Source organism: Elephas maximus, chromosome 2 (genome assembly GCF_024166365.1).
Source record: "Elephas maximus indicus isolate mEleMax1 chromosome 2, mEleMax1 primary haplotype, whole genome shotgun sequence".
Lineage (NCBI taxonomy): Eukaryota > Metazoa > Chordata > Mammalia > Proboscidea > Elephantidae > Elephas > Elephas maximus.
The window spans coordinates 207,209,453-207,281,541 of NC_064820.1; the positions used below are offsets into that span (position 1 = coordinate 207,209,453).

General features: G+C 38.2%; 1 pseudogene; it reads left to right on the top strand.

Moving 5' to 3' along the window:
• Positions 1 to 44,192: 44,192 nt before the first annotated feature.
• On the top strand, positions 44,193 to 45,133 carry LOC126070442 (olfactory receptor 2AJ1-like; annotated as a pseudogene).
• The last annotated feature ends 26,956 nt before the right edge of the window (positions 45,134 to 72,089 follow it).

A 72,089-nucleotide genomic window follows, 5' to 3' on the forward strand; every position in this document is an offset into this window, starting at 1 on the left:
GCATAAGTGTTTAGTTTTTAGAAGTTCCCAGTTATCTAGTTTATCTTCTCGTGTTTATCCATTGTTAGTTATGGCTTGTATTCTATTTATACCATGTGTTAGGGCCCCTAGTGTTGTACCTATTTTTTCTTTCATGATCTTTATCACTTTAGGTTTTATATTTAGATCTTTGGTCCATTTTGAATTAGTTTTGTGTATGATGTGAGGTTATGGGTCCTGTTTCATTTTTTTACAGATGGACATCCAGTTTTGCCAACACCATTTGTTAACAAGACTGTTCTTTCCCATGTAATGGACTTTGGACCTTTGTCAAAGATCAGCTGATGATAGTGTGAGTTCTTAATTCTGTTCCATTGGTCTACGAGACTGTCCTTGTACCAGTAGCAGGATGTTTTGACTACTGTGGCTGTATAGCAGGTTCTGAGATCAGGTAATGTGAGGCCTACTTTCTTCTTTTTATTCAGTAATGTTTAGCTTATCTGGGGCTCCTTTCCTGTCCATATAAAGTTGGTGATTAGTTTTCCATCTTGTTAGAGAGTGCTGTTTGTATTTGGATTGTCATTGCATTGTATCATTATATCTCTTTGGGTACCCACCATGAGCATGGTATGTTAAGGCTACCCATCCATGAGCATGGTATATTTTTCCATTTATGTAGGTCTCTTTTGGTTTCTTTCAGTAGTATTTTGTAGTTTTTTTTTTTTTTTTTTTTTTTTGTGTGTGTGTGTGTGTGTGTGTGTGTGTGTGTGTAGGTTTTTTATGTCCCTGGTTAAATTTATTCCTAAGTATTTTATCTTTTAGGGGCATTTATAAATGGTATTGTTTTCCTGATTTCTTTTTCTTAGTATTCATTTTTGGTGTACAGGATTCCAACCAATTTTTACATGTTAATCTTGCATCCTGCCACTCTACTAAATCTTTCTACTAGTTTCAGTAGTTTTCTTTGTGGAATCTTTGGGTTTCTCCATGTATAGGATCATATCATCTGTAAATAGTTATAGTTGTCCTTCCATTCCAATTTAGATGCCCTTCATTTCTTTTTCTTACCTTACTGCTCTATCTAGAACTTTCAGCACAATGTTAAATATGAGTGATGTAATGGGCATCCTTGTTTTGTTGCCATTCTCAGTGCCAAATTTCTTAGCATAGGCAAGTGAGCATTTCTACACTCCATCCAATTGTTGAAACATCTCAATTGGTATTCTGTCAATTATTGGAGCCTTGTTTTCCACCAATGCCTTCACTGCAACTTGAAACTCTTCCTTCAGTACCATTTGTACTTGATCATAAGCTACCTCTTCAAATCTTTTTGAATTAGTGGCTGTGTATATTTCTTCCATCTTCTTTTGATGCTTCCTGTATTGTTTAGTATTTTCCCCATAGAATCCTTCAGTATTCCAACTCAAGGCATGATTTTTTTCTTCAGTTCTTTCAGCTTGAGAAACATCAAGCGTGTTCTTCCTTGCAGTTTTCTATCTCCAGGTCTTTGCATATTTCATTACAATACTTTGTCTTCTTGAATAACCCTTTGAAATCTTTTGTTCAGCACATTTGCTTCATCACTTCTTCCTTTCACTTTAGCTACTCTACATTCAAGAGCAAATTTCAGAGTCTCTTTTGACGTCTATTTTGGTCTTTATTTCTTGTATTTTTATTTTATTTTTTATTTCTGAAGCTTTAAGTGAAAGTTTACAAATCAAGTCAGTCTATCATACAAAAACTTATACACACCTTGCTATGTACTCCTAGTTGCTCTCCCCCTAATGAGTCAGCACAGTCTTTCTCTCCACCTCGTATTCCCCATCTCCATTCAATCAGCTCCTGTCTCTCTCTGTCTTTTCATCTCACCTTGAGACAAGAGCTGTCCACATAGTCTCATTTGTCTACTTAAGCCAAGAAGCTCAATCCTCACCAGGATCATTTTCTGACTTATAGTCAGAAGAGTTGGCTTCAGGAATGGTTTCAGTCTGGGGCTAATAGAGGTTCTGGGGACCATGACCTTCAGGGTCCCTCTAGTCTCAGTCAGACCACTGAGTATAGTATTTTTATAAGAATTTGAAGTCTGCATCCCACTGTTCTGCTGCTCAATCAGGGATTTTCTGTGCGTTCCCTGTCAGGGCAGACATCGGTGGTAGCTGGGCACTATCTAGTTCTTCCGGTCTCAGGCTGATAGAGTCTCTGGGTTATGTGGCCCTTTCTGTCTCTTGGGCTCATCTTTACCTTATGTCTTTGGTGTTCTTAATTCTCCTTTGCTCCAGGTGGGTTGAGACCAGTTGAGGCACTTTAGATGGCCACTTCCTAGCATTTAAGGTCCCACATGCCACTCACCAAAGTGGGATGCAGAACGTTTTCTTAATACATTTTGTTATACCAATTGACCTAGACATCCTCTGAACCCATGGTCCCCAGATCCCCGTCCATGCTACTTGTGCCTTCAAAGCATTTGGTTGTATTCAAGAAACTTCTTTGCTTTTGATTTAGTCCAGTGGTGCTGATCTCCCCTGTATTGTGTGTTGTCTTTCTTTTCACCTAAAATAGTACTTTTCTACTAATTAGTTCATACTCCTCTCCCTCCCTCCCCACCCTCATAACCATTAAAGAATATTTTCTTCTGTGTTTAAACTTTTTTTTTGAGTTCTTATAATAATGGCCTCATACAATATTTGTCCTTTTGCAACTGGTTAATTTCACTAAGCATAATGCCTTCCAGATTCCTCCATGTTATGAGCTGTTTCACGTATTCAATGTTGTTCTTAATTGTTGCATGGTATTCTATTATGTGAATATATCATAATCTATCCATTCATCCTTGGTTCCTTCTATCTTTTTGCTATTGTAAACAGTGCTGCAATGAACATGGGTGTGTATATATCTTTTTGTGTAAGAGCTCTTATTTCTCTAGGGTATATTCCAAGGGGTGAGATTGTTGGGTCATAAGGTAGTTCTATTTCTAGCTTTTTAAAGAACAGCCAATTTGATTTCCAAAGAAGTTGTACCATTTTACATCCCTACCAGCAGTGTATAATTGTTCCACTCTCTCCACAACCTCTCCAACAATTATTATTTTCTGTTTTTTGGATTAATGCCAGCCTTGTGGGGGTGAGATGGTATAACATTGTACATTTGATTTGCATTTCTCTAATGGCTAATGACATAAGTATTCCCTCATGTATCTATTAGTCACTTAAATGTCTTCTTTGATGAAGCGCATGTTCATATCCTTTGCCCATTTTCTAATTGGGTTGTTTTTTTGTTATTAAGTTTTTGCAGGATTATGTAGATTTTAGAGATCAGATGCTGATCGGATTTGTTATAGCCAAAAACTTTTTCCCAGTCTATAGGTAATCTTTTTTTTTTTAATAATTTTTATTGTGCTTTAAGTGAAAGTTTACAAATCAAGTCAGTCTCTCACATATAAACTTATATACACCTTACTACATACTCCCATTTACTGTCCCCCTAATGAGTCAGCCCACTCCCTTCTTCCAGTATCTCCTTTCATGACCGTTTTGCCAGCTTCTAACCCTCTCTACCCTCCCATCTCCCCTCCAGACAGGAAATGCCAACACAGTCTCAAGTGTCCACCTGATACAAGTACTTGACTCTTCATCAGCATCTCTCTCCAACCCATCATCCAGTCTGTTCCATGTCTGATGAATAGTCTTTGGGAATGGTACCTGTCCTGGGCCAACAGAAGGTTTGGGGACCATGAGTGCCAGGATTCTTCTAGTCCCAGTCAGACCATTAAGTCCGGTCTTCTTATGAGAATTTGGGATCTGCATCCCACTGTTCTCCTGCTCCCTCAGGGGTTTTCTGTTGTGCTCCCTGTCAGGGCAGTCATCGGTTGTGGCCGGGCACCATCTAGTTCTTCTGGTCTCAGGATGATGTAAGTCTCTAGTTCATGTAGCCTTTTCTGTCTCAGACTCATAGTTATCGTGTGATCTTGATGTTCTTCATTCTCCTTTGATCCAGGTGGGTTGAGACCAATTGATGCATCTTAGATGGCCTCTTGTTAGCATTTAAGACCCCAGACGCCACAGTCCAAAGGGGATGCAGAATGTTTTCATAATAGAATTTATTTTGCCAGTTGACTTAGAAGTCCCCTTAAGCCATAGTCCCCAAACCCCCGCCCTTGCTCCGCTGACCTTCGAAGCATTCAGTTTATCCCGGAAACTTCTTTGCTTTTGGTCCAGTCCAGTTGAGCTGTCCTTCCATGTATTGAGTATTGTCCTTCCCTTCACCTAAAGTAGTTCTTATCTACTAACTAATCAGTAAATAACCCTCTCCCACCCTCCCTCACTCACCCATCTCTTAACCACAAAGGAATGTGTTCTTCTCAGTTTATACTATTTCTGAAGAACTTATAATAGGGGTCTTATACAGTATTTGTCCTTTTGCATCTGACTAATTTCACTCAGCATAATGCCTTCCAGGTCCCTCCATGTTATGAAATGTTTCACAGATTCTCACTGTTCTTTATCGATGCGTAGTATTCCATTGTGTGAATATACCACAATTTATTTAACTATTCATCCATCGATGGACACCTTGGTTGCTTCCAGCATTTTGCTATTCTAAACAGTGCTGCAATAAACATGGGTGTGCATGTATCTGTTTGTGTAAAGGCTCTTATTTCTCTAGGGTATATTCTGAGGAGTGGGATTTCTGGGTTGTATGGTAGTTCTATTTCTAACTTTTTAAGAAAATGCCAGATAGATTTCCAAAGTGGTTGTACCATTTTACATTCCCACCAGCAGTGTATAAGAGTTCCAAACTCTCCACAGCCCCTCCAACATTTATTATTTTGTGTTTTCTTTGGATTAATGCCAACCTTGTTGAAGTGAGATGGAATCTCATCGTAGTTTTAATTTGCATTTCTCCAATGGCTAATGATCAAGAGCATTTTCTCATGTATCTGTTAGCTGCCTGAATATCTTCTTTAGTGAAGTGCGTGTTCATATCCTTTGCCCACTTTTTGATTGGGTTGTTTATCTTTTTGTGGTTGAGTTTTAACAGAATCATATAGATTTTAGAGATCAGGCACAGGTCAGAGATGTCATAGCTGAAAATTTTTTCCCAATCTGTAGGTGGTCTTTTTACTCTTTTGGTGAAGTCTTTAGATGAGCATAGATGTTTGATTTTTAGGAGTTCCCAGCTATCTGGTTTCTCTTCGTCATTTTTGGTAATGTTTTGTATTCTGTTTATGCCTTGTATTAGGGCTCCTAACATTGTCCCTATTTTTTCTTCCATGATCTTTATTGTTTTAGTCTTTATGTTTAGGTCTTTGATCCACCTAGAGTTAGTTTTTGTGCATGGTGTGAGGTATGGGCCCTGTTTCATTTTTTTGCAGTTGGATATCTAGTTATGCCAGCACCATTTGTTAAAAAGACTATCTTTTCCCCAATTAACTGACACTGGGCCTTTGTCAAATATCAGCTGCTCATATGTGGATTTTTTTTTTCGTATGTGGGTGGATTTATATTTGGGTTCTCAATTCTGTTCCATTGGTCTATGTACCTGTTGTTGTACCAGTACCAGGCTCTTTTGACTACTGTGGCTGTATAATAGGTTCTAAAATCAGGTAGAGTGAGGCCTCCCACTTTCTTCTTCTTTTTCAGTAATACTTTACTTATTTGGGTTTCTTTCCCTTTCATATGAAGTTGGTGATTTGTTTCTCCATCACTTTAAAAAATGTCATTGGAATTTGGATCGGAAGTGCATTGTATGTATAGATGGCTTTTGATAGAATAGACATTTTTACTATGTTAAGTCTTCCTATCCATGAGCAAGGTATGTTTTTCCACTTATGTAGGTCCATTTTAGTTTCTTGCACTAGTACTTTGTATTTTTTTTGCATAGGTCTTTTACATCTTTCGTAAGATTTGTTTCTAAGTATTTTATCTTCTTGGGGGCTACTGTGAATGGTATTATTTTTCGTGATTTCCTCTTCGATGTTCTTTTTTTGATGTAGAGAAATCCAAGTGATTTTTTTATGTTTATCTTGTAACCTGAGACTCTGCCGAACTCTTCTATTAGTTTCAGTGGTTTTCTGGAGGATTCCTTAGGGTTTTCTGTGTATGAGATCATGTCATCTGCAAATAGAGATAATTTTACTTCCTCCTTGCCAATCCAGGTGCCTTTGTTTCTTTGTCTAGACTAATTGCTCTGGCTAGGACCACTAGCACAAGGTTGAATAAGAGCAGTGATAAAGGGCATCCTTGTCTGGTTCCCATTCTCAAGGGAAATGCTTTCAGGCTCTCTCCATTTCAAATGATGTTGGCTGTTGGCTTTCTATAAAAAAAAAAAAAAAAAAAAAAAATTTTTTTTTTTTTATTCCAGGTGTTATGTTGAGGAATTTTCCTTCTATTCCTATTTTTCTGAGAGTTTTTTTTAATCAGGAATGTGTGTTGGACTTTGTCAGATTCCTTTTCTGCCTCAATTGATAAGATCATGTGGATTTTGTCTTTTGTTTTATTTATATGGTGGATTACATTAATGGTTTTTCTAATATTAAGCCAGCCTTGCATACCTGGTATAAATCCCACTTGGTCATGGTGGATTATTTTTTTGATATGTTGTTGAATTCTATTGGCTAGAATTTTTTTGAGGATTTTTGCATCTATGTTCATGAGGGATATAGGTCTGTAATTTTCTTTTTTTTTAACCTGGTTTTGGTATTAGGGATATGGTGGCTTCATAGAATGATTTAGGTAGTATTCCATCATTTTCTATGCTTTGAAATATCTTTAGTAGTAGTGGTGTTAACTCTTCTCTGAAAGTTTGGTAGAACTCTGCAGTGAAGCCATCCAGGCCAGGGCTTTTTTTTCTTGGGAGTTTTTTGATTACCTTTTCGATCTCTTTTTTTGTTATGTTGTTCTACTTCTGATTGTGTTAGTTTAGGTAGGTACTGTTTTTCTAGGAATTCATCCATTTCTTCTAGGTTTGCAAATTTGTTAGAGTATAATATTTGTAATAATCTGATATGATTCTTTTAATTACAGTTGGGTCTGTTGTGATACAGCCCATCTCGTTTCTTTTTCAGGTTATTTGTTTCCTTTCCTGTATTTCTTTAGTCAGTCTGGCCAATGGTTTATCAATTTTGTTAATATTTTCAAAGAACCAGCTTTTGACTTTGTTAATATTTTCAATTGTTTTTCTGTTCTCTATTTCATTTAGTTCAGCTCTGATTTTTATTATTTGTTTTCTTCTGGTGCCTGATGGATTCTTTTGTTGCTCACTTTCTATTTGTTCAAGTCGTAGGGACAGTTCTCTGATTTTGGCTCTTTTTTCTTTTTGTATGTGTGCATTTATCGATATAAATTGACCTCTGTGCACTGTTTTTGCTGTGTCCCAGAGTTTTTGATAGGAAGTGTTTTCATTCTCGTTGCATTCTATGAATTTCTTTATTCCCTCCTTAATGTCTTCTATAACTCAGTCTTTTTTCAACAGGGTATTGTTCAGTTTCCAAGTATTTGATTTCTTTTCTCTGATTTTTCTGTTATTGATTTCCACCTTTATGGTCTTGTGGTCTGAGAAGATGCTTCGTAATATTTTGGATCCTGCAAAGGTTTGTTTTATGGCCTAATATGTAGTCTATTCTAGAGAATGTTCCATGTGCACTAGGAAAAAAAGTATACTTTGCAGCTGTTGGGTGCAGTGTTCTGTATAGGTCTATGAGGTCAAGTTGGTTGGTTGTAGCAATTAGGTCTTCTGTGTTTCTACTGAGCTTCTTACTGGAAGTCCTGTCCTTCTCCGAAAGTGGTGTGTTGAAGTCTCCTACTATAATTGTGGAGGTGTCTATCTCACTTTTCACTTCTGTTAAAGTTTGTTTTATGTATCTTGCAGCCGTGTCATTGAGTGCATAAGTATTTAATATGGCTATATCTTCCTGGTCAATTGTCCCTTTAATCATTATGTAGTGTCCTTCTTTATCCTTTTTGGTGGATTTAACTTTAAAGTCTATTTTGTCAGAAATTAATATTGCTACTCCTGCTCTTTTCTGATTGTTTTTTGCTTGATGTATTTTTTTCCATTCTTGAGTTTTAGTTTGTTTGTGTCTCTAAGTCTAAGGTGTGTCTCTTGTAGGCAGCATATAGACGGATCATGTTTCTTTATCCAGTCTGAGACTCCCTGTCTCTTTATTGGTGCATTTAGTCCATTTACATTCAGCATAATTATAGATCAGTATGTCTTTAGTGCTGTCATTTTGATGTCTTTTTGTGTGTGTTGTTGACAATTTCATTTTTCCACTTACTTTTTTGTTCTGAGATGTTTTTCTTTGTAAATTGTGTTTTCCTCATTTTCATAGTAGTTGAATTTATGTTTGTTGAGTCATTATGTTTTTCTTGGTTTTTATTTTTTCAGTTATGGAATTGTTAGACCTCTTTGTAGTTACCTTAATATGTGCCCCTATTTTTCTAAGTAAAAACCTAACTTGTATTGTCCTGTATCACCTTGTTTTCCTCTCCTTATGGCAGTTCTATTCCTCCTGTATTTATTCCTTCTTTTTGATTATTGTGGTCTTTTACCAAATGACTTCAATGTTTCCCTGTTTTGAGTATTTTTTTCTTTTTAAAATTAATCTTAATTTGTTTTTTGTGATTTCCTTATTTGAGTTGATATCAGGATGTTCTGTTCTGTGACCCTGTGTTGTGTTATCTGATGTTATTGATTTTCTGACCAATATCCTTTAGTATTTCTTGTAGCTTTGGTTTGGTTTTTGCAAATTCTGTAAGCTTGTGTTTATCTGTAAATGTTTTAATTTTGCCTTCATATTTTAGAGAGAGTTTTGCTGGATAAATGATCCTTGTCTGGCAGTTTTTCTCCTTCAGTGCTCTGTATATGTCATCCCATTGCCTTCTTGACTGCATGGTTTCTGCTGAGTAGTCTGAACTTATTCTTATTGATTCTCCTTTGTAGGAGACCTTTCTTTTATCCCTGGCTACTTTTAAAATTTTCTCTTTATCTTTGGTTTTGGCAAGTTTGATGATAATATGTCTTGGTGGTTTTCTTTTTGGATCTATCTTATATGGGGTTCAATGAGCATCTTGGATAGATATCCTTTCGTCTTTCATGATGTCAGGGAAGTTTTCTGCCAACAGATCTGCAACTATTCTCTCTGTATTTTCTGTTATCCCTCCTTGTTCTGGAACTCCAATGACACACAAATTATTCTTCTTGATAGAGTCCCACATGATCCTTCAGGTTTCTTCATTTCTTAAAATTCTTTTATCTGATTTTTTTCGACTATATTGATGTCAATTGCTTTATCCTCCACCTCCCCCACTCTGCATTCCAAATCCTCGATTCTGCTCCTCTGACTCCCTATTAAAAAAAAAAAAAAACTATTGAGTTGTCTAATTCTGCAATTTTACTGTTAATCTTTTGGATTTCTGAATGCTGTCTCTCTATGGATTCTTGTAGCTTATTAATTTTTACACTATGCTCTTGAATAATCTTTTTGATTTCTTCAACTGCTTTTTCAGTGTGTTCCTTGGCTTTTTCTGTAGATTGCCTTATTTCATTTTTGAGGTCATCCCTGATGTCTTGAAGCATACTGTACATTAGTTTTTTATATTCTGCATCTGGCAATTCGAGGATTGTATCTTCATTTGGGAAAGATTTTGATTCTTTAATTTGGGGATTTGTAGAAGCAATCATGGTCCACTTCTTTATGTGGTTTGATATCGACTGCTGTCTCCAAGCCATCTATAAGATATTGTAATGATTTATTTTATATTTGCTCACTGAGTCTTATCTTGTTTTGTTTTCTTTCAATATACGTAGATGGGCTACTAGATGGTGCTGTCTTCATTGTTGTAGCCTTTGAATCATTTATGTTCTATTACCAGGTAGTTTGGGCTGTTACCAGATATATAAGCTTAAAAGTCTATTCACTATTATTGAGTAGAATCTGATTTTTGGTCACCAAGTGTGTGGTGTAGACTGTCACCTATTCACTTAGAGGAGTGGTGGTGATAGTTGTGTGTGCCAGCTTCTAGTAGCAGCAGGGGGTCACATTCCAGGGGAGCAGGATGCTGACATGCTTCCTCCAGGTGCCAGTGATGTAGCTGTGTCTCTATTCCTAAAGCACTTTGGCTGGTGGGCTCTGCAGCTGTACCTTAGGCACCCAATGCATGTACCTCTACAGATTGGTAGATGTCACTATCCTCAGACCCCTATGGCAGGAGGTTAGGTGGTTTGGGTAGAGCTTCAGCCCTCAGCTCCCCATTGTGGGTCAGTGAGGGCTCTGTTTAATAGGTAGAGATATCAGACCTGGGAAGCTTGTCTTTCCGGTAATCAGCTAAAACAATTAGAGTTAGATCCCTGTGAGAATTGCCTTTGCATTATAATAGCCACCTTGTTCCCTGTAGGGATGAAAGCCCAAGACTGTGGATCTCATATGCTTGGCTGGAGCTGGTTCTGTATTTTTAGTCCAATTTCAGGAAGTCAGGGAAGGATTCTTGGTTCCCAGGTTTTTTGTAGCTGCTTATCTCAGGCCAAGAGAATGGGTTAGGAAAAGACAAAACAAAGAAAAAAAAACCATAGAGCACTTCACTCTGGAGCAGGAAATTCCATTGTTAATGAAGCCACCTGGGAAGGGGAGGGGAGGGATCAGATAGTTAGGAGAGAGTAGCACCCAGGAATATAGACATAGTTATCTTGCTTTGTGAGGACTGTTTTATCTGAAAATCCCGATGGGCGTGTAGCCTGTGTGCATTGGCTAGGTCGAGATTGCCCCCAAGGGTCAGGCCTGAGTCCTGTGCATGTGCTGTCTCAGAAGTTGTGGTCAGTTCCTCCGCTCCCAGTCCAAAGCCCAGCGCCACGGTTCCCCGGCTGGGAAGGCACACTCCAGGCTTCAAAACGAGTTGCTGCCTCCTGGTGACTTCTCCTCCTGTCAGCTGCATCGCTGCGCTGCCCGCATACACTGGCTGGGCTTCCCCCGAGGTCACTTCTGGGGGCTAGAGCTTCGTCCCGTTTGCGCCGTCTCAGGATGCCGTGCTTAGCTCCCCTGCGCCAAGTCCAAAGCCTGGTGCCAAGGTTTTCTGACTGGGATGCTGGCTCCAGGCTCCAAAAACAGTCGCTGCTTCCCCGTGGTTGCTCGTTTGTTCTCTCATTAGCCGCATCAATGTGCAGCCTGCTTGCACTGGCTGAGTCTCTACAGAGGTTACCCCAGGGGACTAGGGGTTAGGGCTGTGTCCCGTGCCTGCCCCGCCTCAACAAGCTGCTATAGCCCTGCCACTCGGCACCAGGGAACTGCAAGGGCTGAAGGCTGTGGAGTGGGTCGCAGGTTCCAGAAGCCGTCGCTGGTTCAGGTCGCAGCTTTTCGCTCACCTGTCACTCAGGTCAACTCTTTAGATCTGTGTTTGATGGTCAGAGTTCGTAGATTGTCATGTATATGATCGATTCACTTGTTTTTCCAAGTCTTTGTTGCAAGAGGGATCTGAGGTAGCATCTACCTAGTCAGCCATCTTGGCCCTGTCTTTATAGTTAATATTTTCACTCTTTTGCTGAAGTCTTTGGATGAGCATAAGTGTTTGATTTTTTTTAGAAGCTCCCAATAAACTAGCCTCTCTTCTGGTGTTTGTGAATGGTTAGTTACAGTTTGTATGCTGTTCATGCCATGTACTAGGACTCCTAGAGTTGTTCCTATTTTTTCTTCTGTGATCTTTATCATTTTAGATTTTCTATTTATGACTTTGATCCATGATCTTGAGCATGGTGTGAGGTATGGGTCTTGTCTCATTTTATTGCAGTTGGATAACCAGTTATGCCAGTACCATTTTTTAAATAGACTATCTTTTCCCTGTTTAACAGACTTTTCACCCTTTGTCAAACATTAGCTTCTCATATGTGGATAGATTAGCATGTGGATTCTTAGTTCTGTTCCATTGGTCTATGTATCTGTTGTTGTACCAGTACCAGGCTGTTTTGACAACTGTGGCAGTATAATATGTTCTAAAAACAGGTAGTGTGAGGCCTCCCACTTTGTCCTTCTTTTTCAGTAATCCTTTACTTATCTGGGACCTCTTCCCTTTCCGTACAAATATGGTGATTTGTTTCTCCATCTCATTAAAAAAAAAGCCATTGGAATTTGGATCAGAATTGCATTGTGTCTACTGATCACTTTTGGTAGAATAGGCATTTTTGCAATATTAAGTCTTTCTCTCCAAGAGCAAGGTATGTTTTTCCACTTATGTAGGCCTCTTTTGGTTTCTTGCAGTCATGTCTTGTAGTTTTCTTTGTATAGGTCTTTTACATCTCTGATTAGATTTATTCCTAATATTTTATGTTCATGCGGGCTATTGTAAATGGTATTGATTTGGTGATTTCCTTTTTAAAGATTTCTTGTGGTTTAGAGAAATCCAACTGATTTTTGAATGTTTATCTTATATCCTGATACTGTGCTGAAATTTTCTATTAGTTCCAGTAGTTTTTTTATGGATTCTTCAGGGTTTTCTGTGTATAAGATCATATCATCTGCAAATAAAGATACTTCCACTTCTGCCTTACCAGTTTGGATGTCCTTTATTTATTTATCTAGCTCAATTGCTCTGGCTAGGACCTCCAGCACAATGTTGAATAAAAGAGATGATAAAGGGCATTCTTGTCTGATTTCCATTCTCAAGGAGAGTGCTTTAAGATTCCCTCCATTTAGGATTATGTTGGCTGTTGGCTTTGTATAAATGCTCTTTATTACATTAAGTTTCCTTCTATTCCTATTTTGCTGAGAATTTTTATCATGAATGGGTGTTGGACTTTGTCAAATGCCTTTTCTTCATCAATTGATAAGATCATGTGGTTCTTGCCTTTTGTTTTATTTATATGATGCATTATATTGTTTTTCTAATGCTGAACCATCCCTGCATACCTGGTGTGAATCCCACTTGGTCAAGGTGAATTATTTTTTGATATGTTGTTGAATTCTATTGGCTAGAATTTTGATGAAGATTTTTGCATCCAAGTTCATGAGGGATATAGGTCTGTGATTTTCTTTTTTTGTTGTGTCTTTACCTGGTTTTGGTATCAGGGATATTGTCTTAGTCATCTAGTGCTATTACAACAGAAATACCACGAGAGGATGGCTTTAACAAAGAGAAATTTATTTTCTCACAGTAAAGTAGGCTAAAAGTCCAAATTCAGGATGGTGGCTCCAAGGGAACCCTTTCTCTCTCTCTTGGCCCTGGAGGAAGGTACTTGTCCTCAATCTTCCACCAGTTGAGGAGCTTCTCATGTGCAGGGACCCCAGGTCCAACAGACGTGCTCTGCTTCCAGTGCTGCTTTCCTGGTGGTATGAGATCCTCCTGTGTCTCTGCTTGCTTCTTTCTTTTATATCTCAAGGCATTACCTCAAGAGACAATCCAATTTTATACATTGAATCCTACTTTACTAACACAACTGTTGCCCATCCTCCCTCATTAACATCATAGAGGCAGGATTTACAACATACAGGAAAATCTCACAATATCAGGAATCACTTCCCAGTCAAAATGATACACACAGTTTTTGAGGACATAATTCAATACACAACAGATATGCTGGCTTCATGGAATGAATTTGGGAGTAGTCCATCATTCTCTATGCTATGAAATATGTTTAGTAGTAGTGGGTCTAACTGTTCTCTGAAAGTTTGCTAGAATTCTCCAGTGAAGCCAACAGGATAAGGGTTTTTTTTTATTGGGACATTTTAATTACCGTTTCAATCTCTTCTTTTGTTATGGGTTTATTTAATTGTTCTACCTCTGTTTGTGTTAATTTAGGTAGGTAGTGTGTTTCTAGAAATTTGTCCAAATCTTCTAGGTTTTCAAATTTTTTAGAGTGCAAGTTTTCATAGTCTTCTGTTATGATTTTTTTAATTTCAGTTGGGTCTGTTGTGCTGTTACCCATCTCATTTCTTATTCAGGTTATTTGCTTCCTCTCCTGTTTTTTTTTTTTTTGGTCAGTTTGATCAATGGTTTATTGATTTTCTAATCTTTTCAAAGAAACAGTTTTTGTCTTGTTAAGTCTTTCAATTGTTTTTCTGTTCTCTATTTCATTTAATTCTGCCCTAATTTTTATTATTTTCTTTCTTCTGGTCCCGGAGGTTTCTTTTGTTGCACTCTATTTCTTCAAGTTATAGGGATAATTCTTTGGATTTTGGCCTTTTCTTATTTTTGGATGTGTGCATTTTGTTGTTGTTGTTGTTAGGTGCTGTCAAGTAGGTTCTGACTCATAGCGACCCTATGCACAACAGAACAAAGCACTGTCCCATCCTGTGCCATCCTTACAATCGTTGTTATGCTTGAGTTCATTGTTGCAGCCACTGTGTCAATCCACCTCGTTGAGAGTCTTCCTCTTTTCTGCTGACCCTGTACACTGCCAAGCAGGATGTCCTTCTCCAGGGACTCATCCCTCCTGACAACATGTCCAAAGTATGTAAGATGCAGTCTCGCCATCCTTGCCTCTAAGGAGCATTCTGGTTGTACTTCTTCCAAGACAGATTTGTTCCTTCTTTTGGCAGTCCATGGTATATTCAATATTCTTCGCCAGCACCACAATTCAAAGGCGTCAACTCTTCTTCAGTCTTCCTTATTCAGTGTCCAGCTTTCACATGCATATGATGCAATTGAAAATACCATGGCTTGGGTCAGGCGTACCTTAGTCTTCAGGGTGACATCTTTGCTCTTCAACACTTTGAAGAGGTCCTTTGCAGCAGATTTGCCCAATGCACTGCATCTTTTGATTTCTTGACTGCTGCTTCCACGGCTGTTGATTGTGGGTTCAAATAAAATGAAATCCTTGACAACTTCAATCTTTTCTCCATTTATCATGATGTTGCTCATTGGCCCAGTAGTGAGGATTTTTTGTTTTCTTTATGTTGAGGTGTAATCCATAGTGAAGGCTGTGGTCTTTGATCTTCATTAGTAAGTGATTCAAGTCCTCTTCACTTTCAGCAAGCAAGGTTGTGTCAACTGCATAACACAGGTTGTTAATGAGTCTTCCTCCAATCCTGATGCCCTGTTTTTCTTCATATAGTCTAGCTTCTCGTATTATTTGTTCAGCATACAGATTAAATAGGTATGGTGAAAGAATACAACCCTGATGCACACCTTTCCTGACTTTAAATCAATCAGTATCCCCTTGTTCTGTCTGAACAACTGCCTCTTGATCTATGTAAAGGTTCCTCATGAGCACAATAAAGTGTTCTGGAATTCCCATTCTTCGCAGTGTTATCCATAGTTTGTTATGATCCACACAGTCGAGTGCCTTTGTATAGTCAATAAAACACAGGTAAACATCCTTCTGGTATTCTCTGCTTTCAGCCAGGATCCATCTGACATCAGCAATGATATCTATGGTTCCAAGTCTTCTTCTGAAACCAGCCTGAATTTCTGGCAGTTCCCTGTCGATATACTGTTACAGACTTCTTTGAATGATCTTTAGCAAAAGTTTGCTTGCGTGTGCTATTAATGATATCGTTCTATAATTTCCACATTCGGTTGGATCACCTTTCTTGGGAATAGGCATAAATATGGATCTCCTCCAGTCAGTTGGCCAGGAAGCTGTCTTCCATATTTCTTGGCATAGACGAGTGAGCACCTCCAGCACTGCATTTGTTTGTTGAAACATCTTAATTGATATTCCATCAATTCTTGGAGTCTTCTTTTTTGCCAATGCCTTCAGAAAGGACTTGGACTTCTTCGTTCAGTACCATTGGTTCCTGATCATATGCCACCTCTTGAAATGTTTGAACATTGAATACTTCTTTTTGGTCTAATAACTCTGTGTATTCCTTCCATCTTCTTTGGATGCTTTCTGCGTTATTTAATATTTTCCCCATGGAATCCTTCACTATTGCAACTTGAGGCTTGAATTTTTTCTTCAGTTCTTTGAGCTTGAGAAATGCTGGGCATGTTCTTCCCTTTTGGTTTTCCATCTCCATCCGTTTGCACAAGTCATTATAATACTTTATTTTGTCTTCTCGAGAGGCCCTTTGAAATATTCTGTTCAGTTCATTTACTTCATCAATTCTTCCTTTTGCTTTAGCTGCTCAATGCTCAAGAGCAAGTTTCAGAGTCTCCTCTGAAATCCATCTTGGTCTTTTCTTTCTTTCCTGTCTTTTCAGTGACCTCTTGCTTTCTTCATGGATGATGTCGTTCCACAACTCGTCTGGTCTTTGGTCGCTAGTGTTCAATGCATCAAATCTATTCTTGAGATGGTCTCTAAATTCAGGTGAGATATACTCAAGATCATATTTTGGCTCTGGTGGACTTGCTCTGATTTTCTTCAGTTTCAGCTTGAAATTGCGTATGAGCAATTGATGGTCTGTTCCACAGTCGGCCCCTGGCCTTGTTCTGACTGATAATATTGAGCTTTTCCATCGTCTCTTTCCACAGATGTATTCAATTTGATTTCTGTGTATTCCATCTGGAGAGGTCCATGTGTATAGTCGCCGTTTAAGTTGCTGAAAGAAGGTATTTGCAATGAAGAAGTCGTTGGTCTTGCAAAATTCTATCATTCGATCTCCGGCACTGTTTCTGTCACCAAGGCTGTATTTTCCAACTATTGATCCTCTTCTTCATTTACTACTTTCGAATTCCAATTGCCAGTAATTATCAATGCATCTTGACTGCGTGTTCAATCAATTTCAGACTGCAGCAGCTGATAAAAATCTTCTATTTCTTCATCTTTGGCACTAGTGGTTGGTGAATGCAACACCATTCCTCTTCGAGCTCTCATTCCCAGCATAGTAGACTATATGATTGTCTGATTCAGTATGGCCAATACCAGTCCATTTCAGCTTACTAATGCCTAGGATATCGGTGTTTATGCATTCCATTTCATTTTTGACGATTTCCAATTTTCCTAGAGTCATACTTCGTACATTCCAGGTTCTGATTATTAATGGATGTTTGCAGTTTTTTCTTCTCATTTTGAGTCGTGCCACATCAGCAAATGAAGGTCTCGAAAGCTTTATTCCATCCACATCATTAGGGTCGACTCTACTTTGAGGAGGCAGCTCTTCCCCAGTCATCTTTTGAGTGCCTTCCAACCTGGGGGGCTCATCTTCCAGCACTATATCAGACAATGTTCCACTGATATCCATAAGGTTTTCACTGGATAATGCATTTCAGATGTAGACTGTTGGGTCCTTCTTCCTAGCGTGTCTTAGCCTGGAAGCTCAGCTGAAACCTGTCCTCCATGGGTGACCCTACTGATATCTGAATACATGGGGCATAGCTTCCAGCATCACAGCAACACACAAGGCCCCACAGTACAACAAACTGACAGACACGTTGATTTATTACTATAAATTGACCCCTGAGCCCTGCTTTAGCTGTGTCCCAAAGGTTCTGGTAGGAAGAGTTTTCATTCTCATTGGATTCTATGACTTTCTTTATTCTGTACTTAATTTCTTCTATAACCCAGGAGCTTTTAAGGGAGGTGTTGTTCAGTTTCCATGTGCTTGATTTTTTTTCTCCCTTGCTTTTTCTGTTATTGACTTCTATTTTTATGACTTTATGGTCAAAGAAGATGCTTTGTAATATTTCAATGTTTGGATTCTGCTAAGGCTTCCTTTATGACATAATATGTGGACCATTCTAGAGAAGTTTCCACATGCGTTGTAAAAGAATGCACACTTGTCTACCGTTGGGTGGAGTGTTCTGTACACATCTATGAGGTCAAGTTGGTTGATTGTGGCATTTAGATCTTCTGTGTCTTTATTGAGCTTCTTTCTGGATGTCCTGTCCTTCACCGAAAGTTGTGTTGAAGTCTCGTACTATTATTGTGGAGCTGTCTATCTCTCTTTTCAATGTTGTTACAGTTTGCTTTATGTATGTTGAAGCCCTGTCATTTGGTGTTTAAATATTTATTATGGTTATGTCCTCCAGGTATACTGTTCCTTTAATCATTATATAGTGTCCTTCTTTATCCTTTGTGGTGGATATAACTTTAAAGTCTATTTTGTCAGAAATTAATATTGCCATTCCTGCTCTTTTTCGATTCTTGTGTGTTTGATATGTTTTTTTTCCATGCTTTGAGTTAGTTCGTTTGTGTCTTTAAGTCTAAGGTGTGTTTCTTAAAGGCAGCATATAGACGGATCCTATTTTTTTATCCATTCTTCCACTCTCTGTCTCTTTATTAATGTGTTTAGTCCATTTACATTCAGCATAGTTATGGATAGGTAAGAGTTTAGTGCTGTCAAATTGATGTCTTTTTTGTGTGTTGTTGAGTTTCTTTTTTCCACTTAATTTTTTGTGCTGAGTAGATTTTCTTTATATATTTCCTTTTCCTCTTTTTGATTTTGTTTCTGCTGAGTCTTTGTGTTTTTCTTTCAATGTGTAGAATTGCTAGTCTCCTTTGTGGTTACCTTAATATTTACCCTTAATTTTCTAAGTTTAAGCCAAACTTTCTCTCTTTACATTGCCTTGACTTTCTCTCCATATGAAAGATCTATGACTTCATTTTTTAATTCCTTCTTTATTGATTTAATGTTGTCATCTTTTTCATAATGAAATCACTGTTTCCCTATTTTGAGTGTTTTAGCTTTGATTCATTTTTTTGATTTCCCTATATGGTTTGATATCTGGATGCTATGTCCTGTGTTTTAGTCTTGGGTTGTTATCTGATGGTATTGATTTTCTAATCAGAGGACTCCCTTTAGTATTTCTTTTTTTTTTTTTAATAATTTTGTTGAGCTTTAAGTGAACGTTTACAAATCATATCAGTCTGCCACATATAAGCTTATATACACCTTACTCCATATTCCCACTTACTCTCCCCCTAATGAGTCCGCCCTTCCAGTCTCTCCTTTCTGAGCTGACCTTCCGTGTATTGAGTATTGTCCTTCCCTTCACCTAAAGTAGTTCTTATCTACTATCTAATCAGTAAATAACCCTCTCCCGCCCTCCCTCCCTCCCCCCCTCATAACCAGAAATGTATGTGTTCTTCTCAGTTTATACTATTTCTGAAGATCTTATAATAGTGGCCTTATACAATATTTGTCCTTTTGCATCTGACTAATTTCACTCAGCATAATGCCTTCCAGGTTCCTCCATGTTATGAAATGTTTGACAGATTCGTCCCTGTTCTTTATCGACGCGTAGTATTCCATTGTGTGAATATACCACAATTTATTTAACCATTCATCCGTCAATGGACACCTTGGTTGCTCCCAGCTTTTTGCTATTGTAAACAGAGCTGCGATAAACATGGGTGCGCATATATCTGTTCGTGTGAAGGCTCTTATTTCTCTAGGATATATTCCGAGCAGTGGGATTTCTGGGTTGTATTGTAGTTCTATTTCTAACTTTTTAAGAAAATGCCAGATAGATTTCCAAAGTGGTTGTACCATTTGACATTCCCACCAGCAGTGTATAAGAGTTCCAAACTCTCCACAGCCCCTACAACATTTATTATTTTGTGTTTTTTGGATTAATGCCAGCCTTGTTGGAGTGAGATGGAATCTCATCGTAGTTTTAATTTGCATTTCTCTAATGGCTAATGATCGAGAGCATTTTCTCATGTGTCTGCTAGCTGCCTTAATATCTTCTTTAGTGAAGTGCGTGTTCATATCCTTTGCCCACTTCTTGATTGGGTTGTTTGTCTTTTTGTGGTTGAGTTTTAACAGAATCATACAGATTTTAGAGATCAGGCGCTGGTCGGAGATGTCGTAACTGAAAATTCTTTCGCAATCTGTAGGTGGTCTTTTTACTCTTTTGGTGAAGTCTTTAGATGAGCATAGGTGTTTGATTTTTAGGAGCTCCCAGTTTTCTGGTTTCTCTTTGTCATTTTTTGGTAATATTTTGTATTCTCTTTATGCCTTGTATTAGGGCTCCTAACGTTGTCCCTACTTTTTCTTCCATGATCTTTATCATTTTAGTCTTTATGTTTAGGTCTTTGATCCACCTAGAGTTAGTTTTTGTGCATGGTGTGAGGTATGGGTCCTGTTTCATTTTTTTGCAAATGGATACCCAGTTATGCCAGCACCATTTGTTGGAAAGACTATCTTTTCCCCAATTAACTGACACTGGGCCTTTGTCAAATATCAGCTGCTCATATGTGGATTTTTTTTTCATATGTGGATGGATTTATATCTGGGTTCTCAATTCTGTTCCATTGGCCTATGTGCCTGTTGTTGTACCAGTACCAGGCTGTTTTGACTACTGTGGCTGTATAATAGGTTCTAAAATCAGGTAGAGTGAGGCCTCCCACTTTCTTCTTTTTTCAGTAATGCTTTACTTATCCGAGGCTTCTTTCCCTTTCATATGAAGTTGGTGATTTGTTTCTCCATCACATTAAAAAATGACATTGGAATTTGGATCGGAAGTGCATTGTATATATAGATGGCTTTTGGTAGAATCAATATTTTTACTATGTTAAGTCTTCCTATCCATGAGCAAGGTATGTTTTTCCACTTAAGCAGGTCCTTTTTACTTTCTTGCAGTAGTACTTTGCAGTTTTCTTGGTATAGGTCTTTTACATCTTTGGTAAGATTTATTCCTAAGTATTTTATCTTCTTGGGGGCTACTGTGAATGGTATTATTTTGGTGATTTCCTCTTCGATGTTCTTTTTGTTGATGTAGAGGAATCCCAGTGATTTTTGTATGTTTATCTTATAACCTGAGACTCTGCCAAACTCTTTTATTAGTTTTGGTAGTTTTCTGGAGGATTCCTTAGGGTTTTCTGTGTATAAGATCATGTCATCTGCAAATAGAGATAATTTTACTTCCTCCTTGCCAATCCGGATACCCTTTATTTCTTTGTCTAGCCTAATTGCTCTGGCTAGGACCTCTAGCACAATGTTGAATAAGTGCGGTGATAAAGTGCATCCTTGTCTGGTTCCTGTTCTCAAGGGAAATGTTTTCAGGCTCTCTCCATTGACAGTGATGTTGGCTGTTAGCTTTGTATAGATGCCCTTTATTATGTTGAGGAATTTTCCTTCAATTCCTATTTTGCTGAGAGTTTTTATCAGGAATGGGTGTTGGACTTTGTCAAATGCCTTTTCTGCATCTTTTGTTTATATGGTGGATTACATTAATGGTTTTCCTAATATTAAACCAACCTTGCATACCTGGTATAAATCCCACTTGGTCCTGGTGGATTATTTTTTGATATGTTGTTGAATCCTATTGGCTAGAATTTTGTTGAGGATTTTTGCTTCTATGTTCATGAGGGATATAGGTCTGTAATTTTCTTTTTTTGTCATGTCTTTACCTGGTTTTGGTATCAGGGATATGGTGGCTTCATAGAATGAGTTAGGTAGTATTCCGTCATTTTCTATGCTTTGAAATACCTTTAGTAGTAGTGGTAACTCTTCTCTGAAAGTTTGGTAGAACTTTGCGGTGAAGCCGTCCGGGCCAGGGCTTTTTTTTGTTGGGAGTTTCTTGATTACCTTTTCAATCTCTTTTTTTGTTATGGGTCTATTTAGTTGTTCTACTTCTGATTGTGTTAGTTTAGGTAGGTAGTGTTTTTCCAGGAATTCATCCATTTCTTCTAGGTTTGCAAATTTGTTAGAGTATAATTTTTTGTAATAATCTGGTATGATTTTTTTAATTTCAGTTGGGTCTGTTGTGATGTGGCCCATCTCATTTCTTATTTGGGTTATTTGTTTCCTTTCCTGTATTTCTTTAGTCAGTCTGGCCAATGGCTTATCCATTTTGTTAATTTTTTCAAAGAACCAGCTTTTGGCTTTGTTAATTCTTTCAATTGTTTTTCTGTTCTCTAATTCATTTAGTTCAGCTCTAATTTTTATTATTTGTTTTCTTCTGGTGCCTGATGGATTCTTTTGTTCCTCACTTTCTATTTGTTCAAGTTGTAGGGACAGTTCTCTGATTTTGGCTCTTTTTTCTTTTTGTATGTTTGCATTTATCGATATAAATTGACCTCTGAGCCCTGTTTTTGCTGTGTCTCAGAGGTTTTGATAGGAAGTGTTTTCATTCTCGTTGCATTCTATGAATTTCTTTATTCCCTCCTTAATATCTTCTATGACCCAGTCTTTTTTGAGCAGGGTATTGTTCAGTTTCCAAGTATTTGATTTCTTTTCCCTAATTTTTCTGTTATTGTTTTCCACTTTTATGGCCTTGTTGTCTGAGAAGATGCTTTGTAATATTTCAGTGTGTTGGATTCTGCAAAGGTTTGTTTTATGACCTAATATGTGGTCTATTCTAGAGAATGTTCCATGTGCGCTAGAAAAAAAAGTATACTTTGCAGCTGTTGGGTGGAGTGTTCTGTATAAGTCTATGAGGTCAAGTTGGGTGATTATAGCAGTTAGGTCTTCCATGTCTCTATTGAGCTTCTTACTGGAAGTCCTGTCCTTCTCCGAAAGTGGTGTGTTGAAGTCTCCTACTATAATTGTGGAGGTGTCTATCTCACTTTTCAGTTCTGTTAAAGTTTGTTTTATGTATCTTGCAGCCCTGTCAGTGGGTGCATAAATATTTAATATGGTTATATCTTCCTGGTCTATTGTCCCTTTAATCATTATGTAGTGTCCTTCTTTATCCTTTGTGGTGGATTTAACTTTAAAGTCTATTTTGTCAGAAATTAATATTGCTACTCCTGCTCTTTTCTGATTGTTGTTTGCTTGATATATTTTTTTCCATCCTTTGAGTTTTAGTTTGTTTGTGTCTCTAAGTCTAAGGTGTTTCTCTTGTAGGCAGCATATAGATGGATTGTGTTTCTTTATGCAGTCTGAGACTCTCTGTCTCTTTCTGGTGCATTTAGTCCATTTACATTCAGCGTAATTATAGATAAGTATGTGTTTAGTGCTGTCATTTTGATGCCTTTTTTGTGTGTTGTTGACAAGTTCATTTTTCCACTTACTCTTTTGTGCTGAGACATTTTTCTTTGTAAATTTTATGTTGCTCATTTTCACAGTAGTTGACTTTATGTTTGCTGAGTCATTATTTTTTTTTGTTTTGTTTTGTTTTTATTTTGAGTTATGGAGCTGTTATACCTCTTTGTGGTTACCTTAATATTTACCCGTATTTTTCTAAGTAAAAATCTAACTTGTACTGTCCTATATCGCCTTGTTTCCCTCTCCATATGGCAGTTCTATGCCTCCTGTATTTAGTCCCTCTTTTGATTATTGTGATCTTTTACATTTTGACTTCAATGATTCCCTGTTTTGAGCATTTTTTTCTTTTTAAAATTAATCTTAATTTGTTTTTGTGATTTCCCTATTTGAGTTGCTATCAGGATGTTCTGTTCTGTGACCTTGTGTTGTGCTGTTATCTGATATTATTGATTTTCTGTCCAGACGATTTCCTTTAGTATTTCTTGTAGGTGTGGTTTGGTTTTTGCAAATTCTCTAAGCTTTTGTTTATCTGTAAATGTTTTAATTTTGCCTTCATATTTGAGAGAGAGTTTTGTTGGATATGTATTTTCCTTGGCTGGCAGTTTTTCTCCTTCAGTGCTCTATATATGTCATCCCATTGCCTTCTTGACTGCATGGTTTCTGCTGAGTAGTCTGATCTTATTCTTATTGATTCTCCTTTGTAGGAGAACTTTCTTTTATTCCCGGCCGCTTTTAAAATTTTGTCTTTATCTTTGGTTTTGGCAAGTTTGATGATAATATGTCTAGGTGATTTTCTTTTTGGATCAATCTTATATGGGGTTCGATAAGCATCTTGGATAGATAACCTTTTGTCTTTCATGATGTCAGGGAAGTTTTCTGCCAACAGATCTTCAACTATTCTCTCTGTGTTTTCTGTTTTCCCTCCCTGTTCTGGTACTCCAATCACACGCAAGCTATTCTTCTTGATAGAGTCCCACATGATTCTTAGGGTTTCTTCATTTTTTGTTTAATTCTTTTATCTGATTTTTTTTCTGCTATATGGGTGTCATTTCCGTGGTCCTCCAGATTCCCCACCCTGCATTCCAATTGCTGGAGTCTGCTCCTCTGACTACCTATTGCGTTGTCTAATTTTGTAATTTTATTGTTAATCTTTTGGATTTCTGAATGCTGTGTCTCTATGGATTCTTGCAGCTTATTATTTTTTCCACTATGTTCTTGAATAATCTTTTTGAGTTCTTCCACTGCTTTATCAGTGTGTTCCTTGGCTTTTTCTGTAGATTGCCTTATTTCATTTCTGATGTCATCCCTAATATCTTGAAGCATTCCGTAAATTAGTTTTTTATATTCTGTATCTGGCCATTCCAGGATTGTATCTTCATTTGGGAAAGATTTTGATTCTTTAATTTGGGGAGTTGTAGAAGCAATCATGGTCTGCTTCTTTATGTGGTTTGATATTGACTGCTGTCTCCGAGCCATCACTAAGATATTGTGGTGATTTATTCTATATTTGCTCACTGAGTCTTATCTTGTTTTGTTTTCTTTCAATGTACGTAGATGGACTACTAGATTGCACTGTCTTGATTGTTTTAGCCCTTCACTCACTTATGTCCTTTTACCAGCTGGTTTGGGCTGTTACCAGATATATATGCCTGAGTCCATTCACTATTCTTGAGTAGAATCTGATTTTGGGTCATCCAGTGTGTGGTGCAGACTGTCACCTAGTGGTGATAGTTGTGTGCACCAGATTCTAGTAGCAGCAGGGTTTCACACTCCAGGAGGGGCAGGCTGCTGACAGGCTTCCCCCAAGTGCCAGTGAGGTAGGTGTGTCTCTATTCCTAAAGCACCTTGGTGGGTGGGCTCTGCAGCTGTACCTTAGGCCCCCAATGCAAGTACCTCTACAGATTGGTAGGTGTCACCCTCCTTAGACCCCTAAGGCAGGAGGCTAGGTGGTCTGGGGGGAGCTTCAGCCCTCAGTTCCCTATTGTGGGTCAGTGAGGGCACTGTTGAATACGTAGATATATTAGACCTGCGAAACTTGTCTTTCCAGTAATCTGCTAAAACAATTACAGTCAGATCCCTACCAGAAATGCCTTTGCATTATAATAGCCACCTTGTTCCCTGTAGGGATGAAAGCCCAAGACTGTGGATCACATATGTTTGGCTGGATCTGGTTCTGTGTTTTTAGTCAATTAGGGAAGGATTTTTGACCCCTGGGTTTTTTGTAGCTGCTTCTCTTAGGCCAGGAGAATTGATTAGGAAAAGACCAGAAAAAAAAAAAGAAAGAAAAACTGCATCGCAGTTCACTCTCTGGCTCAGGAAATTCCAATGTTAATGAAGCTGCCTGGGAAGGGGAGGGGAGGGTTCAGAGAAACAGGAGAGAGTAGCACCCCGGAATATAGACAAAGTTACTTATCTTGCTTGGGATGACTGTCTTATCTGAGATTCCCAAGGGGCGTGTTGACTGTGTGCGCTGGCTGGGTAGAGATTGACCCCGAGGGTCAGGCCCGCGTCCTGTGCTTGTGCTGTCTCAGCAGCTGTAGTCAGTTTTTCCTCTCCCAGTCCAAAGCCCAGCACCAAGGTTCCCCAGCTGGGACGCCGCACTCCAGGCTCCAAAACCAGTTGCTGCCTCCCAGTGACTTCTCCTCCTGTCAGCCAAGTCGCTGAGCTGCCTGCGTGCACTGGCTGGGCTTCCCCTGAGGTCACTTCTGGGGGCTAGGGCTGCATCCCGTGTTTGCACTGTCTCAGGATGCCGTGCTCAGCTCCCCTTTGCCAGTCCAAAGCCCGGCGCCAAGGTTTTCTGACTGGGATGCTGGCTCCAGTCTCCGAAAACAGTCACTTCTTCCCCGTGGTTGTTCGTTCTCAGTCTCTGTCACTCAGGTCAACTCTTTAGGTCTGTGTTTGATGGTCAGCGTTCATAGATTGTCATGTATATGATCGATTCACTTGTTTTTCCGAGTCTTTGTTGCAAGAGGGATCCGAGGTAGCTTCTACCTAGTCAGCCATCTTGGCCCTACCTCCTACGATCCATTTTGAGTTCGTTTTTGTGCATGATGTGAGGTATGTGTCTTATTTCATGTTTTTGCAGATGGATATCCAGTTATATCTGCACCATTTGTTAAGGAGATTGTCTTTGAGCAATTAACAGACTTTGGGCATTTGTCAAATATCAGCTGTCTGTATGTGGATGGATTTATGTCTAGATTTTCAATTCTGTTCCATTGGTCTATGTATCTCTTGTTGTACACGTACCATTTGTCACTTCTGATTTTTAGTCATGCTACATCAGCAAATAAAGGTCCAAAAGGCTTTAGTTTTTCCATGGAATTAAGGTTGACTCTACGCTGAAGAGGCCATTCTTCCCCAGTCATATTTTGAGTGCCTTCCATCCTGAGGTGCTCATCTTACGGCACTATATAGAACCTATTCTTTTTTTTATGGGGAAGGTTGTCAATCTGTTTATGATTTTTAAAAGAAGTTTAAAAATTTGATTTAAAACAAATTTTATCTTTTTGTTACTGTTTCTCTTAAAATACATTTATTGCCTATCATCTCTTTTATCACAAAATATTTATTCTATATTATCATTTCCCTGCACTGCATTTGATTGGACTGCCCATGATTTTTTTTCCTGAATGAGTCGATTTTGGTTTCTCATTTACAGCTTCTCATCTTATCCACTCCAGATCTTTAAATATAATGTCCAGAATGAAGTAACAGGTTTTGATATAATATTAGAGCCTGAACTCACCTTAGACTATATAGTCAAAGAAAATATAGTCACTCATTTACTTAGGTCAACAATTTGCTTATCAAACATTCATCATTTATTAGTCTTCGTGCAGGCCATGGTGCCACAAATAGTGATGTTTATAGTTTCCAAATACTAAAAGAAAAATGAGTAGTGACAGCTAACATTTACAAATTTATTTTATTTAATAAAAAGCAAATGTATTTTATTTCTGATTTTTGATGCTGTACCATTACCATCTGTTGCCTATAGTCATATTTCTTAGCATTAGAAATGTTGTTTTTGTGTGAGAGAAAGAAATTTACAAATAAGAACAACTTTGGCGAGGAAAGGAGTCGGGTGTAGCCTCTGAGGGAGGCTGAGGACTACATTCAGTGTTGCATAATCCACTTTATTAGGTGATCCCTTTTTGTTTTCCGTGGCAATTTTATTGTATGCCAGCAATCTGGCAGATGAAATGAACATGGAATCTCACTCACTGGCTCTTAAATTTTGCAATGGGTTACAGATGTCACTTGCAACAATGTTTCACAGACCACACCTAACTTCAAAGAAAAGGGAAGTGCAATCTGACCTTGAGCCCAGAAGGATGAAGATCAGATGATTAACTAATGTTTGTAATCAAGTAGTTCATCTTTCTGGGCCCAGTTGCTCTCCAAAGGAGACAACCGAATGCCCCATTCAGTCCCGGTATAAGCTCAAAACTCCCAATCTCTTGGAGATTAGCAGTCACCAATAAGGCCCAGATTGGCATCTTTCGTCTGATGATCTGTGAACTACAATTCATCCAAATATCCAGCATGTCTTGGTGGAACAGTGACGAGATAACAGAAATAAACACTGGTATTAGGAAAGGAAGAATGAGATAGCCACATGAATCATGGGTCCTCAGATATATTGAAATCTGATTGGGCAGATATTTAAATGCCCACTATATACTATTCTGATTCCTTGGAGTACTTTCCTCAACCATTCTTTTCCGCACTGACCCTGGATCTTCCCTTTGAGATATTCTTCCTTTTCTAAGATTCATATTTCCTTGTCTGTCTTGATAATTGTGGAATATACTCCCCCAGCTGCTAAATAGTTTTTTCAATTAAATTTCTGCCCATGGTGGTTGTAATCCATGATAAATAATCATTTAGCAAATATTTACTACCTTCTGATCTCCATGTGAGGAGCACACTTCCTCCCTCCATCACACATTGACCAGGTGATGTGAAAAACTTTGGTCAATAGCATGTGGCTGAAAGTGTGTTACACCAGTTGTAAGCCTAGAGCTTCAGTGACATCCTATATTCATATTCCTCTGTTGCTTCTTCCATTATCATGAGAAGAAAATATCTCAGGTAGCTTGTATCTTTAAAAAACTTTTTTAAGTGTCCTGAGCCTGGTTTCCTCGTCTAAAAATCAGGAGTTTTCAGTCAGTGTTCAATTATAAAGAGACCATGCTAGTTATTTCAAACAGAGAGAACAGAATTCAGATAAGTACTGTAATAGGAGATGAAGGAACCAAGAAACCAAACAAAGTAAGATGAATCAACCTAGAAATCCAACCAAACAGTAGGATGCTCCCAACATCTAGCAACTGCCAGAGAGTGGGATAAGATGGCTTCCTGGAGCCCATAGGTGGGGTCTCATGCAGAATCTAGAACTAAGGTGAGGACAAGCAGGCAGGATTTAGAACCATAAGACAGTGGCTATCTCATTGGAAGTCAAAACATGCAGAGTACAGTTACTTCTAGAAACTATACTGGAAGCAGAAAGAGACAGAGGGAGAAATTTGCTGACTTCTGTCCTACAACATTTCCAATCTGAGCCAAGTGCCTCACAATGTGATTTCCTGGCTGATGAAAGATCTTGGGAAATGTAGTTCCCCTTCCTGTAGAGTACAGTAAAGGCAGTGAAAGTATCTGAAAACAAACAAAAGAGCATTACTAAACATGCTGGTTAACAATAGTGCCTGCCTTGCATGGTGTTTGTGAATGCCATCGTATCTAGTGATGTTTTTGTCTCAAAATCTTCTTTGTTTTATATTGCTATAATTAAATCAGTTTCCTTTTAATTAATACTTGTCTCATGTACATTTTCCCTAGATCATAACAAACTATGGATAACATTGTGAAGAATAGGAACACCAGACACTTAAGTGTGCTCATGAGGAACTTAAACACAGACCAAGAGGCAGTTGTCCAAACAGAAGTGGATACTGCTTGGTTTAAAATCAGGAAAGGTGTAAATCAGGGTTGTACCTTTCCACATACTTATTCACTCTGGTTGCTGAGCAAATAGTCTGAAACCAAAAATTATATGAGGAAGAACATACCATCAGGATTAGAGGAAGATTTATGCAGTATCTCCAATGCAATGTCATTTGTCCTGTAAAGGTACCACATGCCCTACTGTTATTAGGTACTGTTGAGTCAGTTTTCACCTGGAACATGCAGATGACACAACCTTGCTTGCTGAAAGCAAAGAGGGCTTGAAGCACTTACTGATGAAGAAAAAGGCTACAGCCTTCAGTATGGATTACACGTTGACATAAAGAAAACAAAAATCCTCACAACTGGGCCAATAAACAACATCATGGTAAATGGAGAAAACATTGACGTTTTCAAGAATTTCATTTTACTTGGATCTGCAATCAACACCCATGAAAGCAGCAATCAAGAAATCAAATGACCTATTACACTGGGAAAATCTGCTGCAAAAAGACCTCTTTAAAGTGTTAAAAAGCAAAGATGTCACCTTGAGTACTAAGATACTCTTGACCCAAGACATGATATTTTCAGTCACTTGATATGCATGTGAAAGCTGGACAATGAATATCAAAGACCAAAGAATAATCGATGCCTTTGAGTTATGGTGTTGACGAAGAATATTGAATATACCATAGACTTACAGAAGAACAAACAAATCAGTCTTGGAAGAAGTATAGCCAGAATGCTCCTTAAAAGCGAGGATGATAAGACTTTATCTCACCTACTTTGGACATGTTAGCAGGAGGGACCAGTCCCTGGAAAAGGACATCATACTTGGTAAAGTAGAGGGTCAGTGAAAGAGAAGAAGACCTTCAATGTGATGGGTTGACACAGTGGCTGCAATGATGGATTCAAGCATAGCAACAATTGTGAGAATGAAACAGGACAGGGTATTGTTTTGTTCTTTTGTATCTAGGGTCCCTATGAGTCAGAACTGACTTAATGGCACTTGTCATGGATTGAATTGTGTCCCCCAAAAAATATATGTCAACTTGGTTAGGTCATGATTCCCAGTATTGTGTGGTTGCCCTCCATTTTGTGATTGTAATTTTATGTTGAGAGGATTAGGGTAGGACTGTAACACCACCCTTACTCAGGTTACCTCCCTTATCCAAGGTAAAAGGATTTTCCCTGGAGTGTGGCCTGCACCACCTTTTATCTCTCAAGAGATAAAAGGACAGGGAAGAAAGCAGAGACTTGGGGACCTCATACTGCCAAGAAAGCAGCACCGGGAGCAGAGCCCATCCTTTGGCCCTGGGGTCCCTGCTCAAAGAAGCTCCTCAACCACGGACCTTCCTCCAGGGCTGACAGAGAGAAAGCCTTCCTTTGGAGCTGATGCCTTGAATTTGGACTTTTAGCCTACTTTACTGTAAGAAAATAAATTTCTCTTTGTTAAAGCCATCCACTTGTGGTATTTCTGTTATGGCAGCAGTAGATGACTAAGAAAGCACCTAATAACAACAACCTTTTCTACCCCTTAAATTTCACACATTCTATGTCTTTATATTTAAATATGCCTTGGTGGTACAGTGGTTAAGAGCTCAGCTGCTAACCAAAAGGTCAAGAGTTCAAATCCACCACCCACAACGTGGAAACCAGATGGGGTAGTTCACTTTGTCCTACAGGGTCACTATAAGTAGGAATCAACTTGACAACAACCTGTTCTTTCTTTTTTTTTTTTCTTAATTTAAAATTTTACTCAAGTAAAATTTTTCTTAAGGTAATTCAAAAAGAGTTGCAGCAGTGCATCGACAGGGAACTACCAAAAATTCAAGATGGATTCAGAAGAGGACATGGAATGAGGGATATCATTAATATCAGATGTATCTTGGCTGAAAGCAGAAAATACCAGACAGATGTTTGCCAGTGTTTTATTGACTATGCATAGGACTTCGATTGTGTGGATAACAAATTATGGATAGCATTGTGAACAATGGGAATTCCAGAACACTTAATTGTGCTCATGAAGAACTTGTACTTAGACCAAGAGGCAGTCTTTTGAACAGAATAAGGGAATACTGTGTGGTTTAAGGAGTCCTCATGGCACAATGGTTAAGAACTTGGCTGCTAACCAAAAGGTCAGCAGTCCAAATCTACCAGTCTTTCCTTGGAAATCCCATGGGGCCATTCTACCCTGTCCTATAGGGTCGCTCTCAGTTGGCATCGACTCTACGTCAATTTTTTTTTTTTTTTGGTGTGGTTTAAAATCATGAAAGGTGTGTGCCAGGGTTGTATCCTTTCACCATGCTTATTCTATTGGCGTGCTGAGCAAACAACCTGAGAAGCTGGACTATATGCAGAAGAACATGGCATGAAGATTGGAGGAAGACTCATTAACAGCCTGCAATATGCAGATGACACCTTTCGTGCTGAAAACAAAGAGAACACGCTGATGAAGATCAAAGGCTAAAAAAAAAAAAAAGCCTCCAGATAGGTTACATATAAACATAAAGAAAACAAAAATCCTCGGAACTGGACCAATAAGAAACATCATGATAAACAGAAAATATTGAAGTTGTCAAGGATTTCATTTTACTTAGATCTACAATCAATGCCCATGGAAGCAGCAGTCAAGAAATCAAATGGTCTATTGCACTGGGCAAATCTTCTCCAAAAGACCTCTTTTAAGTGTTAAAAATTAAAGATGTCAATTTGAGGACTAAGGTGCACCTAATCCAAGCCATGGTATTTTCAGTTGTCTCATATGCATGTGAAAGCTGGACAATGAATAAGGAAGAATGTTGAAGAATTGATGCCTTTGAATTATGGTGTTGGCAAAGAATATTGAATAATCCATGGACCGCCACAAGAATGAACAATTATGTCTTGGAGGAAGTACAGCCAAAATGCTCCTTAGAAGCAAGAATGGCAAGACTTTGTCTCACATGCTTTGGACTTGTTATCAGGAGGTTACCAGTCTCTGGAGAAGGACATCATGGTTGGAAAACTAGAGGGCCTATGAAAAAGAGAAAGACCCTCATCGAAATGGATTGACACAGTGGCTGCAACAATGGGCTCAAAAATAGCAAGACTGTGAGAATGGTGTAGGACCCATTCTGTTGTATATAGAATTGCTATGAGTCGGAACTGACTGGCTGGCACCTAACAGAGGCAACAACTTTAAATATTAAAACAATAAAGTTTTTCTCTAGTCTGCATTCTTTGCTTGGAACATTAAGTCAATTTACATTTGCTGAAAGAACTTATGTGTTTAGGTTTATTGGAGTTTTTATTTTTAACTAAAAAAAACTTTATATTATTTCATTTAGTGATTTTTAGTTATCTCCCTTTTCCTTGTTCCCCTTCATCTCAATCTTGACATCTTTGGATTGATTATATTCACATTTATAATTTTTATAATTTAAGACAATATGCTTTTTATTTCTTTATGTTTTAGCGATGGTCTAAGACATTTGCACCATATATTATATTTATCAGAAACTAATTATTACACCTTCATTATCTACCCAAAGAAAAGATAATATATATTTAAATCCATATCATTCTCACAGCCATTGCTGTCTAGCAAATCAATACAAAACTTAGTAGCTTAAAACAATGATTTGTTATCTCTTTTTTTTCCAGGGATCTGGGTTGACTAGAGTCAATGTGTTGGATTCTCCTTTAGGGAGCCTCTCTTAAGTTTGCAATCAGATGCTGGTTGGAGCCATCTGATATGTCTACTGCGCTGGATGTCCAAGAAGGCTTCTTCACGCACATGTCCAGTGCCTCAATGCTGCTCCATGGGACCTCTTTCTCCAGCAGACAAGCTTGGACTTTTTACATGACCTACAAATTCTCAGTTAAGTTCACAGCCACTTTACTTGGCGCCATTCATTGAGAAGAAGAACTTTGGAGGAGAGGGGAGGGGAGGTCAATTTCTAGTTAACTCTAACAGGAGTGTTTAGTCCTTTACATTCCCTGCTTTGTGATTCTTCTGACTCCTCACCTTTAGGGGGCCTTGGAGTTTATCTCCTGTTCTCTGCACCACACAGAGCCATGAAAATTGATACAGCATTTTTTTTTTTTTTAATTTTCTTTGACTAATGTTCTGGTAGAGAGGAGATTTCCTTCTGTCTCATTACTCTAAGTTTCTTTTTTAATTTGTGTGTAGTGTGTGGTATATATATATGTAGTTCTTTAATGCACAAAAGACTTAGATCTACATATCTACATCTATTTCCAAGTCTATCTATCATCTCTCTATCAATCATCTATCTGTCATCTACCATCTATCTGTCTGTCTGTCTATCTATCTATCTATCTATCTATCTATCTATCTATCTATCTATCTATCTATCTATCTATCTATCTATCTATCATCTGTCTATCACCTATCTATCTATATCTATCTCTCTATCTACCCATCCACCCAGCTCTGTCCATTGATTATGACACCCAGTCTGACACACTTCTAGTCATTGGGGCCTATCTCATTTAATTTTCACATTATTAACTTAAATTTCATCTTGATTTTTCTTTCTTTTTTTAATTGTAGGAATGTTATTTTTATAGAGAGAGTAGCTGTGCCTCAGAGAATCTAACTTACCCAAGGCACATGTTAAGTGATTTACCTCAGATGGCAACCCCTGATCTTCCCACACTAAAATCTGTGTGGTTTTTCTTAACCACATTGTTTTGTTTTTAATTTTTGTTTCTAGGGCATCTTAATACTTTAATCAAAGCTGAAGCTGTAAGACATCTCAGTGATGTAAAATACTTCTAAATAGATAATAATATTCATTATCAAAACAATGTTTTCAGGTTATACAAAGTAGAGAAAGAGAATTATATTCCTAATTATTTCAATGTAGTTATCTTTATAATGGATTTCGTGGAACATATATATTCATTTAAGTACCCCGAAAAGATAGCAGTATGAAACACAACTATTATTTTTTAAATGAATCTGTAATTTCAGCAGATTTCATCAGGGGCAGCTCATCTCTGCTTTAGGCATCATCATGGAAGTGGCTCAACTGGGCGCTAGAAGATCCACTTTCATGATGAACCGTTCACGTGACTGGAAAATTGGGCTTGGTGGTTGGCTGGGCACACAGCTGTGGATGTGCATGTGTTAGTCACTGAGTGCTGCTATAACAGAAATACCACGAGTGGGTGGCTTTAACAAAGAGAAATTTATTTCCTCACAGTGAAGTAGGCTAAAAGTCCAAATTCAGGGCATCAGCTCCAGGGGAAGGCTTTCTCTCTTTCAGCTCTGGCTGAAGGTCCTTGTCCACAATCTTCCCATTGTCGAGGAGCTTCTCAGAGATGGGGATCCCAGATCCAAAGGACACGCTCTGCTCCTGGTGCTGCTTTCTTGGTGATATAAGGTTCCCCCGTCTCTCTGCTCGCTTCTTTTTTCTATATCTCAAGAGATTGCCTTAAGACACAATCCAGTCTTGCAGACTGAGTCTTGCCCCATCAACACAACTGCTGCCTATCCTCCCTCATTAACATCATAGAGGCAGGATTTACAATATATAGGAAAATCACACAATACCTGGAATCATGACCCAGCCAAATTGATACACACATTTATGGGGGGGACATAGTTCAATCCATGACAGTGCACAAGGAGCCTGTTTCTTCTCTCTGTGGGCTTCCTGGCTTTGTCACAGCATGGGGATTATATAATTTCTCTAATAGACTCACTCTGCAGTAAAATATTTAAGACAATTTTATTAATTGATTTTATCATTTCAGCTTTTCATTCCTTTTGCTTTTCAGGTGAACTAGCATTTCCAGAAGTTGGTTAATTTCACTTTGGTGTCTAATTTTCTTCTCATGGGCTTTGCTGACAGGTGGAAGCTAAGATTCCTGCATTCCATGTTATTTCTACTGATGCACTTCACCACCCTTTTATCTCAGATAATGCACTTAATAACTGCAAGGGATTAAACTTATATACATTATGCATATATTATATATATACACATATATACTGCCATCACAATGCAGTATATATGTGTATATATATAATATATGCATAATGTATATAAGTTTAATCCCTTGCAGTTATTAAGTGCATTATCTGAGATAATTAGAATCTATCTTGAGTAAAAGAGACCTGATAATTAGGCACTTAATCATTAAAGAAGCATATTTTTTTAACATATCTATAGGAAAAATGTCTGTATTTTGTTACACTAGGGCTACTTCTGTAACTCTTGGATAATAGGAAGTTTCCTGGTGGCTATATTTCTGCCCTGTATTCCTAGGATTTGTCCCTAGCAACTGTTCCAGGATGACACCAGGACCACATTATCACATCCCTATGCAATTCAGCAGGACATAGGAAGGAGTCCCCAACACCTTTCTGTTCCTATTGTCCAAAATTTAGCCTATTGGTCTCCAAGGAGAATGGAGTATGATTTTACATGGGTGACACCAAGCTCACACAAGTTCTGTTCAGTTGAGAGAGAAAGGGAGAATGAATACTTTAGAGCTACAAGGGCCACACATGTTTCATGGTAGATGAATAATTAATGAGAAGCATTTCCACTGATAGAATAGCCAGGGGATGGTGATTTGTGTATGGAAAAATACAGAGGTAGAAAGAAGTAAAAGATGATACTCTGGTTTCTGCAGTCAGCAACTGTACACAGGTGGTACCATTCACTGACTTTAGGTACTCACTTGGGCAGCTGAGCATCAGACACGATGAATTCCATGTCAGTATGAGATACATATCACAGGATTCCCCTAAACTGCGGTGGTGGAAAAAAGAGACAGACATGTCATCAACTTGCAATGACTCAGTGTGTTATGATGCTGTGTCATGCAAAGACAAAAGGGCAAAAAATGGTTAATTAAAACATCAAACGGTTAGTATAAAGAGAAATTGGGAGGAGTTGAGGCACCTAATTTCAGAATAAAGGGCATAAACATCACATGGTTTGCTCTTTCATCTTCATGACTGCCATGTTTTGTTCTTCGCATACACTTGTATGTGTGTGTATGTATAAAAAAGCCAACCTGAACATACTGTTTTCTCTCCCAGGCATCCTCGTGAACCAATTTCTCCAGTCAGTGAGTAAATGGTATATTTTTTATTCACCACATTGAATCAAACTTTACTTTACTCAGTTATATTCTATCATATTCTGAATCAATCTCTCTCTTTCTCTCTCTCTGCCCTTTCCTCCTCTCCCTGTCTCTGGTGTGAAATAGCTTAACTGTGTATTTAAGGAATACAAAATAATCATAATACAGTAATAATAGAAATAATAATACAGTAACAAAATAAACAATAATAATAATTATTGAGTACTTAAATAAGTGCCAGACTCTGTTCTATGTGTGTGTGTATGTGGGTGTATGAGTATGTTATCTAATCAGTCTCATTTAATCTTCAAAACAATCCTATTGGACAGGTAATATCATCATCATCATTCAATAGAAAAGAATTTCAGATATATCTATGTCAGATTGCTGCTTCATATACACAGGAGGCTAAGAGAAAATGAAATACATGCGAGAGCCTGAATTTCCATTAGATTTCCTTCCTTACCTCTTTTCAAAGCATTAAGAAGTTGATTGCTTATATTGATATTTTCTGAATATACTTACTTGAGTAATAGCACACTCATTCTCAGACTCACAGTCCCAGTGCCGTCGAGTTGATTCCTAATTAATATCTATTATACATTTATTATGCCCATATCACATATCAACCAATTAAAATAAAATGATTTCATTCTATCAATATGTGTCCAGTCAGTGTTTGACCACTGCCTCATCCATGAAATTTCATTTTAGTTGAGTGAGTTACTGTGAAAACCAGCTATTTGGAGTCAATTAGACACCAACCCAGTAAACTTGACATTTGAAAATTTTATGTTAGAGCTTATCCCTTTCATCACTATTGGTATAACTGTATACCAGTCACTTTCTATGCCTCTGGACTGTGTAGGTAGCACATTATTCTGGTTCTAATGCATTTAGAAGGAAACCCTGGTGGTGTAGTGGTTAAGTGCTACAGCTGCTAACCAAAGGGCCAGCAGTTCAAATCCGCCAGGTGCTCCTTGGAAACTCTATGGGGCAGTACTACTCTGTCCTATATGGTCGCTGTGAGTCATAATCGACTTGAGAGCACTGGGTTGGGTTTTTTTTTTTTTAAAATGCATTTAGGAAGCCCTATACGGTTGTTATGAGTCAGAATTGACTCAACTGCAAAGGGTTTGGTGGCACAGTGGTTAAGAGCTGCTACACTTGCTAACTAAAAGTTATACAGTTTGAATTCACCAGCCACTCCCTGGAAATCCTATGGAGCACTTGAACTCTGTACTTTGAGGTGGGTCCCTTTTGAAATGTGTAAGGCTCAGCAAACCTGAACTGGAGGCTCAATGTTGTGTAGGTTGAGCATTCTATGAGACGATACTTCCTGGATGTATGAGTTTTCCAAACTTTCACCTTTTTCCCTTTATTTCTGTGAGATAAGGCTTGTAAGCATGATTATAACTTTCCTATGTGATAGTTGGAGCCTTGATGGTGCAATGGTTCAGAGCTATGGCTGCTAACCAAAATGTATGCAGTTTGAATCCACCAGCTGAACTTTGGAAACTATCCAGGGCAGTCCTATTCTGTACTACAGAGTTGCTTTAAGTTAGAATCAACTCATGACAATGGGTTTTTATGCAATAGTTAGGGAGTCTCGATTGGTGTTTCTTGGTTTTTCTGTGTTATATTTGGAAACTGAGATGTTCCCCATATAACCTAAAGGAAAGTACTTGCAATAAACTTTCCATTTAATTCTTATTGGCATATTGCATACCGCTGATCAGAGGCACCACAGCACCACTCACCTTATTTCTCACTTGTACTATCAGATCACATATCTCAAAATCCATAACTCATATGAAAAATTCTGAAGAGACCTTTGAATCAGTGAAAACACAAAGAATCAAAAAGATTAAAAAAATAATAATTTAGCAATGAAAGGGTTAAATTATAGGGTTTTTTTAATATAAAAGTACCAATAAAAATTATTTACATGGAATATAATATATAAGTGAGCACATAAGATTTAATTACCCCAAGGTTTTCATATCAAATACTTAAAAAATATATTTCCAAGTCAAAACTTATTTAGAATTTATCTTATGATCAAAAAATTTAACATAAAGAAATAATGTAGGAAGAAATTAAGTTGACATACAAATGTGTAGTCATATCAATATAAGTGAACAATGTGGCTTCAATTAAATAAAGATTTGAGGAAATATTCTTGAAGTTTTATTTTTAAAATGATAGATCTAGTAAATAAATGAAACAAAATATTTTGGAATCTATTTAAGTAAAAATTAATGGAGTCTCTCAATATTTGAGAATTTTGATAAATACAAAATGAGAAGAGCTTCCTGAGTGTAGAGGAATCAGTGAGTAAAGGGTAAGAAAGGATTTTTTTTTATCCCTGGGGAGGAAAGCCTGAGTAAATTCAGTGAATTATTTGGATAGTAATCAGTTAAGAACAGTCTGATTCAGTAGTTGGCATAAACACACTGTCTTATGTAGTTCCATTGACAAAAATCAATCACTTTGTCTACTTGTACAAATTGGTTGGGTTCTTCGGCTAAGTTAATTTCGGAAGCCATACAACATGTTTGTGAATGAAGACTTTTTTAATATTGTGAGAAATGTGACACACACACATTTTAATCACATGAAGTTATTATTTGAAGTAGGTGGGATATGTCTAGAAAATATAATAGTGGTAATTCTTTCTTTGCATTAAATTTTCTTACCATTAAATGACCTACATGATCCATGCTGATGCTACTTTTTATTCCTTTCACCATAATCACATTCCATATTGCCTTATAAACGAAGCAGCTATTTTAAGCTCAATCAGAAAAGTTAGATAGAAAATAATGTACCTCGGTTAATTTTTAGACTAAGCTGACTGAATTCATTGATTGCTTCTTCAAAATGATAAATAAATTAGTTATCTGTAAAGACACATATGTCTGTCAGTTTGTTGTACTGTGGGGGCTTGCATCTTGCTGTGATGTTAGAAGCTATGCCACCAGTATTCAAATACCACCAGGATCACCCATGATGGACAGGTTTCAGCTGAGCTCACAGACTAAGACTAGGAAGGATCCTGCAGTCTAATTCTGAAAAGATTTAGCCAGTGAAAACCTTATGAATAGCAGCAGAACATTGTTTGATATAGTGCTGGAAGATGAACCCCTCAGGTTGGAACACACTAAAAAGACAACTGTAGAAGAGCTGCCTCCTCAAAGTAGAGTCGACCTTAATGATGTGGATGGAGTCAAGCTTTTGGGACCTTCATTTTGCTGATGTGGCATGACTCAAAATGAGAATAAACAGCTGCAAACATCCATTAATAATCAGAAAGTGGAGTGCATGAAGAATGAATCTAGGAAAATTGGAAGTCATCAAAAATGAAATGGAACACATAAACATTTATATCCTAGGCATTAGTGAGCTGAAATGGACTGGTATTGGCCATTTTCAATCGCACAGTCATATGGTCTGCTATGCTGGGAACAACAACATTTATTCATCTTCAAAAAGAACATCTCAAGATATATCCTGAAGTACAACACTGTCAGTGATAGGATAATATTCATACTCCTACAAGGAAGTCCAGTTAATACGACTATTATTCAAATTTACGCAACAACCACTAACGAGAAAGATGAAGAAATTGAAGATCTTTACCAATTTCTGCAGTCTGAAATTGATCAAACATGCAATCAGGATGCATTGAATAATTATTAGAAATTGGAATGTGAAAGTTGGAGACAAAGAAGAATCAGTAGCTGGAAAATATGGCCTTGGTAATAGAAACGATGCCGGAGATAACGATAGAATTTTGCAAGACTGATGACTTCGCCATTGCAAATACCTTTTTTCATCAACGTAAATGGCGACTATACATGTGGACCTTATCAGATGGAATACAAAGGAATCGAAACAACTACATCTGTGGAAAGAGACCATGGAAAAGTTCAATATCATTAGTCAGAACAATGCCAGGGGCCGAATGGGGAGCAGACCATCAATTGCTCATATAAGCAGGATCTAACGATACTGAAGAAAGGAGTCCAAGCTGCATTGAAGGCAGTGGCAAAAAACAAGGCTCCAGGAATTGACAGAATACTGATTGAGATGTTTCAACAAATGGATGCTGTGCTGGAAATGCACGCTCATCTATGCCAAGAAATCTGGAAGAGCTACTTGGCCAATCTACTGGAAGGGATCCATATTTTTGCCTATTTCCAAGAAAGGTGATCTCAGTGAATGAGGAAATTATCAAACAATATCATTAATATCAAATGCAAGTAAAATTTTGCCGAAGATCATTCAAAAGTGGCTGGAGAAGTGTATCAACAGGGAACTACCAGAAATTCAAGCCAGATTCAGAAAAGGACGTGGAAACAGGGATATCGTTACTGATTTCAGGTGGATCCTGGCTGGAAGCAGAGAATAACAGAAAGACGTTTACCTGTGTTTTACTGACTATGCAAAAGCATTCGACTGTGTTGGTCATAACAAATTATGGATAACGTTGCAAAGAGTGGGAAAACCAGAGCACTTAATTGTGCCCATGGGGAAGTTGTACATAGATTCAAGAGGCAATCATTCTAACAGAACAAGGGGATTCTGCATGGTTTAAACTCAGGAAAGGTGTGCATCTGGGTTGTATCCTTTCACCATACCTATTTGATCTGTGTGCTGAGCAAACAATCCAAGAAACTGGACTATATGAAGAAGAACGAGGTATCAGGAATGGAGGAAGACTCATTAACAATCTGCATTATGCAGATGACACAAACTGGCTTGCTGAATGTGAAGAGAACTTGAAGCACTTACTGATGAAGATTAAAGATCACAGCCTTCAGTATGGATGACACCTCAACATAAAGAAAACAAAATTCTCACAACTGGACCAATAAGCAACATCATGATAAATGGAGAAAAGATTGAGGTTGTCAAGGATTTCATTTTACTTGGATCCACAATCAACAGCCATGGAAGCAGCAGTCAAGAAATCAAAAGACACATTGAATTGGGCAAATCTGCCAAAAAGACCTGTTTAAAGTGTTTAAAAGCAAAGATGTCACCTTGAAGACTAAGGCATGCCTAACGCAAGCCATGGTGTTTTCAATCACCTCCTATGCATGTGAAAGCTGGAAGATCGAAGAATTGATGCCTTTGAATTTTGGAATTGGAGAATAATGAATATGCCACGTACTGCCAAAAGAACAAACAAATCTGTCTTGGAAGAAGTACAGCCAGAATGGTCTTTAGAAGCAAGGATAGTGAGATTACATCTTACATACTTTGGACATGTTGTCAGGAGTGTTCAGTCCCTGGGTAAGCACACCATGCTTGATAAAGTAGAGGGTCAGCAAAAAAGAGGAATACCCTCAATGAGAAATATTGACACAGTGGCTGCTACAATGAGCTAAAGCATAACGATTATGAGGATGGCACAGGACTGGCAGTGTTTCGTTCTGTTGTGCATAGTGTAGCTATGAGTCGGAACTGTCTCTATGGCACTTAACAATAGCACAGCAACAAAGACACAAACAGATGTACAATATACAGTAAGATTTTGCTAAAAACCTTGGATCCACAGAATTCTTGAAGAACTTAAAACATAATCATATATAGAGCATATTGTCTGAATATCCTCTAAACTTATAGATGATAGTTGAGTGTAAACAGCATGTCATATCTCTTCTCCAACATTTAGAATAATAAAATGAGGATTATTTGTAGCTAGATTGGAGAAAAAGAGACTTTATTTTTGGAAAAAGCCTCATACGTGTGGAGAAGGCTATGTGATAGGTAGCACGTGCTTTCTCGACTTTTTGACTTAAAATTTGTATACTCACTACTAAAACATTCCTCTTCTGGTCTAATCATAGACTTCCACCAAAATTCAAATGCTCCTAGACACCATAGAAGGTATGGTGGAATAATAGAATACTCATTATTCCAGCATCATGGGACTATGGGTTAGGCCATACTGGGTTAGACAAAGAATCATAAAAAAGGGTTGCCAAAACTTCAGGTGCCTCATGGAAGTTGGGAGAAGGTGGTGAAAGTAAGACTATGAAGGAGTTAGGGAATAAATATAAACATCACTGTGCAGACAGCACGAACTCTGTACAAGTGCAAATGCAAGTAAGAAATACAGGAAAGAAAGACTTAATTAGACATTGAAAGTAGTTTAATATCAGAGAATCTAAAAAATAAGCAAATCATTTTATAACAAGTGTCTAATGACCATCTACAATGAGTCAGGCCCACTGCTAGGCAATGAGGATTCAGTAGCAAACAGACATTGTCCCTTATCTTGACACTAACATGGAATCCTAATTTTTGAATGAGAATGGTTATAACAGAGGAAATCATTAATGGAAAAAGCAAGATCAGAAAGAGGATATGATTCTGGAGAGTGAGAAAAAAATTCAACAAGTTTGCCTCAGATATGATAAATGTCATATATTTATTGATTCTGGAAATTTAATTATGATCAATCAGCTCATGAGCTCATGGGAGGTTCCACCACCAGTACATATGTACCTATCAAATTTTATTGAGCTGTGGGAGAGATGAAACCAGTCAAATAGCCAGGACTAGTTACACATGTAGATAAATGTAAACAAATGTACAAGGAATACCTTATTTGGTAAAAATACAGTATTTCATAATGAATAATCTAAACAAAAATAAAACACAGAAAAATATGTCATCTGTATCTTATCAGTGGCATGATTTCCACGTTTGTATCTTATATTATTTTACAAAGTGAAAATCAAAATTCATTTCATTCAAATTTATGAATATCAGAGTTAATAAAATAGCAATGAAATTTGTTTTTGTTTTGGGTGATCTTATCATTAATTCAAAGCCAGAAAACTGTATTGGTGTTTTCATAAATTACAACATTTATTTATGAATATGTGAGTACATGTATGTATGTTTATATTTATCTATCTATATTGAGGAATATGTCATACATACAGAAGGTACATAAATAATTACAAAGCAGATATCTCAGTAATTACTATCCATGTTAACAAGTCCCTGGGTGATGAAAAGTTTTACACACCAGGCTGCTAATCAAAATGTTGGAGATTTGAGTCCATCCAGAGGCTTATTGGAAGAAAGCCGTGGCAATCTACTTCTGAAAAATCAGCCATTGGAAACCCAATGGGGAACAGTTTTACTCTGACACACATGAGTCAGAACTGACTTGATGGCAAGTGGTTTTATCCACGTTAAACAAATAATATTGCTAACACCTGTGATTCCTCATATACGCATACAGAATTATTAAATTATAATTCGATTTCTATAAGTTAAAACACCTGGCAAAAAATATATTGTTAAATGTAAATATTGAACTGAATAAAGGTTTCATTTTTATATTTGAAATGTGAATGAAGCTTGTTTTGCTGCATTTCGGTATATGCTATTTTTAGAATGTCTTAGAAATAATAAATTTTATTTTCTCCAAGCATTATCTAAATGAAAAGCATATCAGAGAAAAAAATTGAGTTCTATGATCTATTCATTTCATTCACTTATTCAACAAACATTATTGGGAACCAGTCTCCTCCGAGCCCTCTTTTAGGCACGTGGGTTACAGCGGTGAAAACTGAGACCTCCCATCATGAAGCAAAAATTCTGATGGAAAGGAAAGACAGCAATTGATATACCTCATAAGTTAATCATTTAATATGCTAGGAAATGAAATGTGATTTGTAAAATAAAAGTAAAACAAAGAATAGAGTAAGGAGGATCAGGGGAGTCAGGATGGGGTGGATGGGGGCATTGAGATTTTAAATGTGGTGTTCAGGGATTGAACTCTGAGAAAGTAATATTTAAGCAAAGACTGGATCTAGTAAAGAATATATAAATATGATTTTCAGATTGCATAAAACTAACATCCCACTCAATATTCTGAGTGTCTTTAGTTGATTCAAATAAACGGCCATCTTATGAAACATGTTCACTTTAAGAACTGGTTCACAGTTCACTAAATGTGTTTGTGAAATATACATAACCAACTCTCATTTTATTACGTAGGAATGAGTAAATGAGTCGAGATTTACACTAGGTCCCCCCCTCCCCACACACACACACTTCTATCCAGTTTGTAAGAGCTCTGGTAGTACAGTGGTTAAAGCACTTGGTTGCTAAGGAAAAGGGTGGTGGTTCAAACCCACCATTCACTCCATGGGAGAAAAATGTGGCTATCTGCTTCTGTAAAGATTTACAGCCTTGGAAACCTATGAGGCAGTTCTACTCTGTTCTACAGGATCACCATGAGTCGGAATCCACTTGATGGCAGTGAGTTTGGTTTCAGGGATCCAGCTGGTATTTATTTATTTTCTTTTTAGATAAAAGAAAGGAATTTATGATGGGATTTGAGAATCAAACTTCCTGCAGTTACTTTATTCTCTTGGGACTCTTCTCTTCTTCCCAAACAAATCTGGTGTTCTTCTCCTTTATACGTATCATTTTTGTTATGACTGTAACAGAAAACACAGACATGATCCTCCTTACCCACAGGGACTTACGACTCCATATTCCTATGTATTTCCTGCTCAGCCATCTCTCTTTCATGGACATCTTGCGTATTTCTAACATTGCTCCTAAAATGATTGTTGGCTTTCTGACAGGCAACAGAACAATTTCATTCACAGGTTGTGGTTTCCAGATATTTCTCTCCCTGACTCTCCTGGGTGGTGAGTGCCTCCTCCTAGCAGCAATGTCCTATGATCGCCATGTAGCCATCTGTCACCCACTGCACTACCCCATTCTCATGAAGGAGCATGTCAGCATTCTCATGGCTGATGGGTCCCGGCTTATGGGGACAATCAACTCCACAGTTCACACAGCTTACATCCTCCACTTTCCCATCTGTGGCTCAAGGGCTATTGATCACTTTTTTGTGAAATCTCAGCCATGTTGAAGTTGTCCTGTGTAGACACATCACACTATGAAAGAGGTGTTTGTGTAAGTGGTGTCATCTTCCTGGTCATCCCTTTTTCTATGATCTTTGCTTCTTATGTCCAAGTTCTCCTTGCCGTCCTCCAAATGAAATCATCAAAAGCACAGAAAAAGTCATTTTCTACCTGTTTCTTCCACATGATTGTGGTCATGATGTACCATGGGCCATTTATTTTCACATATAGGAGACCGAGTTCCTACCACACTCCAGGCCAGGATAAGTTCTTGGCAATATTCTAAACCATCCTCACACCTACACTGAACCCTATCATCTATAGCTTTACAAATAAAGATGTTCTGGCAGCAATGAAAACGATGATTGAAAGTAACTTTCTGTCTAAATGATGAACTTAAAAAATGTTTGGACTATATGTTCTCTCTATTCTCATACTCAAATCTGTAGGAGATCCATTATTGGTTTCCTGTGAGAAGAAAAACAGAATTTTACTGATAATTTTAGTGGGTGGAAAAAAAGTGTATATGTCCAAAATCCCAATTAATAAAATTATCACATTTGTTAATTTGTTAATACATACCTATAACAATGCCTTTTTCCCTCTGTGGTACTGATTATAATCAGCCAAAGTATTAATAGAAACTAAAAGGTAACCTAAGGTGACCAAATTTCACCAATTTGAAAGTATAAAAATTTGTAAGAATTATATTTTAAGTTACATGTACAAATGCACATTATTTAAGAAACATGCATTCATATGTCTGTATATTTATGAAACTAAGTAAATTACATTCCAAACCTTATACTCAACCAGTTCCAAAAATCCATAAACTCCATTTTGAATCTCCCTTAATGACCACCTAGTCTGTTTTGTCACCCTCATTTATATAATATATACATACATATTTTACTGAATATATGCATATATAAGCATATATACTGAATAAATGCACAAATATATATATATACTCTAATTGTGTTAAACTGAGTTACTCATCCTTTGTTAGTGTCAAGAAGTGTCCCTCTTGAGGGACTGAGCAGCAGGGGGAGGGAGAGACTGTTTGGAAGCAGCGAAGAATTGCCAGACCTGACCTGGTGGAAACTGGCACCCTGAAGGCCCAATGGGCTGATGAGCTGCAGTGAGGCAAGTAGAGGTGTTCAGGATGCGTATACTACATCAGGAAAGACAGAGAGCAAAGGGTCTGCTCAACCTTCCAGAACCAGCAAGAGGTGGCCCTCAATGAGTGAAAGATAAGTACATGCATCTATCGTACTGCAGGATCAAAAAACACCCCTTTGGGGAAAAACTCTTTCCAATTTAACTGACCCTGCCCCACTGTACACCACAACCTGAGCTGGCTTCAGTGATAGCCACATTCCTGGGCCAGCCATAGGACTGGTTGCATGCTGTGAGCCATTCTCCAGGCCTTGGAGAGGGAACAAATTAATAAACAGAGAAAAAATAATGTGCTGGCTCCCCTAAGCCAGGAACTCAAGGTAGGAACATCTCCTTTGCCTAGGCACAGGCATATGAGTCCACGGACTCTGAATGCCTTTTACTCCTGCAGGGCCCATTTCTACAGCATAGGCGCTCATCAGTACAGTATAACAGGGTATATACCTGAAATCTAACTTCACCTGCTTCAGATATATGGTGGAGAGGCAAGTCCATGACATTTGACACTGCTCTGCCTATTAAGCAGGGTCCTCCCCTACCCACATCAGGGGCCTGAGGACTGGTGGTTCCACCTATGACACCTAGCCACCCGCAACAGGGGTCCAAGGAAAAGTGGTACCTCCCAGTTCTTAGAGCCAACAGCACTGGGTGCCCATAGTCCAGCTGCAAAACCTAGCCACCTATGTGCTCTAGGGAAATGGACATATTTTCTTCACAGACTCTCAGGGGCGGTTGTCAGCTCTCTGCATTGCTCAGCGCATGAACCCTACTGAACCCAGATACCTGTGCCTACACCATCAATCCTGCTCTTCTGCAGGTGAGAGCCTGTACCATACACATGGTGACCATCTACCTGGATACCTGAGCTGACTCCATACAAGAAAAATAAATGGACTCCTGGACTTACATACCTTGTAACAGCTCTAACTACCTGGTTGCAGGATGGTAGAGCTTCAAAGGTGTCAATAATTAAAATAACTCACTCAAGCAACCTATTTGGGCAAATCAAAACAAAACAAAACAAGAAGCTAGGACACAGTAAGCAAACATAAAATAAATAAATATAATAACTTATTCATGGCTTGAAGAAAACAGACAATATCGAATCACATAAACAGGCAGACCATGGTGGCTTCGGGAAGCTCCCAAACCAAAGATCCAAATTCTTCCAGATGAAGATCACTGCCTTGAATTACAGGAGATAGAATACAAAAGATTAATATAGAGAGCTCTTCATGGGCTCAAGAAATCAGGCAAAACACAGAGCAAGCCAAGAACCACAGAGCCAAAGCAATAGAAGAACTTCAGATTAGAGAAAAGCGTAATTACAAATTTAATAGGCTACAAGAATCCATAGACAGACAGCAGATACCCAGAATATTAACAATAAAATTTCAGTTAGACAACTCAATAGAAAGTCATGGGAGCAGAATTGAGGAAATGGAAGTCAGAATTAGTGAGATTGAAGATAAAACACTTGACACAAACATATTTGAGGAAAAATCAGATAAAATAACGAAACAAAATGAAGAAACCCTAAGAATTATGTGGGACTCTATCAAGAGGAATAACCTATGAGTGATGAGAGTAACAGAACAGGGCGGGGGTGGAGATAACAATACAGAAAGAATTGTTGAAGCTTTGTTGCAGAAAACTAACTGATGAAGTTATCTATTTAAGATGCTTATTGAACTGCACAAAAGGTACATCCCAAAAGAAAGTCACTGAGACACGTTATAGTCAAACGTGCCAAAACCAAAGATAAAGAGATAATTTTAAGAATGGCTGGGGATAAAAGAAAGGTTACCTACAAATGAGAGTCAATAAGACTAAGCTTGGATTACTCAGCAGAAACCATGTCGGCAAGAAGGCAATGGGATGACATATATAAAGCTTTGAAGGAAAAAAATTGCCAGTCAAGAATTAGATATCCAGCAAAACTGTCCATCAAATATGATGGAAAAATTGTATTTCCAGACAAACAGAAGTTTAGGGAATTTGCAAAAACTAAACCAATATTACAAGAAATACTAAAGGGATTCCTCCAGTTAGAAAATCAATAACATGTAAAAAACCAAGATGAGAACACAGGACAGAACAACCAGAATCAACCCAGATACAGAAATCACAAAAATAAATCAAAACTAAAATGCTCAAAACAGGGAAAAAGAGAGGTTATTATGTAAAAAATGACAACATTAAAACAAAAAAGAAGGACTATAATCTTACATATGGATAAGAAGTCAAGGCAATATAAAGATATAAAAGGGTGGTTTAAACTTGGAAAATAGGGATAAATATTAAGGTAACCACAAATGAAACTAACAACCCTACACATCAAAAAGAGAAAAAAAGAAAAACATAAAGATGCAGCAAATACAAAATAAACAACAATGAAAAACAGGAAAATATATAAAGAAGACTTCACACAGAAAATTCAGTGGAATAAAAAAACTGTCAATACCACACCAAAAAAGACATCAAAATGACTGCACTAAACTCATTAAAAAAAAAAAAAAAACTCATACCTATCAATAATTGTGCTGAATGTAGATGGGCTAAGTGGCCCAATAAAGAGACAGAGAGTGGCAGAATGGATTAAAAAACACGATCCGTCTATATGCTACCTACAAGACATACAACTTAGACTTAAAGCCAGAAACAACTAAAACTGAAAGGACTGAAAAAATATATATCAAGCAAACAACAATCAAAAAAGAGCAGAAGTGGCAATATTAATTTCTGACAAAATAGACTTAAAAGTAAAATCCACCACAAAGGATAAGGAAGAACACAATATAATTATTAAAGGGCCAATACACCAGGAGGACATAACCATAATAAATATTTACACACCCAATGACAGGGCTCCAAAATACATTAGACAAACTCTAACAGCATTGAAAAGAGAGATAGAGAGCTCCACAATAATAGTAGGAGATTTCCTCACACAACTTTAAGTGAAGGACAGAGCATCCAGAAAGAAGCTTAATAAAGATATGGAAGATCTAAATGCCATAATCAACCAACTTAACCTCAGAGCCACATACAGAACACTCCACCCAACAGCAGCCAAGTATGCTTCCTTTTCCAATGCACATGGAACATTCTCCAGAATAGACCACGTATTAGGCCATAAGGCAAGCTTTAACAGAATTCAAAGCATCTAAATATTACAAAGAATCCTTTCTGACCATAAAAGTAGAAATCAATAACAGGAAAAGTAAGGAAAAAAATCAAACACTTGAAAAGTGAACAATACCTTGCTTAAAAACTACGGGGTTATAGAAGAAATTAAGGGCAGAATAAAGAAATTCATAGAATCAAATGAGAATGAAAACAAATCCTATGAGAACCTTTGGGACAAAGGAAAACCATTGCTCAGAAGTCAATTTACAGCAATAAATGCACACATCCAAAAAGAAGGGCCAAAATCAAAGAATTATCCCTACAACTCAAATGAATAGAAAGAGAGCAGCAAAAGAACCCCTCAGGCACCAGAAGAGAGGAAAAAAAAAAAAAATTAGAGCAGAATTAAATGAAATAGAGTACAGAAAAACAATCAAGAGAGTTAACAAGACCAAAAGCTGGTTGTTTTAAAAGATCAACAAAATCGATAAACCACTGGCCAAACTGACTAAAGAAAAGCAGGAGAGGAAGCAAATAACCCAAATAAGAAATGAGGTGGGAGATATCGCAGCTGACTCAAATGAAATTAAAAGAATCATAACAGAATAATATGAAAAATTGTACTCTAACAAATTTGAAAACCTAGAGGAAATGGACAAATTTTTAGAAACACATTACCTACATAAACTAACACAAACTGGTAAAACAACTAAATAAACCTATAACAAAAGAAGAGATTGAAAAGGCGATTACCGCCCCCCCCACCCCGCCAAAAAAAAAAAAAAAAAAAAAAGCCCTGACCCTGACGGCTTCACTGGAGAATTCTACCAAACTTTCGGAGAGGGGTTAACACTACTACTAAAGGTATTTCAGAGCATAGAAAAGGATGGAATACTCCCAAACTCATTCTATGATGCCAGCATAACCCTGATACCAAAACCAGGTAAGGATACCACAAAAAAAGAAAATTACAGACCAATATCCCTCATGAACTTAGACACAAAAGTTCTCAACAAAATTCTAGCCAATAAAAATTAACCTATCAAAAAGAAAAATCCACGGTGACCAACTGGGATTTATACCAGGTGTGCAGGGATGGTTTAACATTAGAAAAACAATCAATGTAATCCATCACATAAATAAAACAAAAGACAAAGGACCACATGATCTTATCAATTGATGCAGAAAAGTAATTTGACAAAGTCCAACACCCATTCATGATAAAAGCTCTCCACAAAATAGGAATAGAAGGGAAATTCCTCAACACAGAAAAGGGCATTTATACAAAGCCAACAACCAAAAATGGAGAGAGTCTAAAAGCATTCCCCTTGAGAACAGATCTAGACACGGGTGCCCTTTATTACCACTCTTATTCAACATTGTGCTGGAAGTCCTAGCCACAGCAATTAGGCTAGGAAAAGAAATAAAGGGCGTACAAATTGTTAAGGAAGAAGTAAAAGTATCTCTATTTGTAGATGATCTAATCTTATACGGAAACCCTGGTGGCGTAGTGGTTAAGTGCTACAGCTGCTAACCAAAGGGTCGGCAGTTCGAATCCATAGGGGCTCCTTGGAAACTCTTTGGGGCAGTTCTACTCTGTCCCATAGGGTCGCTATGAGTCGGAATCGACTCTACGGCACCGGGTTTGGGTTTGGGTTTGGTTTATGATCTTATACACAGAAAACCCTAAAAAATCCACAAGAAAACTACTGGAACTAATAAAAGATTTCAGCAAAGTATCAGGATACAAGATAAACACAAAAATCAGTTGGATTCCTCCACACCAACGAAGGGACAGTCGAAGAGGAAATCACCAAATCCATACCATTTACAATAACCCCCAAGAAGATAAAATACTTAGGAATAAATCTAACCAGATATGAAAAAGACCTATACAAAGAAAACTAGGAGACACTACTGCAAGAAACCAAAAGAGACCTGAAACAAAAAACCAAACCCAGTGCCCTCGAGTCGATTCCGACTCATAGCGACCGTATAGAACAGAGTAGAACTGCCCCAAAGAGTTTCCAAGGAGCCCCTGTGGATTCGAACTTCCGACCCTTTGGTTAGCAGCCATAGCACTTAATCATTACGTCACCAGGGTTTCCCAAAAGAGACCTACACAGGTGGAAAAACATACCTTGATCATGGATAAGAAGACTCAACATTGTGAAAATGTCTATTCTACCCAAAGTGATCTATACATACAATGCAATCCTGATTCAAATTCCAATGGCATTTTTATTGGGTGGGGGGGTGGGATTTAAAGGAGAGAAATTAATTTTCTCACAATTTAGGAGACTAGATGTTTCAATTCAAGGTGCTGGCTCTAGGGGAAGTCTGTGTTGGTTCTGTGTGAAATCCTTTTCTCTTTAGCTTCTGCAGTCCCTATGTTCCTGGGTTCCTTGGCAATCTGCATGTGGCATCTTTCTTCCCCCATATATGCTTGCTTGTCTCTGTCTATGCTGTTCCTAATAACTCAGAAGTGATTATGTTTAGGGCACACCCTATGCTGATATGACCTCATTAACATAACAAAGAAAACCCTATTCCCACATGGCATTACAGGTATAAAGACTAGGATTCCAGCACATATTTTGGGTGGGCCACAATTCAATTGCTATTTTTAATTTTTTCTAGATGACAATGGAGCCCTGGTGGTGCAGTTGTCAAGAGATCACCTGCAAACAAAAAAGGTCCACAGTTTGAATCCACCAGCCTCTCCTTGGAAATCCCACGGGGCAGTTCTGTTCTGTTCCACAAGGTCGCCCTGAGTTGGAATCAACTCCATGGGAATTTTTTTTTCTTTTAAGATGAGAATATTGAGCAATGTATACTTAATAAGCCAAATGTCAATGGAAAGTGTTTTATTATAGCAACTTAACTCTTTTTTTTTTTTTGGCATATTCGGATTTATATGCCAAAAATCGAAAGGATTATTATTTGGTCTTTTCAAACATTCATGTTGTCATCACCATTTTAAATTGTCCCATTGTTTGGGGACCCTAGAACAATATGAATAGGGGGGAAGGATCTCCTTTCCCCTGTCCAGTGGTGGGGTAGTAAAAGGAATTTTCACCATCACCACGGGCCTTTTCTAAGGTGGAGAGCATACTAACATTGTTATTGTGTTCTGCTGAGTTGATTTTGACTCATACTGACCCTATATGACACAGTAGAACTATTTCATAGGGTTTCCCAGGCTGTAATCCTTACAGAAGCAGATCACCAAGTTTTTTCTCCAGTTGAGCATCTGGTGGGTTCCAACCTCCCACCTTTTGGCTAGCAGCTGAGCACTTAACCATTGCATCACCAGGGCTCCTTGTTGTTGTTGCTGTTGCTAGATGCCATAAAAACAGTTCCCACTCATAATGACCGTACATACAACAGAACGAAACACTGCCTGGTCCTGTACCATCCTCACAATCATTGTTATGTTTGAACACTTTGCTGCAGCCACTATATCAGTTCATCTCCTTGAGGGTCTTCCTCTATTTTGCTGACCCTCTACTTTACTAAGCATGATGTCCTTCTCCAGGGACTGGTCCCTACTAATAACATGTTCAAATTATGTGAGACAAAGTCTTGCCATCATTGCTTCTAATGAGCATTCTGGCTGTACGTCTTCCAAGGCAGATTTGTCCCTTCTTTTGGCAGTCCATGGTATATACAACATTCTTCACCAACATCATAATTCATTATATACTTTCTTTTCCTCTATTTCATTGTCGTTGATTTTGTATTTGCTGAGTCCTTATGTTGTTTTTTTTTTTTTGATGTGTAGGATTGTTAGTTTTCTTTGTGATTACCTTAATATTTACCTCTGTTTTTCAAGTTTAAACCAATCTTTTATTTCTTTATATCACCTTGAATTCCTCTCTATATGGAAGGTCTATGACTAGATTTTTTAGTCCCTCTTTTTTGTTTTAATGCTGTCATTTTTTACATAATTACGTTTGTTTCCCTGTTTTGAGCATTTTAGCTTTGACTTATTTTGTGATTTCCCTTTCTGGGTTGATATCTGGTTGCTCTGTCCTGTGTTCTAGTTTTGGGTTGTTATCTGAAGTAACTGACTTTCTAACCACAGGACTCACTTTAGTATTTCTTGCAATTTTGGTTTAGTTTTTGCAAATTTCCTGAACTTCTGTTTGTCTGGAAAAGTCCTAATTTTTCCATCATATTTGAGAGACAGTTTTGCTGGATATAGAATTCTTGGCTTGCAATTTTTTTTTCCCTCAAGGCATTATGTATCTCATCCCATTGCTTTCTTGCCTGCATAGTTTCTCCTCAGTAATCCGAGCTTAGTCTTATTGACTCTCCTTTGTAGGTGACTTTTTGTTTATCCCTGGCTGCTCTTAAAATTCTCTATCTTTGGTTTTGGCAAGTTTGATTACAATAGGTCTTGGTGACTTTCTTTTGGATGTACCTTGTGTAGGGTTGATGGGCATGTTAGATATCTTCTCATTGTTCATGATAACAGGGAAGTTTTCTGTCAATAACTCTTCAACAATTCTCTCTGTATTTTCTGTTATTCGCCCCTGTTCTGGTATTCCAGTCAGTCATAGGTTACTCCTCTTGATGGACTCCCACATAATTCTTAGGGTTTCTTCATTTTTTTTAATTCTTTTATGTGATTTTTCCTCAAATATGTTGGTGCCAAGTGCTTTATCTTCAATCTCACTAAATCTGACTTCCGTTGCCTCAATTTTACTCTTATGACTTTCTATTGAATTGTCTAATTCTGATATTTTATTGTTAATTCTCTGAATTTCTGTTTGCTGTTTCTGTATAGATTAGTCCCGCCTATTAAATTTGCCACCATGCTCTTGTATAATCTGCTTAAGTTCCTCCAATGCTTTGACTGTATGCTGCTTGGCTTATTCTGCATTTTGCCTGATCTCCTTCCTGATTTCTTGAAGAGTTCTGTATATTATTCTTTTGTATTCTACCTCTGGTAATTCCAGGAAGTTCTCTTCATCTGGAAGGTGCCTTGATTCTTTGTTTTGAGAGCTTGCTAAAGCCATAGTGGTCTGCCTTCTTATGTGATTTGATACTGACTGTTGTCTCTGAGCCATCAATAAGTTATTGTATTTAAGTTTGCTTACAGTGTCCTAGTTTCTTGTTTTGTTTTGTTTTGGTATGCCCAACTAGGCTGATTGAGTGAACTAGTTTGGTTAATGGCTCCTTCCAAGCTCTAACTTCCTGTCACCAGATGGTTAGAGCTGTAACTAGGCTTGTGAGCACAGAAGTCTGTTCACTTTTCCTGTATGGGTTCAGCTCATGTGTCCAAATAGTCACCAAGTATGTGCTGCAGGCTCTCACCTACAGTCCTAGACAAGTAGGGGTGATTGGTGCAGGCACAGGTATCTGGCTGTAGTAGGTGGTCATGTGCTAAGTGAGACAGGGGGCTGAGAACTGGCCCCCAGTATCTGTGAGAAAAGTGTGTCCCAGTTCCCTAGAATGCATAGGTGGGTGGGTTTTGCAGCCGGACTGTGGGCACCTAGTGCTGCTGGCTGTAAGGACTGGGAGGCACCACTTATCCTTGGAACCCTGTTGTGGATGCCTAGGTGTCATGGGTGGTGGAGCCACCAGTCCTCAGGCCCCTGATGTGGATAGGTGAGGACCCTGCTTAATAGACAGAGCGGTGTGAAATGTCATGAAATCACCTCTCCACCATGTAGCTGAAACAATTGAAGATAGACTTCAGGTATATACCCTGTCGTACTGTGCTAATGAGGGGCTATGCTGTTGAAATGGGCCCACAGAGGTCTATGCAGTGGTGAAAGGCATTTAAAGTCTGAGAACCCCTTATGCCTGTGCCTAGGCAAAGGAGCTGTTTCTGCCCTGAGTTCCTGGCTTAGGGGAGCCAGCAGATTATTTTTTTCCCTGTTTGTTAATTTGTTCCCTCTCCAAAGCTGGGAGAATGGCTCAGGATGAATGTAAGGTCCTTCTTCTAGCCCAGGGGATGTAGTCAGCTCAGACCCAGTGCAGAGTGGGAAGGGAGCAAGGAAGTGGCTGAGAAGTTTTTCCTGTAGGGGTATTTTTGGATGGCAGTAGGCTAAATGCAGGTACATATTGTTTGCCAACTATAGGCTGCTTCTTGCTTATTCTGGAAGTTTGAGCAGTCCACACTGTTTGGCCTCCCCTGAGGTGGAAAACAAATCCTAAAAACCTCTGCTTGCCTCATTGCACTTGCTGCAGTAGTGTACTTGGCCTGGTGGTGGCGATTCCCCCCCGGTCAGGTCTGGCAACACCTTGCTTCTTCTGAGCAATTTCTCCCTCCCTCTGATGCTCAGTCCTATTCCTCAACTTTGTCTTTGATTTTCAGGGCCCCAAGCTTGTCGTGTATAATTGATTCACTTTTTTTTTTTTTCTTAGGTCTTTGTTGTAAGAGGGACCACAGGAAGCGTCTGACTACTTTACTATCTTGGCACTGCCTATCTCCAATGGCATTTTTTAATGAGATGGAGAAACAAATCACCAACTTCATATGGAAAGGGAAGAGGCCCCAGATAAGTAAAGCATTACTTAAAAAGAAGAACAAAGTGGGAGGCCTCACACTACCTGATTTTAGAACCTACTATACTGCCACAGTAGTCAAAACAATCTAGTACTGGTACAACAACAGACACATAGACAAATGGAACAGAATTGAGAATCCAGACATAAATCCATCCACGCATGAGCAGCTGATATTTGACAAAGGCCCAAAGTCTGTTAACTAGGGAAAAAACTGTCTCCTTAACAAACGGTGCAGTGTAACTAGATATCTATCTCCAAAAAAATGAAACAAGGCCCATACCTCATACCATGCACAAAAACTAACACAAAATGGATCAAAGAGCTAAATATAAAATCTAAAATGATAAAGATAATGGAAGAAAAAACAAGGACAACTCTAGGAGCACTAATACATGGCATAAACAGTATAAAAAGCATTATTAACGATCCACAAACACCAGAAAAGAAACTAGATAACTGGGAGCACCTAAAAATCAAACACTTAATGCTCATCGAAAGTCTTCATCAAGAGACTAAAAAGACAACATACAGACAAGGAAAAAGATTTTCACTATGACAAATCTGATCAGTGTCTAGTGTCTAAAATCCACAAGATACTGCAAAACCTCAACAAACAAAAAGACAAATAGCCCAGTTAAAAAATGGGCATAGGACATGAACAAGCACTTCACCAAAGAAGTCATTCAGGCAGCTAACAGATACATTAGGAAATGCTCATGGTCAGGCATTAAAAGAAAAAAAAATTGCCGCCAAGTCAATTCCAACTCATAGTGACCCTGTAGGACAGAATAGAACTGCCCCATAGGGTTTCCAAGGAGCACCTGGTGGATTCGAACTGCCAGCCTCTTGGTTAGCAGCCCCACTCATTACCATTCTGCCATCAGGGTTTCCCATTAGGCATTAGAGAAATGCAAATCAAAACTACAATGAGATACTATCTCACCCCAGCAAGGCCCACATTAATTCAAAAAACACAAAATAATTAATGTTGGAGAGATTGTGGAGACTGGAATACTCATCCACAGCTGGTGGGTATGTCAAATGGTGCAACACTTTGGAAATCGATTTGGAGCTTCCCTAAAAAGCTAGAAGTAGGACTACCATATGATCCAACAATCCAACTCTTTGGAATATATCCTAAAGAAATAAGAGCCATCACGTGAATAGATATATGAACACCCATGTTCACTGCAGCACTGTTTATAATAGCAGAAAGGTGGAAACACATAGGTAACAATCAACAGATGAATTGATAAACAAATTATGCTATATTCATACAATGCAATACAACACAATGATAAAGAACAAAGATGAATCCATGAAACATCTCATAACATGGAAGCATCTGGAAGGCATCATGCTGAGTGAATTAGTCGCAAAAGGACAAATATTACATGAGACCACTATTATAAGAACTCAAGAAAAGGTTTAAACACAGAAGAAAACAGTCATTGATGGTTATGAGGGTGAGGAGAGAGGAAGAAGGGTATTCACTAACTATATAGTAAAACAAGAATTATTTTTGGTGAAGGTAAGGACAACACACAATACAGTGGAAGTCAGCAGAACTGGACCAAACCAAAAGCTAAGAAGTTTCCTGAATACAACCAAACACTTCCAGGTACAGAGTAGCAGGGGCATGGGACTGGGGACCATGGTTTTAGGGGACTGACACTCTTAAACAAATGGCAGTTTCTATTTTCTTATTTACTTCCATCTCTATAATACTCTCCTAGTCTTGGTGAGCTAAGAGGTTTTATTGAATACAGAGTAAGGAGATAGTTTGTTAGCATAATATTATATCACGCTATTGTTAGGAGCAGTCAATATTCACTGAAGATGCTAATGTTAATATTAGATGTAGCACACTCTGTCATCTTAATGCCTCCTTTTACAACTCACAGGGCGTTAACCTGGTGTGAACCCAGTACCAGAGTGAAATCAGGGAGCAATAAAACCCTGAATACTAATACTTTACAACTGTCAGCAAGAGAAAGTTAATCCCCAGCTAAACATATCTGAGGACAGTATCAAAATCTCAAAGTCAGAATTCATAGACTTACGGATTTCCAGACTAAAAAAAAAAATTCTATATGGTATGGATAAGACCTGATTTTTTACAGACGAAAAAGTATAATTTGAGATTGTTACTGAACCCAGGAAGGTGGGTCTTTGTCTGGCATCCTCAGCTGGACACTGGCCTTTGAGAAAGAGAAAGTAACTTTATCCCAATGTGCAGAGCAAGGAGTGGGGAGGGAGTTCCTCAGATCCAACTCCCTGAGCTACAGGGAAGCAGGGCTTGCTTATATGTGATTTATGCAATAAGATGGCGGCCTCACAGGCATACTGTGGAGGGAAAATTCTAGGATGCCAGAAAACAGGACATGATGTGGTTCTTGTTGGACCGCTCTCTTTGAAATAGGGTGATGATTTTTCTTCTGTTTCATTCCAGCTGTTGCTGTGTCCTCCACTGAGGTCAATTAGCAGTCACAGCTGGCCCTTCTGTGCATGTGGGGCAGGCCAAATCTGGCTTGGGCTAGTTTAAGGACTAATGCAAATGTATTGGCATTCATAGGGTCAGGTTACAATCCCCCCTTGAGTTGTAGCAATTCCTTAGTATTAAGGGATAAGGGTTTGTAACTAATCTGGCTACTTCCTGCTGACATTGGGTAGAGAAAAAGCCATAAAGCTTTTTCCTGCTGCCAGGCCCTTTCATACACTCAGAGGTTTTTCCTTCAATCCAATTAACAACCTCCCTGTAAACACTGTACACCTGCTGATGGCTTCCACCTTCTGGGCACCAGTGCTGCTAGTCAGCTGCTTCCACCTTGCTCCACCCCTAAGATTTAGGAGGGCAGAGAATGGCCGAAAAAAGTTGCTTAGGTCCTGGGAGAAGCAAAGAAAATTGCCTTGTATAAGTGAACATACACCAATAACCACTGAAATGCCAAGTTGGCCTCGCTCCCGGCTCAGGAGACTGAAACAGAACCATTAGCTAAGATACCTGGAAACACTAAGTTCCTGGACTACTTAAGGATCATCTGAAGCACTACAGCCCCAGGCTGCCTTAAGGAAAGGCAGCATTTTATAGATGCTCAATTGGAGGCTGCTTCTAGGGGCCACCTGGACTCTAAACAGGGCAATGTAGCAGCTTGATCCAGGGCAGGCTGGCCTCTTAGAATACAAGCATTCACCCACATTGCCCACACTAGCTTAGGTTTTTAATTAGACCTTTTAAGCACACAGTCAATGCACTAGTTACTGTGGTCTCCAGGGAGCACGTAGCTTCCACCGAATTCCTAAAAGTCCTGCCTTTGGGTACAAAGGCTTCTCCATCATGGCTTTGAATTCAATAAGGCAGCCAAATCCAGGAATAATTTCACTGAGGTGAGATTTGCTTACCTCAGATGCCTTTTCTGTTAGGAAGGGACATCCAGTAAGGGAATCTATAAACACTAAAAGATACTTGAAACCTCCTGTAGCCTTTAGGATAATTGTTAAGAAACTGTTAAGTCCACTTGCCAATCTTCTCCAGGTTCAGTCCCATGGGCTTGTACCCCAAGCATAGGAGGGGGTGGGCCTGTTTTTGGATTGTTCTTTTCTCAGGTAACACACTGTTGAGTCTTCTGTAGATAGGCCCTTTAATCGGTTTGGCTAGTCGGTGAAACATAGCATCCGAACCATAACGTGTGCTCTCTCTCGTGACCTGCCTTTATTATCAGGTGCATCACATGTTCTGGCATTAACACCTGTCCTTGGAAATTGTACAACCATCCATCTTCTGCTCTGTTATTAAGATCAAAGCCCCATTCACAAGCTCTGTTTACATCACATTGCGTGCATGGGGGGTTTTCTGGTAGCTGAAGTTCAGGCAAGGCAAGTGGCAGGGGTTTTTTGTTCTAGGGGCTTGTTCTGCCATCTGATCCTTAAATTATGTGAGACTTCACCTTCTGGTGCCCAGGGCAGTGTATAAGTGCCACCTCTGTTGACTATAGTACATTATTCAAAAAAGACATCTCTAGTAGGCTTTCTTTCCTGCAGCTGAGATGTTCTTTGCTGTCATAGGCCTGCCAGGGTTTGGGGCAAGGTAAGGATGGTGACCATCTTGCCAGGCCCTGAAGCTGTGTGCTGGCTTTGCCTGTGTTTGGCAGCTCTTCACTTTGACAATGAAGCTGGCCTAGGGCTGGGGCTGCAGACTTTCCCCACCTGGGGTAGCTGGAGGGTCCCCTGTGTTCCTGGGACAGTAACAGAGGCCATGTTCTCCAGCCTCTGGTCTGCTGTTTCAGTAAGTTGTCCCACTGTTATTGCAACCCGGGGTTCCTCATGGGTTGTGGAGAAGCCCATGGGCCTCATTGGTCCGAATCATTGGCTGACAGCTGCAGGGTTTCCTGCTTGAACTGGGTTGACTGCAATGGGTACTCTCATTTCCAATGGCCTTCTTGTTTGCAGTAGGCACACTGTCTGGGCCTACCTTTAGGGGGCCTTGGGTTGGCCACTGGCCCTTTTGGGGCCCATGGGGACTTACCTTGCACGAGGTCTGCTTGGGTGGTAGGTTAACTTTGAGAGCTGCTGCCAGGACTGCGGCCTTTTTCCTCATACCTGGTCGTGATTATTGAAGACCTTAAAGGCAGTCTCAACAAGTTGTGAAGTATTTATTCCTAGACCTCCTTCTAACTGTTGAAGTTTCCACCTAATGTCAAGGGCGCTCTGGCAGATGAAAGTCATGTTTATTAACCTATCATTTTCTGGGTCTTCAGGGTTTATATGTCCATATGCTTCACACATCTGTTCTAGGAGGCTGGGGAGATTTTCCTTGAGGCCTTGTTGTACATCCTGAACTTTTCTAAGACTCCTCTGTTTTGGGGCCCCTTGCTATAAATCAACTATCAAACAATTTTTATAATGTTCTAGCTGTCCTGCCCTTAGCCAATATCTGTGGCAGGTACAGCCTGGGCTGCCTGGAGCCTAATACCATTTTGAGGGTTGAGGTTATGCAATCTGTCGGCCTCTTGGCGTGCATGCCTTTTCTAAGACCATCTTCCTTTCCTCTGGAGTTAGGTGAGGAATGGTGTATGAACCCAGATAAACCCCCTAGGCTGGACTTTGTGATCCAGTCCAGTAACCATTCACCTCAATGGAAATTGCCCTGAGGAGATGTGGGTAGATCTCTAGCCAAATTGCACTCCACTAAGGGCATGTGTTGGGGAGATTATTCCCTGAGCAGTTTCTGACTCATGAGGGACAGACAGCAATTTGCTGGAGGGGTGGCAGAAGGTACTGCTAAAGGGAGAGCAGCTGCCAGGTCAGGAAGGGGTATGAATAAATGCAAATCTGGATGGGGTTCAGGTTTTTGACTGAAAAAAAAAAAAAAGCCCCCACTTTATAAACAAAAAGCCTGTGTTTCTCCCGGGCAAATCCTAGTTCCCCTTTTAGCTCGTCCAATTAAGTATTGACTGAAGGTGGAGTTACATGCTCTCTGTAATCTATAATACCCAATATTCATTTCCAGCATACATTTAGGTCTGCTTTACAACAATCAGTAGGAAAAACATTCAATATCCATAGTACATTCAGATAAATGCATAATCCTAAACACATAAAAATTTTTTTTTTTTTTGTACATAATCCTTGTAAAACATTCCAGTTTAGCCTTCTGTACACCTTAAGTATCTTTGCATTCATATGCATATGACAATGGCCCTCTGGCTGAGTGGAACCAGAAGACTTTGTCTCCCTATCAGTCATTCCGTTTATCTGGCCTGGCTTTGGCCCCAGGCCTCTCCAGGTAGGGCTATTCTCCCCGTCCTTTTTCCCTGCACCATTAGCTTAAGCTGTTTTTGTAGGTTTTTATTTTGCCAGAGAGACATAAAGGTTTGCACCTAGGGTATACCAACCCATTTTCCATCTCTTTTGCAAAACACATGTAACTGTAAGATGGTAGCATAGTTAAGCGACTCCAAACAGTAATTAGAATCCATGTTAAAAAAAAAAAAAGGCACCAGTAAAGGCACACTAGGTTTGTTTCCCATACCTCACTCACAAAACACACACTCTCTCAGAACCAGAACTAAAACCCGAACATAACCAAGGTCAACAACCAGAAAGTAGACTGCCAGTTCTCTGCAGTCAGGGGGAGTTGCGGAGTAATGAGTATCTTAGCTGGACTTTTTTTTTAATGGGGATGTCTTAGTCCTACTTCAATCCTCTAGATACTGCCCCACCTTCAATCCCAAGCACTCACAATTAATATCCAACTGAAGTATGGATTTCCATACCTGAGTTAGTTTCTGATTATCAAATAAAAGTGCCTTGAGCTGGTCGCCGCCTCCGTGGTGGTTAGGAGACGCACCTGATCCCCCAGAACAAGAGGTTCGGTGCCTGTGCTCTGGAGGTTCCGCTCGCGGTCAAGTGGGTGCCAGGCTCCGGACAGAGTGTCTGTGTGATCCTCTGGTCTCATCTGTGTTACCAGGTGGAAAACCGAGGCTCTTACTTGGCATGGCTCGTATTGGCCAATAAACAAGAGACTGAGGTGAGAGAACAAAAAATACAGCTTTATTTCATTATACAAGGAAATGGAGTCAGTAGGTGCTTACTGCTGCCAAGACTGCTCAACAAAAGTGGGCAGGCAGGTTACTTTTGAAAGGGTTTACAAGTAGGGAGTTCATACAAGTTAAGCTATAAACATTTTAACCGTACTACACAAGGGCAATGGGATTTACATAGAACCTCCAAGCAAAAGCAGGATTCAAATGCAAAGCTAAGGCGGCAGGTCCAGCGGAGGAAAAGATTTCGCAATACAACACTTTAGGGGAGGAAGCCATGTGAAAAGTAACAGCACTACTTGAGTTCTGTCTCACTCCTCCCATTTCTTTTGAACATTGACCATTCAAGACCAGTGTCCATTTTGAACCATAATCCAGCTCCGAATTTTTTGGCATTATTTTTGGGAAGGGGCAAATATTGGACCTAAGCCTTTCCTTGTAGCTACTGACCTCTTGTTGGTTTAATAACTGACTATTTAGTAAATATTAAAAGAAAAAGAGTGGCTTTTAGGCCCTGTTTATGTGAATGTCTCCCTAAAAGATTCTTTTTTTTTTTTTTTTTCAGATTCTTAGCTATTTTCTTTGTACCTCAGGGCTCAGTTGATGTGTTTTCATGAGTCTTTGTGAGTGCAGCTTCAGCTGCATCACATTCTCTGTGCTGAAGGACAGGGAATAATGAATCACTCACTCTTATTGATCAGAGGTTAGAGATAACACTTCAGTGATCAATACCTGGATTTAGTCATGTTCCTAAGTGGTGGCCGTTGCAGGCCCTTTAAACTCAAGGTGCTGGTTCTCCAGCGGATATCATTTGGTTCTTCACCAGAATATTAAGTCAGAGTGATATTTGCAGTCACATTGCTGGAGTGGGCAGACACAATGCACATCAACATTTTAGCCCAAGGCCTTCTTTTGCTTTTTTAGGTATGTAAAACAATAGAAGATAAACTTTATTATGCCTGATACTATCAGAATGCAGACTAAGAATATTACTATCTCTTGCAGTCGTGGTCTAGCCCATGTGCTTATTCCTGATGGTAACCAACCAAATAAATGTGGTGTTTGTAAGGGTGTTACAGAATGTAACCAAGTAGCTTGCTGTCTAATTCCGTGCAGACCTTGTTCTACTCCTGCATTATTTATCCAAATGCAACAAGAGGTATTTGCTACAGCCCAGACTACACTTTCTTGGGCTGATAAAAAGTCTTAAAGCTATTTTGTTATCTAATGTCACCTTGGCTAATGAGGTCAGAGATTACTGTTGTGTTTTTATCTCATTAGCAACTTTGTCCGTTATTAGTTCTATAGTGATTTATAAAGTTCTGAAAGATTTTTTTTTTCAATTCAACTATACCATAACTAGGAATTAAAGCTACCAACCGTGCCCTGAGTGTTAGACCAATGCGTTTATTTTTGACTCTCATTTCATGGCGTGTAATAATTTAACACTGCCTTTTCAATATTTACTAGTATCATTACTATGAATATCTAAAGGTAATCTTAAAATTCTCAGTGTGTTGCCCATGCATTCACCAGGAATCTAAACAAGAGATAGCCCAAGTAAACCCACTATCAGTTGGAAGGGGGTCATTTAAAACCGGTATAGTTGGATCCACCATACACATAGTTTGTCTAAAGGAAACAGAAGGTATAGAAAAATTCACTTTTGACAACCAGATTTTCCTTAGAGAATACATGATTGACAATATGATATAGGATGGACCTCTCGTATTGGAGGTCTTCGGTTAATCTTTTTAAAACATACTAAGTGTTCTTCTTGAGGGCAATCTGTCCTTCCTTGGTCTACCTATTAACAGTCATGGGTCACTTTCTCAGAAGGAGTAGTGTCACAAAACTCTTTTTATGAGAGGAGAAGTTCTAATTCAAGAGTTGCAATATCTAAATCGATTAGTTAATATTTTAGAACAAAAGAAAATGGCTGCTTGTATCTAGAAGAGTAGCAGTTCCCCAAAAAGCTAAAAATATAACTACCATCTGACCCAGCGATTCTACTCCCAGGTATATAGCCAAAAGACTTGAAAGCAGGGACTCAAAAAGAGACTTGTACACCAATGTCCATTGTAGCACTATTTACAGTAGCCAAAAAGTGGAAACAACCTAAATGCCCATCAACAGAAGAATGGATAAACAAACATAGTACATATATACAATGGAATACTACCCAGCCAGTAGGAGAAATGAAGTCTTGATACATGCTACAGTATGAATGGAGCTTGAAGACGTTATGCTGTATGAAATAAGGCAATCACAAAAGGACATATATGACTTCGCTTATATAAAAAGACAAGAAAAGGCAAATGTATAGATACCAAAGTTTATTAGTGGTTACCAGGAGTGGAAGGGGAGAGGAAAAGGGGAATTAGTGTGATGGAAAAATCACATTGATTAAGGGCTGTGTTGCACAGCTGATTATTATAATTGCTGTCAATAGGTTGTATACCTGTACAAAGTTGAGTTGGCAAAAGTTGTGTGATATATTTACAACAATGACAAAAAATAAAAAAGAGTAGCTGCTTAGGCTGCTTATGTACAGCCAAACCCCTCATGGGATTTGGTTCCTTGGTTTGGAGGTGCAGGGTCATGGTTTTATGGAACATCCCCATTAGTTGGCCTATTAACATGTTTAGTGTTTCTGCTCTAACTTCTAGTTCCTTTGGGTAATGATTGGGATCTTAAAAGCTTGCAAACGGCCATCCAGGGCACAACAATTGATCTGTGTTCACCTGGAACACAGAGAAAGAAGGAGAGTGAAACAGGAGAAGGATATGGAATATGTAGCTAATTGCTTCCATCAACAATTGTCTCCTTTGTCATGAGACCAGAAGAACTGGATGGTGCCTGGCTACCATTATTGAACATTTTGATCAATGATTCCATAGAATAATCCTGATCAAAAGGGGGGAAATGAAGAACAGAATTTAAAATTCTTGTGGAATCTAGGCTTTCTGGAATTATGGAGGTTGGATGAATCCTTGAAATTATTTCCTTGAGACAATCTTTAAAACTTAAACCAAAAATATCCTGAAGTCAATTGAAACTGAACAGTAGTTTAGTTAACTAGTGAAGAATGTTAGCCTTGAGCATTAAGCCCTTTTAAGCTCGATCTGTATGGGATCAAAATGACAACAGCAACTTGAAATATTAGCTAGGAACCTTAGGGGACAGTGAGTTTATATTAATGAGGGAGGAACAACTCAAAAAAGGAGGATGAAAATGGTTGCACAACTCAAAGAATGTAATCAATGTCACTGCATTGTATACATAGAAACTGTTGAATTGGTATATGTTTTACTGTGTATATTCTCAACAACAACAAAATAAATAAAATTTAAAGAAAAAAAAGTGAAACCATTGGGCTGTAAGAAATACTTGGATGTAAGTGGAAATAGAAAGAATGCATTTTAAGCTTATCCCACAAACTCCAAAGTTTTAAATTACTGTAATTCACAATCTAAAGAGCTGCATTCACAACGGTGGGAGTTCAGGCCTACATCTACATGTGGTACATGATCATTGATCAGCCTGTTACAGCAGACTGCTGCTGCATATGCTGTTTATATTTGTATGGCAAATCATCTCGTCACAGACCAAAGCATGACATTCTCTGTTGATGACTTTCCCCTGACCTAAGTAATTTTTTTTAAGTAAACAACTGATTATGCAAAACTTTGGGTAACACTTTGTATTGATTTAGAGAGTAGTGCAAATAATCCCAGAGCCATATCATCTAGTGTAATGGAATGAATTGTGACTATTTTCCATCTATATGCCCTCATTCCTGCTTTGAATATCAGGATTTTGCATATACATGACCTGAAGAAATACATTCATGAAAATAATGTGATTCAAGCAGGAAAGCTGGCAAAATGGTGTTTTTTTTTTTTTTAATTATATTTAACTTAGGTTATACCTACCCGTTTTGCCACTAGATTGTTCATACATATGTGTACTTCTTTTTGTAAAATATTGTAGGATAAAACGAAATTCAAGAAGACGAAATTACTCATGATAAATCAAAATTATTATTTCAATGTGTTAAAAGGCTGTTAATTACCATCAGTTTGAAAATAGGTAAAATAAAGTAGTAGAAAATCAGTCATTTCTAACTATGGAAACATAGACATTAATGTAATGGAAAATTTTCCATAGTGATAATATATTTATTCTCTTCCATCGATTTAAATTATGGTTAAAAACACTTCAAATTTTAAAACTTTATTATTATTTCTCAATATTAAAAAAACATTTAAAAATACTAATGTAATTAAGAAATGAATTAAGTGGAAATAATCCCCTTCTTTTGTATAAATGAAATAATAAAGTGCTGAAAATATGAACTGAAAATTGATGCATTCTTCTTGTCTAGCTACATTTTATATTTTTCTAGGTTAGTAAATACAGGTGTTCCTCATTCTTTCAAAATAGACACCTTCTAATGCCTGATTGATGGATATTTAATGTTATTGGAATTCTTTCTTTTTTTTTTTTTGTCGCTTCATAGAATGCTGTTATAAAATGTATTGAACAAAAATATGTAAAATTGCATAGTTCTATTTTATAAATTCCTAACTTAGATTTTCCCTATCACAAAAATGAATATACAAAATTCCAAAATATATCACCACAAAGTTTCACAATCCATATTTCCACCAATGGTTCAGAACACCTGCTTTCTGTTGGACCATTGCTATGGCTAAGTATTTTTAATTTTTCTGATATTTGCTAAATCATTTGGAAAAATGACAAATTCCAACTGTCATTTTAATTTTAATGTAGTTTTAAGTGAAAGTAGATAACTTTCCTGTCTCATCTTCTACTGGAAACTCCTGACATGCATTTCGCCCATTTTTATACTTTTATGTTGATGTGGGAAACCCTGGTGGTGTAGTGGTTAAGTGCTACGGCTGCTAACCAAAGGGTCAGCAGTTTGAATCTGCCAGGCGATCCTTGGAAACTTTGTGGGGCAGTTCTACTCTGTCCTATAGGGTCGCTATGAGTTGGAATCAACTTGGCAGCACTGGGTTTGGTTTTGGGTTTATATTGATGTGAGGAGTTCTATATTTATTATGGAGTCCTGATGGCACAGTGTTCAAGAGCTCAGGCTGGTAACCAAAATGGTTGGCGGCTGGAACCCACCAGCTGTTCCTCAGAAGAAAGATGTGGCAGTCTGCTTCACTAAAGAATAAGGCCTTGGAAATGCTATGGGGCAGTTCTACTCTGTTCTATACGGTTACTTTGAGTAGGAATCGACTTGATTGTGGTGGATTTAGTTTAGTTTTTTTTTTTTTTTTAATATAATTTCGTGATATACATTTCAATATTTAACGCAGTTGGTATTATATTTGGAGTTTGATATGAGGTATAGAATATGATTTTCTTTTTCACTCCAATTGGCTAGCTAATTGTCCTGGATATGTTGTTAATAACACATTTTATCATCACTTTTTGTAAGCTTACTTTCTTTTACACTAAACTCACATACATCAATTCTAGTTCTCCGCATTCTGATCCTCTTCTCTGTTTAGTTTTTTCACACATAAGTGCCATACTCTTTCATTCATATGAGCGTCTCATAGTGCATTTTGACATCTAACAATAAGTGCATGTGGGTGTTTTTCTTCTAAAAGTGTTTGTAATAATTTACAGAAAAATAAAGGGAAGAGAGGAGGATGTTTCTTGACAGCACTGATGAAATCAATAGAACACAGAATGTGAGGTATTCTATAAGACAAATGACTCAACTTCTCCAACAAATAAATATATTTTTAAAGGAGTGCGATCATATAGATTATAAGAAACTTAAGAGACTTGTTAACCAAATCAAATAGGTGAGCCACTTTGGGATTCTGATTTTTAAACGTATGCTTATGGTAATACAAGTCCCTGGGCAGCACCAAACTGATAAGTGCTTGATCACTAACTATAAGGTTGGCTGTTCAAACACGCCTAGAGGAAGAAAGGTCTGGCAATCTGCTTCTGGAAGGTCACAGACTTGAAAACCCTAAGGAGCAGTTCTGCTGTGCACGCATAGGCTCACCATGAGTCAAAATCGACCTGGCAGCAACTAACAAGATACGAAGACTAAAATTTTAACACAAAATATTTTATGATATTAAGGAATAGTTGTTAATAGATTTAGATCTGATAATGGTATTGGAATTATGTTTACAAAGGCCTGTGTTGGTAAAGATATATACTGAAAGATTAACAGGTGAAGGGATGTGATGTATGGGATTTGCTTTAAAATACACAGTGGATGGAGAGGTGAGCGGGGTACGTGCAGCAATATCTGCCTCATAGTGATAATTATTGAAGCCATGAGGTGTATATTCATGAGGTTTCATTGTAATATACCCTCACTTTTATACAAAATACAACTGTTCATAACATTTTAAATAATTTTGAGCTATTCTAATCCTTTTATTTTTCCCAATACAACATGTCATCCTTCAATTAATACCTCCTAAATTTTTTTGTAAAGGAATCTGTAGGAAACCCTGGCGGCGTAGTGGCTAAGTGCTGTGGCTGCTAACCAAAGTGTCAGCAGTTTGATTCTGCCAGGTGCTCTTTGGAAATGCTATGGGGCAGCTCTACTCTGTCCTAAGGGTCACTATGAGTCGGAATCGATTCAATGGCACTGGGTTTGGTTTTTTTTTTTTTTTTTTCGGTTAAAGGAATCTGTGATGTTAGGTCAGAAATCCAGAAATATACAGTCTTTGGGGGAAGAATTATAATCTTTGCTGTATCCTGCCTTGTAATCTAGAAACATGATACATCTATTTACTTCCTCTTAAGTGAAGTTCAGGGAAAAAATGTTTTATATAAATATCACAGAGGTCTTAATGATTTCTGTTTAGGAAATGTGGAAATTTTGTGGCATTTGTGATTTTATTAGAAAACAGAATTTTTAACTTCAGGGCTCTTCTTTTTCCATATTAATGGGGTGTCATAACAGTTTCTGAGCATTCTTTTTAGTTCATATGTTTTTTTAGTTGAATCTAATAATGTTCCAGATTGATTACATCATATGTAAATAAAATTAATATTTGCTTGCTTTTCAAAAGTGCAATATTTTTGGTTCCAGTGTTGCCATGATATCCAGGGTTGATATTTCCAAGAAAAATGTTGGGTATTGATATTTAATGTCTGATTGTGACATTAATGCAAAATATTAGCTGTATTATTTTCCATTTAACCTCTGTACGGATTTTATCATATTACAGATTTTTTTCTGTCTCTTCTAGACTATGAGAAATTTTAGTGTGTAGTTTGTTTTTAGTGTTCTGTGGGAATTTCTGTTCTTTTACAAAAAATGTTTATCCCCTATTGGTGTGGTATCACAGCTCTTCTCTGATTTAAAATCATTATTGGCTTCTTTTTTCTCTAACATCTTACATGCAACAATTCCTGTTGGTTGTATCTTTGGAATAGATTCCTTATTGGAGCACTCGTCAGTTACTCCCTTGCCTACATCCTGGGCCCAGCTGTCATTACAACTGTCTTGGACACTGTGAAGACCTCCTAACTGCTCTCCCAGCCTTTGTTTTTGTCCTCTTGAAACTAATCATACAACAATGAAGGGAAGCTCTTAAAACATTACTCATATGACGTGTCTTTCTGATCAAATCCTTCCAAAGATTTTAAATAAATCCAAGTCTTTTAAACTGCCATGCCCAGCTTTTGGACACCTCTCACCTCACCACAGAGCTCCCCTCATTCCCTTGATTTTTGTTGTACCTCCTCCTTGTTTTGACCCATGGCCTCCAGGCCTTTGCACTGTGGTTCCCTCCCCTAGTATTTTCTTTCATATATTTTTTGGAATGTATTCATTCCCCTGTTATCTCACACACACATAGACCTATACTGTCTCCATGGGAAGAGTATATTTCCCTGACCCGTTGACACTTGTCCTAGCAACATGACTTGATTAATAGAATGTGGATATAAGTGTGAGTGTAATGGCTCTCAGCCTAATCTGTAAAAGGTTTTGCCCCTAAGATCTTCAAGTTCCACCACGAGAGATGAACATTCATCAAGTAGCTGCTGCCCATCAGCTTGTCAAAGGAGCTTAAGAGACTTATGGAATCAATCTGAACTCACAACCTGTACAGTTGTGTGAAACACTTTTTATTACAAGCTGCTAAGATTTTGGGTTGTCTTTTATGCACCATTACTGTGGTAAAATCCAGACTAATATAGGAACATAATATGAAGGCCAAATACAGACCTAATTACATGTGAAATATATGAATGATTCGCTTTACCTGGAAACAGGGAGAGGATTATTCTTGATGAACCCCAAGTAGTGGGGTATTTCTCATCTCTTTCATGTCAGGATTTACCATATGACTTGTTCTAGCAAACTGAATATGAGTGAAAGCGAAGGATTCCACATCCAAACAGAAAGTTTAAGTGTCATTACCTGGTTCCATCATGGTTCTTTGCATTCGCTATCGAAGCAGTTAATAGAGGAGCTCCTCACTAGCCATGAAATAAGAAAGAAGATAATACAGATCAGAGTTGCATTTGACTCACATCCAAGACATACTATAAATAAGAAATACCCTCACTCTTTAAGTCACTGGGACTTGTAGGTTACTAACCAACTAGTATACAGTTCAAGCCCAGTTCCAGGAGTGTAACCTAAGAGTTTCACCAATAACAGTGATACCCTTTGTCATGATTATTTGAGAAGCATGAATTCAAGATGTTGTCTAATTAGATCAATGTTTATTTGTCCTGGAGGTCTGGTGGTGCAGTGGTTAAGAGCTCGGCTGTTAACTGAAAGGTTGAAGGTTCAAATCCAAAAGCTGCTCCTTGGAAACACTGTGGTGCAGCTTTGCTCTTTCCTATAGGTTTGCTCTGAATTGGAATAGACTCAAGGGCAATGGATTTGATTTTGTTTGGGTTTTATTTTTTCTGGGAATGGGTTCTGATAAAGAATTGTCCATATTATTCTTCTAATTACCTAAGTAGCTTCTTATGAACACTGTGGCTTGCAGTGTCCACTGTGTGAAGCCTGGGATGATTGTTTTCACTTTCTTTTCCAGCCAAAGGAATCACACTTAGAATGTAACTGACACTGTCTAAAGCAAAGGAAAAATATGGGAAATTAATTAATTATATCTTTGACCTCCTCAGTAAGACCATGTCTGAAAAATACCTTATATTTGGAATACCAAACATTAACCTGTAATTATTATACAAGTTTGAATTGAAGGGTTTTTTTTTTTTTTTTTTTGGTACACAAAGAAATTTTAACTGATTCAATGATAATGCAAATAAGTGCTGCCGCTGCTGCTGATGATGATAATAATGATATACACACATCCCATTTTATATGTATCTGATATAATTAATACTTACGTAAAATTAAGTGAAATGTTGACTTACTCTACAAGCATGACTTGAGACCAGTGAGATATCACAGCCGTCTCCTAGGAACAATAGGCGTATTGGTTTTGTCAGACCCTAAACGAATCATGTCTCTATAATTGCCTACTTGAATAAAAATGTATTTAATCCTTCAAGTGAATATTTACATACTTTCAGAGCTGGTCTTTATGAATGATAAGATAACAGGGCATAGATATGTTTGAAAATTATTCCTTCAGTCCTTTTTTACTCCAATTTAATTGAAGGCACTATGATTCTGGTTAATTCATAGTTGGCACAACATTTCAAATTTCTTTTGCTAACTTTTTTCAGAGTTTTTGGAATGATCCTACTGAGTAAGTGATTTTGATGACATTTACATACAACTTCCATCAACTTAGTTTCATGATACAGTAGAATATTAGTCAAACCATTTAAGTCTGATTAACGCCACTTCATTTCTCACAAAATGACAATAAATAAGTATTTTGAAAATAGTTGTGTTGACATTTGTAAACATTTTCTCATGCTTTACTGGAGTCATATTAAACCCCTTTGGGAAGGTGAGGGTGGAGAGGC